The sequence below is a fragment of the Arachis ipaensis genome, chromosome B8 (genome assembly GCF_059453495.1).
Source record: "Arachis ipaensis isolate K30076 ecotype BB chromosome B8, ASM5945349v1, whole genome shotgun sequence".
NCBI lineage: Eukaryota > Viridiplantae > Streptophyta > Magnoliopsida > Fabales > Fabaceae > Arachis > Arachis ipaensis.
Window position 1 is genome coordinate 131,143,169 of NC_142443.1, and position 60,948 is coordinate 131,204,116.

General features: G+C 33.1%; 1 protein-coding gene and 1 pseudogene across 1 annotated transcript; both read left to right on the forward strand.

The window, feature by feature from the left end:
• Nucleotides 1-24,617: 24,617 nt before the first annotated feature.
• On the forward strand, nucleotides 24,618-40,517 carry LOC148549869 (uncharacterized; annotated as a pseudogene).
• Nucleotides 40,518-49,436: 8,919 nt separating this feature from the next.
• Nucleotides 49,437-54,876, forward strand: LOC107612155 (aspartate carbamoyltransferase). The gene is made up of 3 exons (XM_016313975.3): nucleotides 49,437-49,614; nucleotides 50,285-50,340; nucleotides 54,612-54,876. Exons 1-3 carry the CDS (start codon nucleotides 49,533-49,535, stop codon nucleotides 54,744-54,746), a joined length of 273 nt encoding a protein of 90 aa, XP_016169461.1. The 5' UTR covers nucleotides 49,437-49,532; the 3' UTR covers nucleotides 54,747-54,876.
• Nucleotides 54,877-60,948: the final 6,072 nt, after the last annotated feature.

The window sequence follows — 60,948 nt, forward strand, 5'->3', positions numbered from 1 at the left end:
TTATTGTCACAAAATTTCTATATTTATAGTCACAAATTTTTGTATTTAGCATAAAAATATTTGTTTTTTTTTCTGTGATTTTTTAAAAAAAATTATGTTTTTATCATCAAAAAATTTTTGTATTTATTGTTACAAAAATCTTGTGTTTTTTCTCATATTTTTTTCTCTTCTTTAAATTCTTTTTTTTTTAAAAAATTTTAAAACAAAACAAACGAACAAAGAAAATATGAAAGAAGGATAAGATTTATAAAAAGGAAGAGTAGTAGAAGATGGAAAAAAAATGAAAAAGCATAAGAAGTAGAAGGAGGAGAAAGAAGCCAAGGAAAAGATGTAGGAAAAAGAATGAGGAAAAAGAAGATAATGCAGGAGAAGAATGACTGCTTTTTAATTTGTATATTGGGACTGAAATAATGTTTTCTACCGTTATTGGTATTGTGTGTGTAATCTTCAGATGGGGACGACGGCAGAAGACAAATCTAAGAAGTCTTGCAAATTGGAGGGTCAGTATTCTTCAAATTGAACCCTCAGATTTGATTGTAACTAGGACACGCTTTTGTAGCAATCGGATGTCCAAAGATGAATGAGTGGAGATCGAACGGTGAATGCTTGATGCCCGAAATCTGAGTCTCAGATTTCATCGCTTATCAATCCAACGGACAGGGGTATATCAACGATGATCGACGGTGAGGGAGGGCCCACAATTCTGACCCTCAGTTTTGTGGTTAATAACCACGTGTACCACATGCACATGAGAAGGATGGGGTTGATATCTTCTTTCCTCGTTCATCCCTTTAACTCCATTTGGTTCAGTTTCAGCAACCATTCTTCATCCTTTATCTTTCATACCACCAAATACATACACTAACAATAAATAAAAACCACAATGCCTAAGAAAAAAAAAATTAAAGAAGTACCCGAACTTCATATTATTAACTATTTAGCCAACCTCATTATATAAGTATTTTTGTTAAATTTTTTTCAAGTGTGACTACCATTATATCTCCTTATTTTACAGCAATACTTTCTCTGGATCATGCTAACCCTATCAACCAACCACAAGTTGTACCGTACTGTGTACATTTGGCATAGAATGTTTAGGGTTTTGATTCATACACCCAGTAGTCTACGCCTCTTCGGATAGCATAATCTTTAACTACCGCAATCACAGCTTTTCGAGAACTAAATTTCATCCCCACGACGAATTCATCATCTACCATAACAGGAGGCTCTGTACAACAATATCATGACATAAGTTCACAAGAGCATATATACAAGTATACATAAATACATTGCATTATGAATATTCTTTGGTTTCATCGAAATAAGTATATCTTTGAAGAGGATCGAACTATGCCAAAGGGTGCTGTTCATTTGGATGCTCTTTGGTTAACTCGAGATTATTCTGCTGCCTAGTCTGAGTTTATTAGAATAAGGAGAAATGTTGGTTCTTTTATGGAAAAGTATATCTATTGGTCTCCCCCAACCCCCCTTCATTATTAAATACAGATGGTTCAGTGTCAAAGGAGGAAAAGGCTGCGTGTGGTGGCATTTTACGGGATCATGAAGGATAATTCTTGGCTTGTTTTAGCGCCAATTTAGGCGTTTGTACTGTTACTGTGGCTGAATTGTGGGACATACTTCTTGGTACGGAATTAGCTATTAATTTGGGTATTGCTAATCTCACTATTGAAGTTGATTCAAGAGATGCTATTTCGTTGTGTCTGAATGATATTATCGACCTCCATAGAGTTCGCACGCTCATCGTGGCTATTAAAGACAGGTTCAACAAGTTTTCGAGTTTAGAGCTTCACCATGAATTTCGAGAAGCAAATTAGTGTGCTGATCATTTAGCATTTAAAGGAAACTCTCTGAAATTTGGTTGTCATTTCTTTTATAATTTACCTTCCTGTATAATTTGCCTAATAATAATCATACTATTTTACGTCAAATTTAATTATTTATATCATAAAACTACTATATGATTATCTAAGCTACATACCTGCATTAAAGTATTTAGGGTACTGGTGCATGCATAGCCTCCAGATTCAACACGCGCATAAAAGATGGCTCTCGAACGGATGCTAGTTTGTTAGTGCATTTGTCACTTCCGTCATATCTGTTTCCATAGTGTCATCAGCTTCGTCATCGTCTTCATTTGGATCAACAACCTTATAGTTGCTTTTGAATTCATCCTTGCTGTCACTGTTGTAATATCTCCATTCGATATTTCGATCGGTTTCAAATTGCTGGAACTCAATGTACATTTCAATAAATGATACTCATGATCGACTTTCGTAATAGACTGAAAACATCTCTTGCATGCTCCCTTCATCCGTGACATACTTCATTTGAAAATGAATGAACCCACCAAACACTGATACATGATACCGGTACAAAATACTCGATACCATATTCGGTACATGCGGATCTATTATTTCACAAATAATACTTTTTAGTTCTTCAAATGGTATTGTAAAAGGAACAGTAACATCAAATAGATTCTTGCATACAAAACTTACTTCCTCAGTGTTTGTAATAATATCTGACCATGATAATATAATTTTAACATAACTCCATCTTCTATTTTTTTTAAAACAATGTCTCTCCCCTCAGCATTAGTTCAAAGTTGCAAAAGTGAAAAGGAAACAAAGTAAACAAAGTGAGAGTACAAAGAAAAAAGAAAAAGAAGATGAATTGAAGAAGATGAAGTTTGCGCAAACGGGACACGGAGTGTATATATATATTTGTATTTTTTGATTAAAAAAATCAAATCCATATTCTTCAAAAACACACCAGTTCTCCATATTTAAACATAACACGTCCTCCAAATTCATAACTAAAAAAATGAGCTGAAGAATGATGTAACACCCTACCACACAGAGCTTCACGCCTAAGACGTAAATCAGAGATGGCGAGGCGCTACGACCTGTAAAAGTAAAAATACGTACGTAATTGAAGGAAATTGTAACTAGGAGACTTGAAAGAGAAGTTTAAACAAGGTCGCAAAACGAAAAGCGCAACGCTCACGTAAACGGAAAAATTGGATAGGAAGAAAGGTAAAGACAAAAGTATATATATATATATATATATATATATATATATATATATATATATATATATATATATATATATATATATATATATATATATATGAGCAAAATATCAAAGGATACAAAATATCAAGCTCCGGGCTCGACCTACGAAGCCAAGGCCACCCGGAGAATATGTACATACATACACGTATATAAGTATATCTTATAAAGCCCTAAAATACATAAAGAAAGCACCTAGTTCTCCAAAGAGCCTCTAAGAGGATTAAACATAAGTTATTTATACATAGGAGAGTCTATAAATATAAATACGTAACCGACAGTCCCACATTATAACATCGCAACTCTGCTTGCCATAGGAATCTCCAGACGCTCACTGAGGTGCATCTCAACCTGCATCTGAAAACAACAACATTTGTATGGAATGAGAACCGGAGGTTCTCAGCATGGTAAGCATGCCCACATACATAATATATAAGGTCCCGAAAAAGCTAGAGACAATCCTAGAACTCCAACATTCAGATTAAAATCTTAAAGTTATACTTTAAACAAAAAACTAGGTGAACTATCTATGGTACTTAGGTTCTAGTCCAATTTTAACTTAATCCCCATAATCCTCACTCTCCTCTAACCCTCAAAAACTCCGGTGAAACTACCCTCGTCACTCCTCTGCCAAACGAGGGATCTCTCAGTTGCACAGACGTACAATACATACAAAGAAAATACAGATAGAAATACAGTTACAGCAAACAGAACATATAACAGTTAAGCATAGATTATCAAGTAGGCAAACCCAAGTAATGCACACTCAAACAAAACAAACAAATGCATATGATGTATACCTGTCCTATGGCTGATGATATCATCTGTCAGTTATATAGCTAAACCCGACATGTCCTGGTAGCTAACCTTGGACAGAAACACCCGTCGCGAAGCAAGTGGGTCTGAGCCACAACCCCCTTGCTACTACCCGCTTAACCTAAACAAGTAGAGTAACCACTATTGCTGCTACTACCCAAGCGGGTGCTTACAAGCTCAACCTGGAGCAAGTGGAATAATCCACTATTGCTGCTACTACCCAGGCATCAGAATCATTACCTTGGAGCAAGCAGGACGAACCACAATCCTTGCTACTGCTCAGGTATCTCAAACACTGACTTGGAGCTAGCCGGATGAATCACAATCCTTGCTACTGCCCAGGTATCTCAATAAAAAATTTATTTAATCTCAAGTCAATCATCAATCATAATTCACCACTTCACAAGCTTTCTTCACTTTCAAGTTAACACTCCCTCATGGTTCTCCCCTTTCACCAAGATTAAAACTAGTATTAGGACCTTAGAGAGTAAAAATAGAGGTTAGAAAATATGTTGAAATTCACAAAAGGCACTTTTCTCAAAACAAGGTGTCTCGTGTACGCGAGCTCTGTCCGCGTACGCGAGTACACTGGATAAAGGTGAATGGCCACGTACACATGCCTTGTCTCGCGTACGCGAGGGTGTTATTTCCCATCTCGTGTACGCGACCTTTGTCCGCATACGCGAGTCCCATGGACAGTAGCAAATTCTCACGTACGCAACCATATGTCCGCGTACGCGAGTCCTGCTTTTTCCCAAAAAAAGCTGTTATAAATCTGAAATACTTTTGCACACCAAACTTCCAACGCGCATAACTTTTTCGTTAAAAACCATTTTTAGTCTGTTCTTTGAACGGCGTAAACTTCATGGACTCAATTTTTATATGAAATAAGTTTGATAAAGTTTGATAGTCCGAAAGCCGAGTTATGGCCCGCTGAAGTTCGGTCAAAAATTAGGTTTTTCATCAAAATCACAAACATCAATTTTCACCAACTTTCATTTCAAAACTAATATACACTCTTCAACGCTGTGTATGAACCAAGAATACAACCATTCCATCTCCTCTCCTTCACATCATTTTCTCAATTATATTGAATTCCACTCCAAACACCCAAACTCATACAACATAACTCATCATAGTTCATTATCATCACCAAACATCAACAATATCATTATTCATTAACTCATTCTCAACATAATTCCACATTTCTATCAATGTTACTAAACATTAACTTACTTACACATTCCAACCTTTCCTATGGTCGTCTAGCCTACGTTTTCACGAAACATTATATATTATCTACGAGAAACCAAAACCATACCTTGGCCGATTTCTCCCTAATGCTGGAGCACCACAAATATCTCCATTCCTCAAGCGTCCAAAGCTCCAAATCCTCACCGAACAAAAATCCAACCTCTACGGTTTGCTTTCTAGTCACCAATGTCACCAAATTTGTCTCCAAAACATATATCTCACTCTAATTCCACATAAATACTACAAAATCAAACTAGGATTTATAATCATTAATGGTTCATAAGAGTTAGTGGTTCCTTACCTTACAGACAAAAATTTGGGACAAGACCTGTAACACCCTGCCACACTTAATCTTATGCTTAAGTCATAAAATTGAGATGGCAAAGTATTACGACATCTAAAAGTAAAATTATATATATAATATAATTGAAAGGAAATTTTATCGAGGAGCCATAAAAAAATAAAACAAAATATTAAACCGAAAAACACAAAACTCACGTGAATGTTAGCGTAAAACAGATAGGATAAGAGTAAAAATATATATACAAGAGGTGACTTCCAAGGATACAGATAACAAAGCTTCTGACTCGGTTAGTGAAGTTAAAACCGATCAGAGTATATATATACATACATATATACAAGGATAACCCAAAATACCCTAAATACTGTATACAAAACCTATTTCTCCAAGTCAACCTCTAGGAGGGACAAAATATAATATATACATAGTGGAGAGATAAATATATCCATATATATATACAACATAACCAAAACATAAACCCAAAACACAAGAATCCTTCGCTGATAGATGCTCCCATAATGCCTCAGCGAGGTGCCGCTTGACCTGCATCTGAAAACCACAAAATATGTATGGGGTGAGAACTAGAGATTCTCATCATGGTAACGATGCCCACATAACTAACAAATAATGTCTCGGAAAAGGCGAAGGCGATCCTAAAATTTTTGACAACAGATTCAAACTAAAAACTATTCTTTACAACCATAAATAAGCCATAAACAAGATGGGGTAGCAAAAGGCTCAAAATTCTAACCCAACCTAACTTGATCCTTTAGCCTCTCACCTTCCTCCGTTCTTCCAGAACTCCATAGCCCAGACAACCAAAATACAGACAAAGCAAACACAAGTAGAATTCAATTACAGCAGGTAGCAAATTTAGCAAGTAGGCATAATAATCACATAGGCAAACCCAGTTAATGCAAAATCAAGCAAGACATACAAATGCATATGATGCATGCCTACCCTATGGATGATGATATCATCTGTCGGTTATATAGCCAACCAGACACGTCCTGGTAGTTAACCATGGACAGAAACACCTATTGCAGAGCAAGTGAGTTTGAGCTACAACCCCCTTGCTACTACCCGCTTAATCCAGAGCGAGTGGAAGAACCACTACTACCGCTACTACGCAGGTGGGTGTTTAAAAGCTCAACCTGGAGTAAGTGGAATAATTCACTACTACTGCTACTATCCAGGCATCATAATCACTGACTTGGAGCAAGTAGGATGAACCACAATCCTTGCTACTGCCTAGGTATTTAAAACATACATTCATTCAGCCTAAAACAATCATCATTATTATCAAATTTCAAGCATTGATCTGGAACAAGTGGGACAAACCACAATCCTTGCTACTGCTCAGGTATCACAAACATACATTCATTCATTAATCATCGTATTATTATACATCATGAATTTAGCCACCGCTCACAGCATATATAACATTACAACACTTTCTTATTCAACATCATCTACTTTACCTCTTTCTTCATCAACAAGATACTTCTTTCCATAATCATATCCACACTCCACTACCCAATAACCACCTATCAGGTTTTAAACAGAGTTTTTTAGGAGTTTGGAAAAAACCAGGATAATGGTCAATAGTGTAGAAATAGTGAATTTTATTCAGAAGAGTAGTTTCGAAGGGTAATAGGCTTGCCGGGAATTCAAATAGTAAAAAACAGAATTTTTAAAAAAATAAGGTAGTGTGCGTGCGTACAAGGGTGTACGTGCGCATGCAATAGCAAGTCTCCCCATGCGTGTGCGTGTGCACCGTAGTTTGCGTGCGCACACTTGCCAAAATCCCACGCACACCCCTCGTACATTCGCATGAGCCAAAACTCCCAATCTGTCTGGTGCGTGCACATGCACGCACCAGCATTTTCAAAATTTTGCAACTTAACAAAAATCAGTTTTCTGCACCTATTTTTCGACGTCCATAACTTCCTCTACAAAATTCTATTTTCCTCAAATTTTATACCGTTTTAATGCTATTGAAAATATCTTTAATTTAAAACAGATTTCATTCAAATCCAAAATTTGAGACTCAAGTTATGGACTGCCAAAGTTTGTTAAAATTCTATTTTGACCAAAACTTAAAACTCAAGTTTTTCCCAACCTTTCCAATTTCAAAACCATTTCAAAACTTACCAAAACTATATTAAATCCACCCAATCATATCTCAACACTCCTAATTCATCCAATACTACTCCAACTCGTCATTTTATCCGTCTCAACACAATTCATATTCAAAACAACTATATACATAATTATCAACATGTATCATTAATCACTCAAACATCATTATTTCACAAACACCATCCTCATTCATATCACTAATCAACTATCAACATGCATCACCAATCACCCAAAATACAAACCATTATTTTACCAACAACATCCTCATAAATATCAACAAATATCAATCTCAACAACATCAACATTCCAATCCTATCTTACGGTTACCTAACCTAAGTATTCACGACACATTATATTTTAGTTACGAGAAACTAAAACCATACCTTGGCCAATTTCTCCCCAAGCTCAAACACCTCAATTTAAGCGTCCAAGATTCCAAATCAAGTGCTATAGGTTCCAGCCACCACAAGTTCCAATTCAAGTATAACACTTCGCCAATTTGACTTTAATTTCACATATATACAACCTAATGTCATATAATTCCATTTACATACAAATCTTCAATATCTTAATCTCATAAAATTAACAAATTTTAGAAATAAATAATGACTCCTTATCTTTACCCATGGACAAAATTGATGGAACCCACAATACTCGACGCTAATTCCACCCTAAACCATCAAAATCATCAAAATCCCTCAATACCCAAACCAAAAACGTGAAAAAAAGAAGAAAATAGAGAGCTAGGCACGAGATTTACAGTTTCTTACCACCATGTTTGATTAGAATCAAAGAAGACGCCGAGACAAAAACGTGACAATAAACGGCTCGTCAATCGGAGCTCTGGATTAAAAGTTACAAAAATTTAAAGGTTGAATTTGGAAATGAAATTAGGGTTCTTACCTCCCCCTTTCTTGGCAGCGTGAATTGCATTGTTGGAAGGGGAAGGAGGCTGATACCATCCTGATGGTTTCAGTGGCTAAGAGAAGGGGGGGTTGAATCTTAGCCCCCTTTTTACTTAATAACCCTTGCTGGACTTAGAGGAGACTTTTCTGTTTTTGCTCATCACTTTACACGAGACTTTTTCTTTTGTCTCGTCCCTAGCCACGAGACTTTTCTTTTTGTCTCGTCACTTGGCACGAGATAATTTTGGTTTTTGCTCCTGTGCAGTAGAAACAGAAATGTAGGAGAGAAGAGTAGAAGATTACACCCAGATATATCATGGTTCAGCTGCTAAGTGCAGTGCAGCCTACATCCAGTCTCCATCACAAACATGATGGAATTTCACTATAATCAATCCTGATTACAAGCTGTAAAGTGCTAACCCAACTTACAAGGGGATTCCCACAGAATCATGAAACACAACATAGATGAACAAAGGAACTCTAAGACATCTATGGCTTTTTCTTTTAATTTTGCACTCTCTACCTTTTTCCGCTCTATGGCTTTTTCATACAAACCTCACTGTTTGCCTTTTTTCATGAGACTCAAGACATGACAAAATTAAACAGAAAAATACTAAACAGAATACATTGAAGGAGAAGAAAATCTGTAAGCTTAGGTAGCTCTGAGAATCCTGTGCCTTGCACTCTCACTGCTTACTTATAACTCCTTATTTCAAACAGTGGTTGTTCACTCTTTTTATAGAAGAGAGAAGCCTCCACACTTGAAGCCAAAAACCCAAGCTTAACTTCTTCCTCCTTCAACAAACAGAACCGGTTCGGCCACATAGAGAGAGAAGAGATAACCATGCAAAACCCAACATGCAATTACCTCTAGTCCTTTCTTGATCATCACCCTTCATCAATCCGAGCTCTCCATCCTTGGCTTGCTCTCCAAGATGGATTTCTGGCCCTTGATGCTTCATGATGATGATGACTTCATTTGCTTCAATCTCTGCCTCAACCATCACTTCGCTACTCTAGCTACTTCCTGTGGTGGTTGAGCTGAATCAAAGACAAGCCATGCTTCAAGAATCTCCTTCTTGCTGGCCGAATCTTCATCCTCCATTTTTGGTATGGAGAGGCTAAGATATCATCACCATATCTTACCATATGTGATAAGAATCTCAGCCACTATATTTTTTGTGTTTTCTTGCCATCTTCATGATGGTCTTGAAGCATGCATCTTCTTCTTTCTTTTGGTTGCTGATCCTAGCTCCCATTGTTTCCTGGATAATGACCGAGAAGAAAGAAATAAAGAGATAAGAGAGAATGTAGGGTTAAAGTAAAAGCAACTAGTTGAAATGAAACAAATTAATGTGGTTTGCTTTTACTTCCCCTTGCTTGAGTGGCGTGTTGCATTGATCACATCAATCATGTCAATGTCAAATTCTCTCTCATATTTTCAATGCATGTAATAACTTCATTTTAACAAAATTTGAATTCCACTAGAAGTGGATTCCATTGGAAGCTAGAAGCCATATATTTGCTTTCTCTTCATCTTGATTTCGGACCAAGTTTGGAAGCATTCATTAACAATAATATTGGGCTTTGTAACATTGGGATTTAATCTGGCCCAATTAGTAACATTTGCTTTCCTGATGAAATTTGGATCAAGCAATGAGCAAATGGAAAAGCATTCTTTGGGCTTTGAAGTAATAAGATTTATTCCTGCCCAACATCTATTATAACCATTCAGCCAAAATGTAAGAAACAATAAACAAGGCTGATTGCAAGTTTTAATTTTGGGCTTGCTGTATTTTCATTAATTCTTGGCCCAATAAAAACCTGCACAGCAAAATTAATTTAATTAATATATCAATCAAAATTAGATTAATAATTTTGCTGTTAATAATGTTTGATCATCATCAATTTAGTTTAGAGTTTTCCAAACTCATCAATCTCCCCCTTGATGACAAACATTATTAAAATTGAAATGGAAAGAAATTTTAAAAAAAAATTGAGTAAGAAATACTCCCTTTGAATTTGAATTTCCCCCTTTTCTAAATGTCACATGGCTCCCCCTTGATATATGCTATTCTACCAAGGGAAGCATAAACCTGTAACATTTTAATCAAGCTTCAAGTAACAATGTTATTCTACATATTAATTTTGAAAATGTTGAATGCTTGATTTATGAGCAGAATTGGATGATAATCAAAACTCATTTGTTATCAATAATTTGATTTTCTGCTCAATCTTTTACACACACCAATCAACAGGAAAGTTTGTTCAAATATTTTTCTAAACAAGATATCAGAGCATTATTATGGTAAGAAAAATATTTGAAGCACATATGGTCAAAACATGGCATTTTTTATGCTTTCCATAGTTTAAAGGAACTGCCAAAAAAAATTAAGCATATTAACCAAGATGAAACAGAGTTTTAATCATGCATATACATTCATCACGGTTAATTATCAACCAGTCTTCATAAAACAAATGCATTGTCAAATCATTATTAAACATTATCAGCAAACACAATGCAGTTTCAATATTATCATCAAGCTATCATCAAGCACCAAATATAACAAGGGTGATCATGAATTTTCAACAGAAAATTTCATCCCCTGTTTTCTATTTTCTCCCCTGTTTTTCATATTTCAATTTTTAGCTTTTCTCCCCCTTTTGTCATCAAAGGGGCATTATGTACCTGCAGCAAGAAAGCATTGGCAATATAACAAAATACTCATAAGATGCCAAATAAGTCAAAGTGTTAAGAAGCAGTGAGTATCAAGTCATGCTACTACAAAAGAAAGATTGAGCCTAATGATGCCAATATCAAATAACATAAAACAACAGTCATCAATCATCTGATAGATGAAAAGCAGAGTCCTCAGCGCCTTCTTCACTATTATCGCCCAGATCCTCCTTAAGAGTTGCTAACATCAGGCCGACCCTTTCTTTGCAATTTTTCCAAGCTTTCTCGCTCTCAGAGGCTTGCTTGCGAGCCTCTTTGTGAGATTGAATCATCATGTCTGCCATGTTTGAGAATTCACCCAAAATTTCTTTGATAGATTTGACTGTTTTGGAAGACTCTGGCCGGGTCTCATTGTCACTATCTGATGCAACAGATTTGCCCCCTTTGGTTCCCTTAGTCGCTCCTCCTCCTCGGATTGAGGATACTTTGTTTTCTACTGCCTCATTCAACAGATCAACTTTAAAGTATTCAAAAATTCTAGTTAAAAACATTCCATAAGGCAGGTTAGCCTTTTTGGTGCTTCTAACAGAATCCCACATATGCCTAATCATAATATAGCCAAAGGATATCGGAGTAGAGGTAACCAAAGCAAATAATATGAGACAGTTAGAAAATGTTACTCGGTTGTGTGAGCCACTTTGAGGAGTCAAAATATGGGTGATGCTTCGGTGAAGTAGAGAGTTGACTGGTCCTAGAGCTTTGTGAGTTGGAATCGTTCCATGCAAGCCAGAAAGATTCTTGCAGATGTGCTGAAGAACTGCTTTGTATGAAATGCCGACTTGTGTATCCCATTTGTCTACCATATACGCTCGTGGTCCTTCATCCTTGAAGCCCAGGGCCGCTCCAATGGTCTCAGAATCAAGGGCAATTTGAACCCTTTTGACATAGGAATGAAGAGTGCCGTCAATGAGTCGCATATTGGCGTAGAACTCTCGGACTAGGCCACGATAGACTGGTTTCTGAATGAGAAGAAGGGGCTTCCAGTTGAGGAGTTCAAATAGAGAGGAGATGTTGATGCCTTTGTTAGTGAGAGTGTCGAGACTAACAAGGTAAGTTGCACACAAGTGACGTTTTTCCATAACCTCATTGTGAAACTCAAAAGAGGTACAAGAGTTGAATCTGCTCAGATCAAAGTGGGAGTGAGTCTTGCCATACTTGTTTCTGAATTCCAGGGATTCCAAATTTGGAGGTTCGGTGGTGTCGTGAAGAGCAAAACCCTTAGTCTTTTGAGCACTCTTACCGGATGCATGGGGAGATGATCTTTTTGGTGGTGATTGTGGAGGGGAAGGGATGGGAGAAGTATGAGACTCCTCTTCTTCTGTCACAGGAACACTTTTCTTCTTTCTTGAGGAAGTTTTTGTGGCAATGACTTTTCTTCTCATTGTGTCTGTGCGTTTTGAAGGGGGTGAGGGTGATGAAGATGATGTAGAATGGATGTGAATTTGTGTGTGAGATTGTGGAGTAGACTGTTTTTGAGAGAATAGAAGCCTTTCACTTTTACTTGGCGCGGTTTTCTTTTTCATGGTGATGGAAGAATGAAATATGAAAGGTTGGTGAGGTAACCGAATGAGTGGGAAGGAAGGAAGGTGAGAGACACATTAAATGAGGACTGGAAAGAGAATTTGTTGGAAGTAATGACCATTAGTGGGCGGTTAATGACCATTATGGAGAAGTTATTACCCAAGAATGATTTCCCTTTTAATTTTGAAATCTAAAACTGAAAAGTTGTTGCCTTAAATTAAGGGATTAGATAGAGAGAGGGATTTGATTTGACAATAACCACTTCCAATAAGATATGATGACACAAGGAAGAAGATTCCTTTTTTTTTTTGCATAGAAAGATAACTAACAAAACTGTTAAGGTGGGGTCAAGAAATTTTGGTGGGGCCCATAAAATTTTGAACTCTGAGTTGCCTCCCCCTTGACCACAGCTCCTTCATCATCCTTGTATTTATCTCGTCCAAACCTACGAGACAAAACTGAACATAATCAACTTTTCACAATTTATCAATGAAACTTAAATCAAACAAACCCAAACTTTTTCTCAAGGTACAGAATCTGTCTTCACAGAGGGGTTTTGTAAAAATATCAGCAATTTGGTCTTCAGATTTTACAAATTGAATATCAGTAGTTCCCTTTTGCATATGTTCTCTAATGAAATGATATTTTATCTCAATGTGCTTGGTTCTTGAGTGCAGAACAGGATTTTTTGAAATGTTTATAGCACTCATATTATCACAAAATAAGGGTATACTATTGATTTTTAATTTGTAATCTTCTAATTGTGTTTTTAACCAAATTAATTGAGAACAGCAAGCAGATGCGGAAATATATTCAGCTTCAGCTGTGGATAGAGCCACTGTGGCTTGCTTCTTGCTTGACCACATGTTGAGTGAGCTTCCAAGGAAGCAACACATGCCGGAGGTGCTCCTTCTATCCACTCTATCTCCCGCATAATCTGCGTCACAAAACCCTACTGCACAAAAGTCATCAGATTTAGGATACCATAATCCATAATCACAAGTTCCCTTAATGTATCTAATGATGCGCTTAACAGCCGTAAGATGGGATTCTTTTGGATGAGATTGAAACCTTGAACATACACCCACACTTTGGACTATATCCGGTCTAGAGGAAGTAAGGTACATAAGAGAACCTATCATTCCTCTATACCTTGTTTCATCCACATCTTGACCCTCATCATCCTTTTCAAGTTTTGTATTAGGATGCATTGGAGTTCCCATTGATTTGGAATTTTCTAGGCCAAACTTTTTGATAAGCTCTTTTACATACTTTCCTTGGTAAATAAAAGTACCACTAGGAGTTTGTTTAATTTGGAGGCCAAGAAAGAAGGTAAGCTCTCCCATTAAACTCATCTCAAACTCACTAGTCATGAGTTTTCCAAACTCTTCACACAAGGAAATGTTGGCCGATCCAAATACAATGTCATCAACATAAACTTGAACAAGGAGTATATCATCATTAGATGCTTTAATAAATAAAGTAGTGTCGGTGGTACCCCTTTGAAATTGATTTTCCAACAAGAATGCACTTAGCCTTTCATACCAAGCTCTTGGAGCTTGTCTAAGACCATAAAGGGCTTTAGTTAGTCTGAAAACATGATTTGGAAATTCTTCATGCTCAAAACCGGGGGGTTGTGCCACATACACTTCTCTATCAATAAAGCCATTAAGGAAAGCACATTTAACATCCATTTGAAACATTTTGAAACCTTTATGGGCGGCATAGGCAAGAAGCAATCTAATTGCTTCCATTCTAGCTACCGGAGCAAAAGATTCATCAAAATCTATACCCTCTTCTTGATCGTAACCTTGGGCCACTAATCTAGCCTTGTTACGAACAACTTGTCCATCCTCACCAAGCTTATTTTTAAATACCCACTTAGTACCCGTTACCTTCTTACCCTCCGGATGAGGTACTAATGTCCAAACCTCATTCTTGTCAAATTGAGCAAGCTCCTCTTGCATGGCCTTGACCCATGATGGATCTTCAAGAGCTTGTTTGACATTGTTGGGCTCCATTTGTGACAAGAGAGCGAAGTTGCTAGGTTCGGTTTACCTTTTGGTGGAGGATCTTGTTGTTACACCATGAGAGGGATCACCAATGATGAAGTCATGAGGATAACCCCTCATAGACTTCCATTCTCTATGCTTTCGGACAGGTGTAGAGCTTTGATGAACTTCTGGTGGTCTCTCTGTTTCAGTTGCTCGTGCCAGCTCAGGAGACAAAATGGAAGTGTCTCCCCCAATCTGACGAGACAAAACCGTGCTGACAGATTCTTCATTTTGCACAGATTTGGGATTTTCTTTATTTCTTCCAGCCTCTTCACAATCTGAATCAACATCCTTCACAATATTTCCCAACAGCCACAATTTTTCCTTTTGCATCATCACCGAATGTGACAAGTCCTCCATCATAGTCATCAAGCTTTATGAAGAAGGTTGTCTTTCCGGTTATATGCCTAGAGCATCCGCTATCCATATACCACATATTTTCCTTCCGTTTGGATGCTAGGCACACCTACAAAACAAGCTTAAGTAACCTTAGGTATCCAAATCTTTTTGGATCCTTTTACGTTAAACCATCTTCTATGACCTAAGCCATTGTAATCAAAAACAATTTTATAAACCTTATCACCAATCATTCTTTCACCAAAAAAACATTGAATGGGAAAGTGTCCATTTCGTTTGCATAGTCTACAAAATCTTGGAGTTGCTGTTTTGTTAAAGTAGGTTGGGTCTTGATACCTTGTATCATTTGAAGATGAAGCAATATTTTTAAAATGAGATTCTTCTGATTTATAAAACCCCAAACCAGCCTTATCATAAAGAGGTTTTTGACTAGCCAAGATTTGATTCAGATTTTCAGAACTTTGGGTGAACTTGGCTAAGTCTTCTTTAAGTCTTTTAACCTCTTTTAGCAACTCTTCATTTTGCTTAAAACAATCTACATATGCAAGAACAGAATGGTCACTTTTATAGCTTCTAACTTGGGCTCTTAACTGCTTATTATCTTCAACAAGATCACAAGCAGTTTCGGCCTCTCTCACTTTTTCTTTTAGAAAACTATTTTCAGCCTTAAGAATGGTGATTTATTGTTCAAGTTCTTGATTTTCCAAAAGAAAACATCTTATTTTTTCAGAAAGGTGGTCTATCATAAGATGGAGATCTTCAGTGTTAGGGTTATGAAAGACTACCTGATCTATGTGGTCAGCCATGAGACATGTTTGTGACTTGGTCTCGGTTTCTTCATTATCATCATCATCGGAGTCATTCTCCAAGTCTTCCCATGAGGCAATCAGTCCCTTCTTCTTTACTCTTTTTGGCTTTTTCTCCTTCTTTAACTTGGGACAATCAGATTTGAAATGCCCAATTTCCTTGCAGTTGTAACAAGTTACTTTGCTAAGGTCTTTCTTCACTCTCCTTGAGCTGCTGCCTTTGCCTTTAAGCTTCATCATTTTCCTGAATTTTTTTGCAAACAACACAAATTCATGTTCAGAGGAGTTATCACTGGATTCTTCATCCAGAGGGTTAGTCATAGAAGAAAAGGCAATTCCTTTCTTTTTTGAATCTTTTTTCAAATAGGTGTTTTCAAAAGCAAGAAGATTTCCTCTCAAATCATCAACTGTCATGGAATCTAAGCTACTGCTCTCAGAAATAATTAAAGCTTTTGTTTCCCACTCTTTTGTGAGACATCTCAACACTCTTCTCACTAGCACAGATTCAGAGTGTGTAATTCCCAAAGCATCTAAGCCAACAATGATGGCGTTGAACCGTTCGAACAGTTCATCAACGGACTCTCCTTCCTTCATTGCAAACATTTCATATTCTCTATTCAACATGTCTGTCCGAGTCTTCTTTACAATGGTGGTTCCTTCATGGGTGATTTGCAATTTGTCCCAGATTTCCTTTGCCGTTTTGCACCGTGATACTCGTCGGTACTCCTCAAAGCTGATAGCACAATTAAGCAGGTTTACTGCCTTGGCATTTAACTCTATTTTCTTCCTATCTTCTTCGGTACATCTTGCTTCTGGTTTGAGAGAGACTACTCCTTCTGCACTTGTGGTAGTTGGAAATTGAGGCCCTTCCAGGATAATCTTCCAAAGTCTGTAATCCACTGCTTGTACAAATATCTTCATCATTTCCTTCCAATAGGTATAATTTATCCCATTGAAAAGAGGAGGTCTGTTGCTTGATTGACCTTCAGTCAGATTATAAGACACCACATTTGCGCCACTGTTTTCTACCATGAGGATCTTTACTCCAAGCTGCAAAGCTTGATCTCTTTGAGACCAAGCTCTGATACCAATTGATGGTTTCAGTGGCTAAGAGAAGGGGGGTTGAATCTTAGCCCCCTTTTTACTTAATAACTCTTGCTGGACTTAGAGGAGACTTTTCTGTTTTTGCTCATCACTTTACACGAGACTTTTTCTTTTGTCTCGTCCCTAGCCACGAGACTTTTCTTTTTGTCTCGTCACTTGGCACGAGATAATTTTGGTTTTTGCTCCTGTGCAGTAGAAACAGAAATGTAGGAGAGAAGAGTAGAAGATTACACCCAGATATATCCTGGTTCAGCTGCTAAGTGCAGTGCAGCCTACATCCAGTCTCCATCACAAACATGATGGAATTTCACTATAATCAATCCTGATTACAAGCTGTAAAGTGCTAACCCAACTTACAAGGGGATTCCCACAGAATCATGAAACACAACATAGATGAACAAAGGAACTCTAAGACATCTATGTCTTTTTCTTTTAATTTTGCACTCTGCCTTTTTCCGCTCTATGGCTTTTTCATACAAACCTCACTGTTTGCCTTTTTCCATGAGACTCAAGACATGACAAAATTAAACAGAAAAATACTAAACAAAATACATTGAAGGAGAAGAAAATCTGTAAGCTTAGGTAGCTCTGAGAATCCTGTGCCTTGCACTCTCACTGCTTACTTCTAACTCCTTGCTTCAAACAGTGGTTGTTCACTCTTTTTATAGAAGAGAGAAGCCTCCACACTTGAAGCCAAAAATCCAAGCTTAACTTCTTCCTCTTTCAACAAACAGAACCGGTTCGGCCACATAGAGAGAGAAGAGATAACCATGCAAAACCCAACATGCAATTACCTCTAATCCTTTCTTGATCATCACCCTTCATCAATCCGAGCTCTCCATCCTTGGCTTGCTCTCCAAGATGGATTTCTGGCCCTTGATGCTTCATGATGATGATGACTTCATCTGCTTCAATCTCTGCCTCAACCATCACTTCGCTACTCTAGCTACTTCCTATGGTGGTTGAGCAGAATCAAAGACAAGCCATGCTTCAAGAATCTCCTTCTTGCTCGCCGAATCTTCATCCTCCATTTTTGGTATGGAGAGGCTAAGATATCATCACCATATCTTACCATATGTGATAAGAATCTCAGCCACTATATTTTTTGTGTTTTCTTGCCATCTTCATGATGGTCTTGAAGCATGCATCTTCTTCTTTCTTTTGGTTGCTGATCCTAGCTCCCATTGTTTCCTGGGTAATGACCGAGAAGAAAAAAAGAAAGAGATGAGAGAGAATGTAGGGTTAAAGTAAAAGCAACTAGTTGAAATGAAACAAATTAATGTGGTTTGCTTTTACTTCCTCTTGCTTGAGTGGCGTGTTGCATTGATCACATCAATCATGTCAATGTCAAATTCTCTCTCATATTTTCAATGCATGTAATAACTTCATTTTAACAAAATTTGAATTCCACTAGAAGTGGATTCCGTTGGAAGCTAGAAGCAATATATTTGCTTTCTCTTCATCTTGGTTTCGGACCAAGTTTGGAAGCATTCATTAACAATAATATTGGGTTTTGTAACATTGGGATTTAATCTGGCCCAATTAGTAACATTTGCCTTCCTGATGAAATTTGGATCAAGCAATGAGCAAATGGGAAAGCATTCTTTGGGCTTTGAAGTAATAAGATTTATTCCTGCCCAACATCTATTATAATCATTCAGCCAAAATGTAAGAAACATTAAACAAGGCTGATTGCAAGTTTTAATTTTGGGCTTGTTGTATTTTCATTAATTCTTGGCCCAATAAAAACCTGCACAGCAAAATTAATTTAATTAATATATCAATCAAAATTAGATTAATAATTTTGCTGTTAATAATGTTTGATCATCATCAATTTAGTTTAGAGTTTTCCAAACTCATCACATCCTTATATATGCTGGGCCATAGGCCCAATACGGGTCTGATTTGTCCGGTTCGATTCGTTCCGTCTAATCTTGGACCAAATTATTTAAAATTAATGTCAAACTTCATGTTTTAATTAATTATACCCATTAAACTATAAAATTTAATTTTTTAATTTTTTTAATCAATAATTAATTTATTAGCTAATTATTCATTAATTACTCGAGGTTTACAAGACCCGGCAAGTCTGCAAGACTAATTTGATCCTAAACACCAAAATCACACAATCTTTCAAAATCAAAACCTCAAATTTTCAAATTAGGGATAGAGTATATGAAAAAGAAATAGTGAAGTACTTACCAAATTGTTTAGCAAGTTTTGTAGAACTCGACGTGGTGGTCGCGTGGCCGCAAACGGTGCGACGATCAGAGCTCCAGATTGAAAGTTAAGTAGATTAGGATTTGGAACTAGGGTTTGAGGTTTCTCCTTCTCTCTTTCAGCATGCTTCAACGTGATTATGAGGAGGAAGATGCAGATTTTGAGTCTTATATAGTGGGTCATTGGATCCGGTTTGGATTCGGTCTGTTGGCTCAATTTTGAGTCAAAATCTTTAAAATTTGTGTTAAAATTTATATTTCAATTATTTCTACTTTATTAAATTATAAAATTTAATTTTCTAATATTTTTAAATAATAATTAATTTATTGACTAATTATTCATTAATTTTACGGATTTTACAAAAAACACATAAATTCTATTAAAAAGTATACGTATAACAAAATTTAGTTAAACTTAATTACTAAAAAGACTAATCGATCATACAATATTTCTGTATTTGTTTGGTATTAATATTTTTTTATTACATGTAATTTTATACAATAGTATAAAGTTAGATTTAGTTTATAAGTGTAATTAGAACTGTAACTTGTCATTTAGATATTATGTTATTTTAGAGAGTTGTAAACTTGTGACTTATATTCGCATTTATTTTCTGGGGCTGAACTTTAAATTTATGGTGATGAAATGACTTGTAAAATAATTTGAGTCAAATATTTATCATCCAAAAAAATAATGCAAAACTGGAGTTCTTATTTTAAAAAAATGCCTTGAGAAAGTGAAATCCATTCCAAACATATCTTCACGGTTCTTTACTTGGATGAGTATAAAATGTTAATATATATGGCACTAAGTGAATGAATCTATTGCTGCTAGGGGTGGTAAAATGGGTCGAGCCCGTCGAGTCAGTCTACTAAACTTGCTAAAAAAGGTGGGTTGGACTAGGATTTGGAGTCTGCCAAATTAAAAAAATTCGCCAAATTCGCACCGCCAAATTAGCGGGTTTTGGCGGGGCGGGGCAGGCCGGTCCGCCGGGCCGAAATTTTTTTTTTTTATTAAATAAAAGAGTGATTACTATTATAAAATTAATAATTATAGAATTTTTAAACACTTTTTTTTCATTTTTTGTTTTTATTCTTCTTTTAGTTATTAACTTTATTTATTTTATTTTACAATTTTGTATATATGCTCAAATTATGTGACTTATTTTTTAAAATAAAGATGATTCTATTGACAAATATTATTTTGAACAATTTTATTAAAGTTAAAAATTTAAAAAAAATAATAAAAAATTATATTATAATTTGACTATTTTTTATTTGTATTTGATTTTTTAATTATTATTTTTTGGTTAATTTTAATGAATTTTATTTTTCAAAACAAAAAAAAAGAGTCAAGCGGGCTAGCCCGCTAACCCACCAATCTGCCATAAAGCGGGGCGGGCTAGCATTTTGAACCCATTTTAGTTGGCGGGCCGGGATGGGCGGACCTAGGCAGGGCGGGGCGGGTTGGGGCGGGTCGGCCCGCTTTGCCACCCCTAATTGCTGCTGAACCTGAAACATAGTTGTCAAAATCGAACTGATAATCGAATCGACCAGGCTACTAATTTACTAGTTTATTAGTTTAACTGATGAGTTATTAGTTGAATTAACAAAACTAATCTCACGTAAATAAAAAATATAAAATAGTCCAAAACTTAAAATTAAAATTTAAAATATATATATTCACTAATCTAAGTTATAATCTGGTTATTATTAAAATAAGTATATAAAATTCTAGTATTTTTTCATAATAAAAATTTTTTTGAATTTTTTTATATTAAAATAAATATTTTTTATTTTAATAACTAACTAATTAGTTTATATTTATTATATTGTTATATACTATAGATATTTATTGAAAAATAATATTAATAAATATCATATAATCATAAAAAATAATTATATTATAATTAATAAAAACATTTGATATTTTTTATTTATACATATTTAATTATATTCATATTTAATAATTATGAATAATAAAAAATAATTAATTTAAATATAAGTGAGTATAAAATTAAATAATATCTAAAAAATTTATTGGACGTTTTTTTTATATAATTAATAATTAGCATTTAAAATAATAAGTGACAAGGAGAGAATGTAAGCACAAAGAAAGCCCAGATTCAAACAATATCTTCATCAATTTTAGAATTTTCTCTTGAACGGTTCTGTTGAACCGATTTTCACCGATTATGAGTTCATCAGCTTTGACTGGTTTTAATTAGCATTTAAAATAATAAAAAACAACACAACTTAGTGGAGAGCATGCAGGCTGTAAACCCCGGTTAAATTAGTAGATAATTAGTTAATAAATTAGTTAATAAATTAGTTTTTAATAAGGAAGATTAGAAATGTGAATATTATATTAAATTAGGATAGAGCTCATCGAAACGAGAATTTTGACACCAATTTCGAAGAAATCGGTCCAAGATTGGACCGAACGGACCGAACCGGTTGAACCGGGCCCATGGGCCCAACCGGACCAGAAATTAAAAAGAGAGCCACGGGCTCTTCCTTCTCCCCACTTTCATAACGACGCAGGAAGCTTTCCAGGGGAGGAAAGGAGAGAAACCATACGTTGACGGTAAAATCAATTTGCCGTAATTTCTCCGTCCGAGCTCCAATCGCCGCATCGTTTGCGGCCACGCGTTCACCGCGTTGAGCTCTACATTTCTACTGGAACAATTTCATAGGTAACTTGCTATTTCACTTCAGCCTTTCATTTTCCCCAATTTTCGAGTTTGTTGAATTTCTTTGATTTTTGATGTTTTAGGATCCAATTAGCTTGAGAGAAACGTTCACTCTTGCTTATGTGAAGCTTGGGTAAGGTGAGGATACGATAATTCTATTTTATTTTCATTGAATTTGAGCTTTGAGTATTAAATTGGATGTATATGTGTTATGAATGTGTATTAGGTTGTGAATAAATAATTGGAGCTTGAAATTGTGAATACTGAAACTTGGAGGAAGCGGATTAGTTGAGGTTTTGAGGGCTATGTTCTTTTAGGAAAATTGTCTTGGAATAATACTTGGGAATCGGCTAAGGTATGGTTTAGGTTTCTTGCATTTAATATATAATGTTCTGTGAAAATTTAGGCTAGATGACCATAGGATAAGTTGGAATGCAGGTGTATATTTAATATTTAGTAATTTGTCGATGAATATAATTGGTTGAAGTTTATTGGATAATTAGTTATTAATTTTGGATGTTGAATGTTATTGTTGATGAACATGGTTGGTCTAGTGCTTGTTGATTAATTAATGATTCGATGAATTATTGATTTGAGGTATTTTGTGTTAAAAGCCTAGGATTTGTGAACTATGACTCTTAGTTGAATTTTGGTTGTTGGATTTGAATATTGTATGAGTTTAATTGTTGATCTGAGGTAGATTTTTTGTGGAGATTGTTATGATAATGAGGAAGGAAATGTTGAACTGAAAAGAATGCAGGTTTGGACCCGAACAGGGTGGCAAAGTCCGAGTTTTAGAGGAGATGCTGCCGAAATTTTATAAAAATTAGAGATTAGAGATTTTGTTTATATGATTATTTAAAAAGATTTAGATTCAAAGGTTATATGGTTTGATTTAGAGTTATTAAGAAAATGAGCATGTTTTAAGTTTGATTCATTTAGAAAAGAATGAATTATGTTTTGAATTGGAACTATTGATGGACGGAATGGGAAGTGTGATAATGAAGGATAAGGATTGTATATGATTGATGTATGATGATGAATGATATGCGATTGAGAATGATGTTGATGTTGATGAATTATAATTGAATTATTTATATGGCTTATGAATTTGAATAATCTGAGATACGAGATTCCCTGGATTAAGTGCCGTGGCTTGCCACCACGTGTACCAGGTTGAAAACTCGATACTCTGTTGACCCTACGACGTAAGTGTGTGACCGGGCACTATATAAATTCCCGGGAATGTTACCCCCATTGAGTATTATTGATTATTTGAGAAAAAACTATGCATAGACTCTTGGGGATGCACGTCGGGGGACAGTCTAAGTACAATTCAGACTTGTCGGGTTGGCTGGATAACCGACAGATGAGCCTCATCAGCCATAGGACAGGCATTCATCATATGCATATTACTTGAATTACTTGCTTGTGCTCTAATTGGGTGTGCTTATCTGTATTTGCCATGCTAAATGTGTATTTGTTACCTGCAGTAGTTATAACCTTCTTGTGTTTGCCTTTATCTGTCTATCTGTCTGTGAAATGCATGATGGAGTTGGAGGTATGGAGGAATGGCAAAAATGGGATTTAGATTTAAGGTTAAGTTAAGTTAGGTCTAAATATCCTTAGTAAACCACCTTTTATGGCTTCTGTTTAATACTTTAAGCTCTATAATCTGAGTGTCGGCGTTCTAGGATTGCCTCTGGCATTCCCAGGACCTTATATATTATGTGTGTGGCACGTTTACCATACTGAGAACCTCCGGTTCTCATTCCATACTATGTTGTTATTTTTCAGATGCAGGTCGAGAGGTATCTCGTTAGGCGTCTGGACTCTTGAAGCGGAGTGGTTACTGGGATATTTTGTTATGCTATAATGTATATATATGTACTTAGCTTTCTCTCCGCATGACTTATTCTTTTTTATCCTCTTAGAGGTTTATGGAGAGGCAGGATTGTGTATATGTACTTTTGGGTTTTGGATATGTATGTATATATGTGTAAATATTCTCCGGCCAGTCTTGACTTCGCAGGCTGAGTCAGGAGCTTGTTATTTTGTATCTTTGGCACTCTATTCCTACTTCTGTTATCTTATGTTTGATAGTTATGGTTTTCTTAGCACGCAAGTTAACTCGTTCCTTGAGCGTTGCGCTTTTATTTCGCGATTTTTATTTCCCCTATTCTTCAAGGCACCTAGCATATTATAATTCTTCTGCTATTATATGTACTCATTCTATTTTAGAGGTCGTAATACCACACCACCTCTGTTTTACGGCTTAAGCGTAAAGCTTAGTGTGATAGGGTGTTACATTATGGTATCAGAGCAGTTCGTTCCTATAGAGCCTGAAAGACGGACTAATTGTACTTCTGTGCATTCTCTGTATATGTGTTTATGTGCTATTAGGATATCTGACTGATATATATGGCATAAACGTTTGTGAGCATGCATTTGGAACTTAAAGCATTAGACCTGCGATATTGAGACTGATCAACTTAATATCACTTGTTTGGTGTGTATAGGGACCAGATGTCAACTCGCGGACGCGGTCGCGGGCGAGGTAGAGGTAGGACAGGCACCGTTACTCCTGCACCCATAGGGACTGATCCAGTAGATTTTATGGCTGCCCTGGGAAATATGGCTGCAGCTATGCAGGCAACAGCCGAGGCACTGGGTAATCAGATAAATCAGGGTAATCATGGAAATAATAATGATGAGGATGGTCCTATGACACTTGCCACATTTCTGAAAGTTCGCCCTCCGACTTTTAGGGGAACCTCAAATCCCACTGATGCAGATAATTGGATTCAGGCTATGGAAAGGGCGTTACAGGCACAACAGGTTCCTGAAGAGCAATGGGTTGAATTTGGAACTTATCAGTTGCAAGGTGAAGCTTAGTATTGGTGGCAGGGAACACGACGTATCCTGCAGCCTGATGGTGCTGCGATTCCTTGGGAGGTTTTTCGGACAGAGTTCTATAAGAAATATTTTCCTAATTCAGCTAGAAATGCCAAGGAACTTGAATTAATGCAGTTAAAACAGGGACAGATGACTGTTGCTGAGTATACTAGTAAGTTTGAGGAGTTATGTTGCTTTTCTCGTATCTGTCAAGGTGCTCCTGAAGATTTTGCTGAATGGAAATGTATTAAGTATGAAGGAGGTCTTCGGAGTGATATTCTGAGCTTTGTTGCCCCGATGGAGATCAGGGTGTTTTTTGAATTGGTGAATAAGAGTAGGGTGGCTGAGGACTGTGTGAGGAAGGCGGCAGCAGAGAAAGGGAGTTTGAGGGTGCCTTTTCAGAGGCCTTCAGGGAGGAACTTTGCTCCGAGAGGTAGAAATTTCAAGCGTGGAGGCTTTGTTCCGCAGCAGACTCAGGGTCAAGGTAATTACAGAAGGCCGAATACCAATGCTAGTCAAGGAAAAAGGTTTGGGAAGCAGCCACAGCAAGATCTGAATTGTCAGAAGTGCGGAAGGTATCACCCTGGAGTTCCATGCAGATTCGGACTTGGAGTATGCTATTCTTGTGGACAGCCTGGGCATATGGCCACCAATTGTCCAGAGAAGAAAAAGTATGAGACTGGTAGAGTGCAACAGCCGGGGAGAGTATACACCACTTCTACCATTGGTGCTGAGGGATCTGAGACACTGATTAGAGGTAATTGTGAAATGGCTGGTAAAATCTTAAATGCTTTATTTGATTCAGGAGCGTCTCATTCATTTATTGCATTTGAAAAGGCCCATGAATTAGGATTGAGAATGGTGGTTTTAGGTTATGATTTGAAAGTATATAACGCTACTCATGAAGCTATGGTGACTAGGATAGGATGTCCACAAGTTCCCTTTCGAGTACAACAGCGTGAATTTGTGCATGATTTGATTTGTTTGCCTATGACTGGTCTTGATCTCATTTTGGGATTGGATTGGTTATCCAAGAATCATGTTTTGCTTGATTGTTCTGAGAAGTCAGTACAGTTTATGCCAGAAGGGTCAGAAGCACCGGTTGTGGTGAATAGTTACTATTTGAATTCTATGATAGTAAACTGTTCTGGAACCGAATGTCAGGGTATTATGTTATTAACTGCGGGAGTATCAGGTGATGATCAGAGTTTAGAGCAGATTCCCGTTGTATGTGAATTTTCAGATGTGTTTCCGGATGATATTAATGAATTTCCACCTAATCGGGAAGTTGAATTCGAAATTGAGTTGGTGCCTTGAGCCGGTCCGATTTCAATTACTCTTTATAGGATGTCACCTTTAGAAATGGCTGAACTGAAAGCTCAGCTGGAAGATCTGTTGGGTAAGCATTTTATCCGACCAAGTGTTTCTCCGTGGGGAGCGCCGGTGTTACTGGTAAAGAAGAAGGATGGGAGTATGCGGTTGTGTGTCGACTATCGGCAGTTGAATAAGATCACTGTGAAGAATAAATATCCGTTGCCTAGAATCGATGATCTAATGGATCAGTTACAGGGTGCCGGTGTGTTTTCTAAGATCGACCTGCGATCCGGGTATCATCAGATAAGGGTTAGAGACGAGGATATTCCGAAAACTACTTTCAGGACACGTTATGGTCATTATGAGTATACAGTGATGTCTTTTGGGTTAACTAATGCCCCGGCAGTATTTATGGATTATATGAACAGGATTTTCCGACCGTATCTGGACAAGTTTGTTATTGTCTTCATTGATGACATTCTTGTTTACTCTAAGTCTAAAGAGGAACATGCTGATCATTTGCGAACTGTGTTACAAATTCTGAGAGATAGGAAGTTATATGCTAAGCTATCTAAATGTGAGTTCTGGAAGAGTGAAGTGAAGTTTCTCGGCCACGTGGTGAGTAAGCAGGGGATAGCTGTGGATCCTGCTAAGGTGGAAGCAGTGATGAATTGGGAGCGACCAACTTCAGTGACAGAGATCAGGAGTTTCTTAGGTTTGGCGGGGTATTATCGCAGATTCATTAAAGGATTTTCACAGCTCGCCTTACCTTTAACTAAGTTGACTAAGAAGGACACGCCTTTTATCTGGACTCCGGAATGTGAAGAGAATTTCCAGGCATTGAAGCACAAGTTGACTACTGCACCTGTATTGGTATTACCTGAACCAAGTGAACCGTTTGAAGTGTATTGTGATGCATCTCTGAAAGGGTTAGGGTGTGTTCTGATGCAGCACCAGAATGTTGTAGCATACGCCTTACGGCAGTTAAGGCCGCATGAGATGAACTACCCGACACATGATTTAGAACTTGCTGCTGTTGTGTTTGCTTTAAAGATTTGAAGGCACTACCTCTATGGCGTTAAGTTTCATGTTTTCTCAGACCATAAGAGTTTGAAGTATCTTTTTGAGCAGAAAGAGTTGAATATGCGTCAGAGGAGATGGATGGAGCTTCTGAAAGATTATGATTTTGAATTGGATTATCATCCAGGAAAAGCGAACGTTGTGGCGGACGCTTTGAGTCGGAAGTCTTTATATGCAGCTTGGATGATGCTACGGGAGGAAGAGTTACTGAAGGCATTCCAAGGTTTGAATTTGGGAGTTAGAGAAGAATCTGGAATCCTGTGTTTGAGTCAGTTGCAAATTTCAAGTGATTTTAAATCAGAACTTCTGAGGGCTCATCGAGACAGTGAAGCGTTACGTAAGGTATTACCAGCAGTCGAACAGGGGAAACAGTGGAGAGTGTCAGAAGGTCAGGATGGTTTATGGAGGTTCAAGAACCGGATTATTGTGCCAGATATTGGAGACATGCGACAGAGAATCTTAAAGGAAGCTCATAAGAGCGGGTTTTCAATCCACCCAGGGAGCACTAAAATGTATCAGGATCTGAAAGCGATGTTCTGGTGGCCAGGCATGAAGAATGATGTGGCATTGTATGTATCTAAATGTTTAACGTGTCAGAAGGTTAAGATTGAGCATCAGAGACCATCAGGGACCCTTCAGCCTTTGGAGATTCCACAATGGAAATGGGAGAGTATCGCAATGGATTTTGTGATAGGTTTGCCTAGAACCCGATCTGGTTGTGACGCTATTTGGGTGGTTGTGGATCGACTGACAAAATCAGCTCACTTTCTTCCTATCCGAATAAGTTGTACAATGGAAGAATTAGCTCGAATGTATATTAAAGAGATTGTCAAGTTGCATGGCGTGCCTTCTACCATTATATCTGATAGGGATCCTCGTTTTACATCAAGATTCTGGGGAGCTTTTCAGCGTGCATTTGGGACTCAGTTAAGCTTGAGTACTGCGTATCACCCTCAGACAGATGGTCAGTCAGAGAGAACTATTCAGACCTTGGAGGATATGCTAAGGACTTGTGTTTTAGACCAGCCAGCGAGCTGGGATCGGTATATGCCATTAATAGAATTTGCTTATAATAATAGCTATCATGCGAGCATCGGAATGGCTCCATATGAGGCTCTGTATGGCAGGAAATGTCAGTCTCTGTTGTGTTGGTATGAAAATGGAGAAAGGAGTTTATTAGGGCCTGAAATGATAGCTGAAACGACTGAGCATATAAAGAAGATTCGTAGTCGAATGCTTATAGCCCAAAGCCGCCAGAAGAGCTATGCTGATCAGAGGTGAAAGCCTTTGGAATTCGAAGAAGGAGAACATGTCTTTCTGAAAGTAACACCAACCACTGGCGTGGGAAGAGCTATTAAGACCAAGAAACTGAATCCCCGTTATATTGGACCGTTTGAGATTCTGAAGAGAATTGGACCAGTGGCTTATAGAATTGCCTTACCGCCGTACCTTTCGAATTTGCACGATGTATTTCATGTATCACAGCTTCGAAAGTATACCCCTGATGCAAGTCATGTTCTAGAACCAGAACCAATTCAAGTAAGAGAAGATCTAACACTTCCAGTAATTCCAGTGAGAATTGATGATACTAATATTAAACGATTACGCGGAAAGGAAGTATCATTGGTAAAAGTAGCTTGGAGTCGAGCTGGTATCGAGGAACATACTTGGGAACTCGAATCAGATATGCGAAAGAACTACCCACATCTCTTTTCAGGTAACTAGATTTGAATTTTGAGGGCAAAATTCTTTATTAGGTGGGTAGGATGTAAACCCCAGTTAAATTAGTAGATAATTAGTTAATAAATTAGTTTTTAATAAGGAAGATTAGAAATGTGAATATTATATTAAATTAGGATAGAGCTCATCGAAACGAGAATTTTGACACCAATTTCGAAGAAATCGGTCCAAGATTGGACCGAACGGACCGAACCGGTTGAACCGAGCCCAAACCGGGCCCATGGGCCCAACCGGACCAGCAATTAAAAAGAGAGCCACGGGCTCTTCCTTCTCCCCACTTTCATAACGACGCAGGAAGCTTTCCAGGGGAGGAAAGGAGAGAAACCATACGTTGACGGTAAAATCAATTTGCCGTAATTTCTCCGTCCGAGCTCCAATCGCCGCACCGCTTGCGGCCACGGGTTCACCGTGTTGAGCTCTACATTTCTACCGGAATAATTTCATAGGTAACTTGCTATTTCACTTCAGCCTTTCATTTTCCCCAATTTTTGAGTTTGTTGAATTTCTTTGATTTTTGATGTTTTAGGATCCAATTAGCTTGAGAGAAACGTTCACTCTTGCTTATGTGAAGCTTGGGTAAGGTGAGGATACGATAATTCTATTTTATTTTCATTGAATTTGAGCTTTGAGTATTAAATTGGATGTATATGTGTTATGAATGTGTATTAGGTTGTGAATAAATAATTGGAGCTTGAAATTGTGAATACTGGAACTTGGAGGAAGCGGATTAGTTGAGGTTTTGAGGGCTATGTTCTTTTAGGAAAATTGTCTTGGAATAATACTTGGGAATCAGCTAAGGTATGGTTTAGGTTTCTTGCATTTAATATATAATGTTCTGTGAAAACTTAGGCTAGATGACCATAGGATAAGTTGGAATGCAGGTGTATATTTAATATTTAGTAATTTGTCGATGAATATAATTGGTTGAAGTTTATTGGATAATTAGTTATTAATTTTGGATGTTGAATGTTATTGTTGATGAACATGGGTGGTCTGGTGCTTGTTGATTAATTAATGATTCGATGAATTATTGATTTGAGGTATTTTGTGTTAAAAGCCTAGGATTTGTGAACTATGACTCTTAGTTGAATTTTGGTTGTTGGATTTGAATATTGTATGAGTTTAATTGTTGATCTGAGGTAGATTTTTTGTGGAGATTGTTATGATAATGAGGAAGGAAATGTTGAATTGAAAAGAATGCAGGTTTGGACCCGAACAAGGTGGCAAAGTCCGAGTTTTAGAGGAGATGCTGCCGAAATTTTATAAAAATTAGAGATTAGAGATTTTGTTTATATGATTATTTAAAAAGATTTAGATTCAAAGGTTATATGGTTTGATTTAGAGTTATTAAGAAAATGAGCATGTTTTAAGTTTGATTCATTTAGAAAAGAATGAATTATGTTTTGAATTGGAACTATTGATGGACGGAATGGGAAGTGTGATAATGAAGGATAAGGATTGTATATGATTGATGTATGATGATGAATGATATGCGATTGAGAATGATGTTGATGTTGATGAATTATAATTGAATTATTTATATGGCTTATGAATTTGAATAATCCGAGATACGAGATTCCCTGGATTAAGTGCTGTGGCTTGCCACCACGTGTACCAGGTTGAAAACTCGATACTCTGTTGACCCTACGACGTAAGTGTGTGACCGGGCACTATATAAATTCCCGGGAATGTTACCCCCATTGAGTATTATTGATTATTTGAGAAAAAACTATGCATAGACTCTTGGGGATGCACGTCGGGGGACAGTCTAAGTACAATTCAGACTTGTCGGGTTGGCTGGATAACCGACAGATGAGCCTCATCAGCCATAGGACAGGCATGCATCATATGCATATTACTTGAATTACTTGCTTGTGCTCTAATTGGGTGTGCCTATCTGTATTTGCCATGCTAAATGTGTATTTGTTACCTGCAGTAGTTGTAACCTTCTTGTGTTTGCCTTTATCTGTCTATCTGTCTGTGAAATGCATGATGGAGTTGGAGGTATGGAGGAATGGCAAAAATGGGATTTAGATTTAAGGTTAAGTTAAGTTAGGTCTAAATATCCTTAGTAAACCACCTTTTATGGCTTCTGTTTAATACTTTAAGCTCTATAATCTGAGTGTCAGCGTTCTAGGATTGCCTCTGGCATTCCCAAGACCTTATATATTATGTGTGTGGCACCTTTACCATACTGAGAACCTCCGGTTCTCATTCCATACTATGTTGTTGTTTTTCAGATGCAGGTCGAGAGGCATCTCGTTAGGCGTCTGGACTCTTGAAGCGGAGTGGTTACTGGGATATTTTGTTATGCTATGATGTATATATATGTACTTAGCTTTCTCTCCGCATGACTTATTCTTTTTGATCCTCTTAGAGGTTTATGGAGAGGCAGGATTGTGTATATGTACTTTTGGGTTTTGGATATGTATGTATATATGTGTAAATATTCTCCGGCCAGTCTTGACTTCGCAGGCTGAGTCAGGAGCTTGTTATTTTGTATCTTTGGCACTCTATTCCTACTTCTGTTATCTTATGTTTGATAGTTATGGTTTTCTTAGCACGCAAGTTAACTCGTTCCTTGAGCGTTGCGCTTTTATTTCGCGATTTTTATTTCCCCTATTCTTCAAGGCTCCTAGCATATTATAATTCTTCTGCTATTATATGTACTCATTCTATTTTAGAGGTCGTAATACCACACCACCTCTGTTTTACGGCTTAAGCGTAAAGCTTAGTGTGATAGGGTGTTACACAGGCAGGTTCGAACTATATCTTCATCAATTTTAGAATTTTCTCTTGAACGGTTCTAATTCTTAAGCAGTTTAGAGATTGGACCGAGGCAGTTGAGAGTCCGATTTACCGGTTTTTATTCAAATCGGATGATCCGGTCTGGTTCTTACAACTATGACCTGAAACCTTTCTTTTTTTTTTCTATTGTATTTTCTAGTCTGACAAGTCAATAACTAATCTATCATAGATCGAAACTCCATTTAACAGTTTGTTGTTGGCCAATAGGATGTTACATATACAAGTTAGGCGGGATTCGAATTTCTAACACTTATTTAAACGAACTAATGAGCTAACCACTAGACCAACCCAACTTGATCACTTGAAACTTTTCTTGCAAAGTAGCTTCATGAGTTTTTAAACACGCTAGGTTAGCCCTATAAAACAAAAAATATAAATAAAAGTAGATAGAAAGGAAGTCTAAGTTTGGACCACTAATTTCCAATGTAGATTAAATTGTTTAACTCAAAATTAAGCTTGCCTCGTCATGCTTTTTACCCCCTGCTAACACCCGATTAATATTTCACATAGAATTTTCTTATCAAAATTTGTTGTGTAATATATAAATATCAAATCAAAATTTGTTCTAAAGCAGATGGCGTGGTTGAAGCACTTAAAGAAGATGTTTTTATAAATCATGCTTTTGGTATTCAAAATGGGTGCTTTATAATGCTTTCACAGTTTCACTACGTATCTACGTGATACAAATAAATAAATAATGTTGCCACTTGCCACTCTTGTGTTGACAAAGCATCCCATATTAGTTAATTTATAGATCTCTATTATTAAATAATAAATAAAAAATGATATATATTATGTGAGTGTGGCGTGTGCATCAGTGCATGCGACTAAGGTCTACATAGACAAGCATAAATATTAGAGGAATACAGAAAGGAGAAAGGGAACTTGAACGGAATCATCCCTAATACCAAACAAAAAACTCTTGGAAAATTATATGGTACAGATCTAAATCTGTACAGATTTAAAGATTTGTCTACGTGGCAAAATCTAAACCACACATTCTAAAGCCACATTTTTCATTTAAAACTGTAACTCTTCACAAAGAAAAGCGTCACTTAATGGAAAAAAGTAAATTAGAAGATTTAAGAGAAGAAATAATTAAGTTATCAAAATTAATAGATCAAAAATTAATGATTTTAACTAATGTTAACTGTAATGACACCGAATTCTTAAAATCAATACAAAATGATTTCTCTCAAAATCTTTATTTTACTATAAGTTTTATTGAAGGACTTCAAAAACCTGAAAAAACTTATTTTTCACACGGAATTTCTAAAAAATGTTACCATGGAAATGATTCACCACATCTTTATCATACCTTTAACCCACAATTAAATTCTATAGTAGACATGCTTGAAGAAATTTTAGTATCCATAAAATTTCAGAGAAATAAGGAAAAAGAGAATCCCAAAGAAGAAAAATTTCAAAATATAATCAACATAACATATTTAAAAGTAAAACCACCACTAAAATTATGAATATTGAAGAAAAATTAGAAGAAGTTACAATGCTTTTTAAACAATTAAAAATGGCTCAAGAAAATAATATTATGGAACAGGGATTCCAAATAGAAGAAGAATTAAATCCTGAAAATATAGAAAATGAAGAACATATCCTAGATTATTCAAGTGACGAAGAACCAGCAATTCCAATACAAGTAAAAAATGAAGCTGGAACATCTAAGGACAATCAATCTCAATTTAAATGGGAAACAGGTTTTGATAATTATGCTTTTAAAAAAGGATTTATAAACAAAGATTCAAAATATACAAAAATACCATCAAAATATGTTCCTAAAATCCAGGAAATGGAAGGAGATAGAATGCTCGATTTAGACTGTAAAAAGAATGAAAAAGAAATTTTCGAAAACTGGTTAAATTCCTTTTTATTAGAAGCCTTTACCAACCCAAAACTTAGTGAATTGTCTGGAAGAGACATTTGGAATTACATAGGGTTTCATACTAAAGGAACTATAAGAGATTATATGACATCAATAGAAAACCAAATAATAGAAGAATTAGCAACAAAAACAACAGCTTATGATAAGATATTATATATAATGATGATTCTATATAAAGAATTTTTTGGAAAAAATATTATAGATCATAAACAAGAAGTCTATAATAAAGAATATCAAGAAGCAAAAAACCATTTAGCTAATATTCAGATATATGATTTATGTAATGTGGAGTCTTACATATGTGAATATAGAATACATTATTACAAATTAAAAGAAGAAGATAAAAATCATTATCTTAGTATGTATATAACAAAACTTCCATATCCTGCTAATGAGTTTATAATGGGAAGATTTATAAGAGAAATAAATAGAGGAACAATTGAAAATAATTTTGGTGGGGCAACCTCTGCAATAAGAGAGGAAATAAAAGAACGGTGTATGCAAGAAGCAACTCAAAAAAGATTTGCAAATATAATTAGAATTTGCTGTCAGGATAATGAAGAGATACCTCAAAAATATGGTCTTAATAAAAATTTTCAAAGAAAAAGAAAATATCAATTTAGAAAAAGAAAATACTATCCAAACTGGAGAAAAAAGAGGTATTTTAGAAGGAGAGATAACAATAAAAACAAAAGACAAAAAAGTAACTATTGCCCAAATAAAAAAGAAAATTGCAAGTGTTGGTATTGCCAAGAAGAAGGACACTATGCAAATGAGTGCCCGAAAAAGAAGGATAAAAAGGATCTTACTAAACAAATAGAAATTGCTAAGTCTTGTTTCATGGAACCCTTAGAGGAGTCTGATGATAACTTAGACTATATTTTTGAATATGTCTCGGAAACAGACTCAGAGACTGAGTAATAATGCCACATTTATTACTATAAAAATAACAGAAAAGTTTATAAATGCTTTCATAGATTCTGGAGCAACACAATGCTTTGCTAGTTCAAATATAAAACTTGATTGGAAAAAATTAAAGAAACCATTAAGAGTTAGAATAGCTGACAAATCAATACATAAAATTGACCAAAAAGCAGAGATGGTTGAAATTTTTATTCAAAATTATAGGTTCATTGTTCCATCTATATATATGTTAAATTCTGGAATGGATTTTATCATAGGAAATAACTTTTTAAAGTTATATCATCCATTCATTCAAGAATTAACATATATAGTTCTAAAAGCTCCACACGATTCTTCAATAAATCAAAAATCAAAACGTATAAAAATACCAACTACTACTATAGATAAGATCTTAAAATTTAAAATATTTTCTATATTAGAGACATGTTATTTAAATTTATACTTTCAGATAAATATCCCAAAAAATAATCTTGAAATAAAGATAGAAGAATTTTTGGATGAAATCTGTGCTGAAAATCCTTTAGATATTAAAAATACAAATAACGAATTAGTAAGTATTAAATTAAAAGATCCTACAAAAGAGATAAATGTTCCAAATAAAATTCCTTATTCCGCAAGAGATAGAGAAGAGTTTTCGTTAGAATGTAAAGATCTTTTGGAAAAAGGAATTATAAGAATAAGTAAAAGTCCTCATGCGGCTCCAGCTTTTTATGTCGAAAACAATAATGAAATTAAAAGGGGAAAACGAAGAATGGTTATTAACTATAAGAAGATGAATGAAGCAACTATTGGTGATGCTCATAAACTTCCAAGAAAAGATTCTATTTTAGAAAAAATCAAAGGAGCAACTTGGTTTTCATCTCTTGATGCAAAATCAGGATATTGGCAACTTCGTTTAGACGAAGAAACAAAGAAATTAACTGCTTTTACTTGCCCAACAAAAGAATCAACAAGTGTATTGCTCTATGAATGGAATGTATTACCATTCGGATTAAAACAAGCCCCAGGTATTTATCAAAGATTTATGGAAGAAAATCTAAAAGAGTTAAATGAATTTGTTTTAGTATACATTGATGATATACTAATTTTTACAAAACAGGATAAAGAAGATCATCTTCAAAAATTATTAATAGTGTTAGAAAGATGTAAAAATAAAGGATTAGTTCTTAGCAGAAAGAAAGCAAGAATAGCAAAACAAGAAATAGAGTTTCTTGGATTAATTCTATCCACTCAAGGAAAGCTAAAACTACAGCCAAATGTCCTAGAAAAGGTAAATTTATTTCCTAATAAAATAGAAGATAGAAAACAATTACAGAGATTTTTAGGGTGTATAAATTATATTTCTGATCAAGGATTTTTAAAGAATATAACAGAATACACTAAAAGCTTATTTCCAAAAATAAATACTAAAAAAGAATGGAAATGGGAGGAAAAAGATAGTATGCAAATTCAAAGGATTAAAGAACTATGTGAAAAACTTCCAGAACTTTATATTCCAGAAGAAAATGACTACTTAATAGTAGAAACAGATGCTTCAGACATAACCTGGTCAGGATGTCTAAAAGCTAAGAAGGCTATAAAAAGTTTGGAACAAGAAAAAGAATCACTAGATTCTAAATATTCCCCAAAGGAATTACTTTGCAGGTATATTTCAGGGACTTTTACTCCAACAGAACAGAGATATACTACTCATGAAAAGGAAACTATAGCAGCAATTAAATCTCTTAAGAAATGGAAAATTGATTTACTACCCAGAGAATTTACATTAAGGACAGATTCAAGTTACCTAACAGGTTTCATACGATATAATTTAAAAGTTGATTATAATCATGGACGATTGGTAAGATGGCAATTATTTTTGTTACAATATCCAATAAAAATTGAATATATTAAAGGTGACAAAAATGTTATTGCAGATACATTAACAAGAGAATGGAGTTCGTCTACAACGCATTAGATCAAGAAATTCAAAAATACGAACAAGAACTCGAAAAATGCAAGCATTGTCAGCAAATAAGGACACAGATCCAATCCCTCAAGAAGGCCATCGAAGCAATGAAATCAACACAACAACCAAAACCATCAGAGCTCAGCCAGCTAAGCGTGGTGGACAAATCAGGTGAAAAAATTCCAGAAAATAAAACAATTGCTGAAATTATAAAAAAATCCACCCAAGATAAAAAATATTATGTAATTTATAATGGCCCCATGAAAGGAGTATATGATGCCTGGGAAAAAGCAGCACCATTTACACATCAATCAAGGATAATTCATAAAGGAGGGTTTTTAACACTGGAAGAAGCAAAGGAATCTTTCAGAGAATATGAAGCTCTTCATCCAGAGCAAACCCTAAAAAGAGCAGATAAAGCTCCAATTCAAACCCAGAGAACAGGGATAATAAGAAACATTCCTACAAGGACTGAAATCAAAGAAAAGAAAAGGGTCTGTAGATCAAATCTCAGAGAAACCCTTAATATAGTCCTGAACTGGACTGAAGAAAAAAGAGCAATTTTGGGATATTATCCTATTGCCAAAGAATAGCTAACAAAGCTGGTTATATTTCCAGATGCATCCCCATCGGACACCTATCAGTTTTTCCAGTATGGATTAATTGATACAATTTTAATTTTTAATGATCTAAAAATTATTAGTGAGTTTCCTGCAGGATTCGTTGATGCAGTGAAGAGATTTAAAAATATGATTGACAACGTAAATCCAAGGGATATATCCCTAAAATTTACGAACAGTCAGCCTATTTTTAATGAAGAAGAAGAATGCTTGGTTCCAGCACACCAAGTAATATTCATGTCCGTCTTCCCAGGAAATTTTCAACCAATTGATCAAGTTCAAGATTTAACAATCTACAGTCATGAAGGAAGGCTAGCCAGCACACTAGCAAGGGTCTTCGAAAGAACTCAAAAGATAACAAGGGAATCTCGCACAAGAATTAATTATAAAAGCAGAAATACTTTGCTTGTGTCTAGTAAAAGGAATGAAATTGAAGAAAGAGAGATGAGACTCTTAGTGGAATTTGAATCAGCATTCTACAACTTATCTGGACTCTTAGAAAAGCTCCCTGAAGGGATAAAGAGGAATCTCTGCTATTTGATAAAAGACAGAGAAGACCACAAGTGCCAGCTATGCGTCTCAGAGTTATCTGAAGAAAGCAATAATAAAACGGAATCAACCCACATGATAAAGGAAGAAGACAACGCATCTGAAGGCCACATAATGAAAGAGGAAGACAGCACATCTGAAGCATCTCTCAACATTATTGCATAGTGACGTAAGCGCTTAGGTCATAGAGCACCAACAATGTAGCTGGTGCAAGATAATAAACAATGACGTAAGCAATGACGTCATAAGAAGGGTAAGGATGGGAATTGTCCATCAGACCCAACCATTATAAATAGGTTGCTTAGGCAATTGTAGAGGAATCAGAAAATAGAAAGCAGGAGGCAAAGAGTACTCAAATGCTAGGAGAGCAAGGAGGAAGCTGCCGAGGCGATTCTATGATCTGAAGAAGAATTCCCATTAGGGAAAAATAGTTCTAAACTCCCCTCTGGAGTTAGTATCTATAATCTCCCCTCTGGAGATAAAATCATCTTATGTAAAATATTCTAAATAAAAGAAGTTTTTCTCCAGAGAGGTACGCCTTTATCCTAATCTCTTAGTTATGAATTATTTAGAAAGTTTAGAACTAACGGAGGAATCTGACTATTATAAATTATCTGCTTTATTAGATAATGAAAAACAGGCTGTTCTAAAAACAGAATTAAATCTCAAATCAAATGAAAATTTTAATAAACAAAATCCTTTAAAAGAAATTTTTAATAGAAAAAATATAATATACTACGGAAAAATTCAACTTGAAGCCCCTATAAAGATAAAATCCGCCAATGGAGAACTCGAAATAGCTTTGATAAATGATGAAGAATTGAGTAAACAGATTGAGAAAATTAAGGATCAACAAAAAAGATCTAAAATTGGATGGATTCATATTAGCACTATACAAGTCTTAATCAAATCTACATATATGAAAGGAATTAATTCACCAATAAGCTTAGCAATCTGTGATAAAAGAATTACTGATGATCCAATAGATCAAATAATTGGAATTGTTCATGGAAATTTGGCAAATGTAAATGTTAAATTCAATGCCCATCTTGGATACGCTATACCTTTATCAACTGAAAATCTTGGAAGATCTATAAGTTTGGCTTATAAATTTCACAGAAAGAATCTAATGGAACAAGATGATGAACCATTTTCAATTACATATGCAATAAATTATGCTTTAACAAATAGCCATCATAGTATAATATTTAAAAACAGAGAAAGAATTTATGTCGATGAATTATTTCAGAAAATTATAAAAACAGAAATACCAAAATATAAAGCTATTGAAAACCCAGTTCTATTACTAAAAGAACTATCAGGAAAATTAGTTTCATCAAATTTTCAAATAAGAGAATCTAAAATTAATAGCCCTTTAAGTTTATCTAAGTTAAAGATTAAAGAAGAAAATTCTGAAATAAAAGAATTAACAAAAAAGGTCGAAAAATTAAATGAAACCCTAAACACTAAATTATGACAATAAATAAAGAAGAAATATACGTAACTTATCAAGACAAGAAACAAGAGCTCTTTGAAAGAGAAAATCGTTTGAATTATTTACAGTTTTCTGAAATACTGAAATAAATCAAAGAGCATTTAAAACTCTAAAAATAATATATGACACGTTAAAAAGAGAAGTTGAAGAGCTAGAAAAATTAATAGAATCTCTAGAAAATAGTGACGAATCGATGATAGAGTTTGCAGAAATTCTAAAATAAATAATGAAGCATAAAAAGATTGAAAAACCAGAAAATAAAATAAAAAGAAAAAGGGCGGAAAAAATAAAAAGTAAAATAAAAGAGTATAAAAGGGAATTAAATAATCTTCAGATCGAAATTGATGACCTTATAATAAAAAGGATAGAAATAAGAATAAATATAAACAAGTTGGAATTAAATTTAAAAAATTTATAAATGCCTGGAAAACCATATTATGACTTAAAAGAATTAAAGCTATTGAAAGAAAAAATGGAGAATGAAGTTGAAAAATTAAGAAGGTATTTAGAAACAACAGAAAGTGTAGAAATAAAAGAAGTTTTTGAGGATTTGAGAGACTATATTAAAGAAAAAGACAAACAGATAAAAGATTTTATATACAATAATCCATGCAAAAAAGAATATTATAAACTAAAACAAGATTGAAAATGAAATCACAATATACATCAAGGACTAGTATAAAATTGGTATCAGAGCCAAGTTAACGATTAAGGGTAACACTTTCTCTTTAAGCAACACTTTTAGTGATACGCTTTTAAATCAAAATCTGTAAATCTGTACAAGAAGGCATCTTTACAGTAGATGGACCCAAAACTCTTATGGAAACTACTTCGTCCGTCAAATACTCAAATCAATAATTAACTATTAAAATAATAAATTCTTATATCAATAAATTTTATATCATAAATTATTTTAGTGTAACCATATTATATGTTATAATCAAACTTATTCATATACAATAATCAAATTCTTTTCACGTATTGAAACTATTTTCAGTGGCACATACAGTTAAATAATCAAATTAAACTTGATAAATTTTGTTGGTCATCTAATATTGATGGATCGAATATCCCCAGTGGCGCAGCAGTGGTAAAGAAAATCCACACTAGGAGATGTATAGGCGGCCGCGATGACCGCGACGACAAACAACAATAACAAAAACAATCTTATCCCTCTGACTGTTTGCTAAGCAATAATGTTTCATGGACTTGTCTTGTAGAATATTTCTTGAAGCAGCATTGAATGGATTCATCAAACAATATTTAATTTCCTTTTGTTACTTTGGAAGGCATTATATAGTCAAAGAGCTGTTGAGTTTTTTTCTCTTCTTTATGAAGTCTAAACCCATTATACACCCATTATGCCACAACTCTAATTAGATTTTGGGGTCAATTTGAGAGAAAGAGAGTAGCCACCAAAGAGAGAAAGAAGAGGGAAAACAGAATTTCTGTTTTTATGCAAAGTAGTAAATTTCAAATGACAATATCTATAATCTTGTTTTTCGTTCTGGTTGGTGGAGATGTTGATTGGAGATTTGCAGTGAGAGAAATTGGTTTTACAAGAGAGAAATTAGGTTTTCCGTTTTTACACAGAGCAGCAATTTTTTAACGACAATTTCTCATTGTTTCACCGTTGGATCGACGTGAAATTTGGATTGCAGATTTTTTTTTATCTTATTCTTCATTGTGAACGGTGAAGATTTTAATTGGAGGTCTGTAGTGCGAGAAATTGCCTTCAAAAGCAACTATGTTTTTTTGGGTATATTTCATCTTCTTGCTTCTCATTTGTAAGCTTTAGTGATTTGATGTTTTGGCTGGTTATATGCACGTTTTTGTGCTTTGTTTGAGACTCTCTTGTACCTCATTTGATTATAGTGAAACTATTTCATTGGTCTGAATGACCAGTAGGTTTTACCTCTCACATTGAGAGGATTTTTCACGTTAAAATTTCAGTGTGTTCTTGTTAGTACTTTATTTGCTATATTTACTTGTTATAGTTACTCCCATATTGTGTTGTAAATACTTTCATATTATTCTTATGTTAGACATTTGTATTGTTTTCGCTATTAGACTCTTTCAAAAACCTTGTCTTCATATACATGATTTATGAATAACAGTGAAGGTCTATGGACAAATTCGATAGCCATGCAGTAGTAACTAGTAATGCTAGCTTCAGTAATTATATTTAAAAATAGACATTATTATTAATCTCACTACTTTATTTCGTATATTATGTGAGTTTGAGTGTTTCTTAAAATTTATCATAAGCTCATTTTATTATTTTACACATTTAAGGGTGTGAGAATTTTCAATTTTCTTTCAACTATAAACAAACTAAGCGTCAATTTATTGTAATTTTTTTATTATAATTATATATTGACTACTAAAAATAAAAAAATATTATTTATATACCAAACACTCTCGGCACTAGTACAAAAAATACAAAAGTACAGTTTTTACTCATTAATTATGTATTTATATTATTTTTTTTATTAAAAACTAAAAAACGTGTGATTAGTTGTTAAGATAATACTAATATTAAAATATTATTATTATAAAAAATGTAAACATAGCTAAATTGTTAAAAATATATATTTTTAAACACGATTTTTAACAATTATTGACCTAACTATTATTAACCGTTGTCAAGACAAGAATACCATTAACACTTTCTTTTTCTTTTCATAATTACTAACGCAATTTTTAAACGTTAAAAATATTAAACATACTTTTTAACATACAATTAATAATCATAAAAAATACTAATAAAATAATAATTTTAAATGATCGTCAAAATCTTCATTTTTTTTTTCTCAGTGCTTTACACTGTACATTAATCTTAGAGGTGGTTAAACAGAGTCACCGAACCTTGATATTGTAATAATTGTGTATATGATCGTAGTGATTACAAACACTTTTTAATTTTGATATTGGGATAAGATTTGTGTATAGTGTGTTTATTGGAGTGGAGGATGAATGATTGGGGTATGACAGTTGCATAGAACAAATTAAGATCGATTACATACACAAATCGGAGGTACACAAATTAAACCGTTTAATTTGTGTAGTATTACAGGTCACACATCATTCATGCATTCCTTTCACTCTCATTCTCACTCTGCGTCACTCAACATTCCACCCCCAACTTCACCTTCTTTTCTCTTCTCCCATTGTTGCTACAGAAATCCAGCATAGGAGGGAAAAATTGTCACCATAAAAAATCGTCCTTCAACAATGCTAATGAGACAAAAAATAAAAGTTGTTATTCTTCAAAGTTTTACATTGTTAATTATCTTGATAATCCTAATTATGTAAATTTTTATTATCAAATATTTTGATTTAATAAAAATAATAATGATAATGTTAGAGATTAGTAAAAATATTATAATAATAATAATTATATATTAAGATTATAAGTATAATAAAATAATTATTATTAATTGTTAGAAATAATAAGTAAAATAAAATAAATTTAAAAGATATTTAAAAAATTACTGAATTAATTATTATTATTATGAGTATATTATTTAGATATTTAATTAAGGATTAATAACTTGTTGTTATGTGTTGTTATTAGTTAAATAGTTACTTGATATGTTTGTTTATTATGTTGTACTGGAATTAAAAATTTTAAAATTGTTTAAATATAATAATTAATCATTCTTGATTCTTAGTTAGTGAATTAGTTAAGGTATATTATTATTATTGTTATAGTACTATAAAAAATGGAAATCAAATAAATTTAGTGTAGTTTAGGCAATGAATTATATTAGTAATACTAAATTCTAAATATGAATTTAATAAATTATTTATATTATTGATGAATTTGGTAATATAAAATATATATATGTATAATAATAATTTAGTCGAGGTGTTTAATACTTTTTAAAATTATTCTGGTTATATAATTAAATAGAAAATAAGGAATAGGAATTATTATTATAAAATAAATAGGTTTTAGACATTAGAAAATATAGTTTTAATATATCTAATAATAATTAGATTTATATTTTAGATTCATTTAAGGTTTATTGATTATTATTAGAAGAAGCTAATAAATATAAATGTTAATTTTTAGACTTGTTACATATATAAGTCTTTTTGGCATACAAGTTTATACAAGTTAATCCTAATTCAACAAAATCCACTTTCATAACGCGCGCGTGAAATCACGACGTTCCTCCTCCAACGTTTGTATTCCACGTTCCTCCTCCTCCTCCTCCTTCTTTGCGTTCTTCCTCCTTTTTCTTCGTGTTCAATTCCTTCTTCTTCTTCTTCGCGTGTTTCATCCCCTTCGTCGTTTTTTTTATTGTTGTTGTTCTTGATGTACTTTTTTTCTCTTCTTTCTATTGATTTTGCAATACTATGTATTTTTTTAGAAGGTAAACCAAGAAAGAAAAGTTGAATAAGAAGCAGTAGAAGATGAAGAGGAAAAAGAAGAAGAGTTTTGAATTATACAGAATTTATCAGTATAAATCCACCAAAAATTCTTAAACAATACACCTAAATGTCTTAGTTTTACCCCGAAATTTGTTATAATGACACAAAAATATTTTCTCTAATACTGCATTTTTTTCTTCTTCTTTTTTTTTTATTTCTTTCTTTCTTTTAGTTGAATGAATATAAGTTCATCCTCTTCTAAGTAATGTTGCAACATTATGTGTTTCTTCCTCTTCTTTATTTGATATTTTTGTTTTTATTCTCGTTGAGAAAGAGTAAAACAAGAAGAAACTTGAGAAGGTAAAACAAGAAAAGAAAGATGAATAAGAAAAAAAAAGAAGATGATGATGATGACAAAAAAAAGAAGAAGAAGCAGTAGTAGAAGATGAGGAGGAGGAAGAGGAATAATTTTGAATTATGCAGAATTTATCAGTACAAATTCACCAAAAATTCTTAAACAATACACCTAAATGTCTTAGTTTTACCCCGAAATTTGCTGCAACTACACAAACTGAGAAAATTCTATGGCAAAAATTTTGGATCAGGCAACGTCATAAATATGGAAAAATTTCTACAATTACGATAACAATAACGACAATAACGATAACGACGATACATATAAGAAGAAGACGACGATGTTATAACGATGATGATCATGATGATGAAGATAATGGAGGAGAATGAGGTAAAGGAAGAAGGAGAAAAAGGTCCAACGAGAAAAGGAGGAGGAGGAGGAGGAGGAGGTGGTGGTGGTGTTGGTGATGATAACGAAAGAGAAAATAACGAAAAAGAAGGACGTGCAGGGCGCATGAATATAAATGACTTATATGGACTTGTATGTGTAAATGACTTGTATGTAGAGAATAATTATTTTTTGTAAAATATATTATATTTCAAGTAGTTAATAATATAATTGTTAATATGATTATGTTTTATTGCTTATGTGATAATGAAAATTTGATTTTGTTAAATTTAATTTGTTAATTAAATATGGTTATCTTTTTTTAATGTGATATATGGCTACGTTTCATAGGGTTCACGGATGTTACAATATAACCACTTAATGTCGTTGGATCCGTACAATCAAATTGTGGAGGGGAATTTAGAGAGACTGGTTTTTATCACGTTTCCCAAATTGGAGTAATCCAATGTCAGTTGGCATTGGTTAATGCTCTAATTGAGAGATGGTGCCCTGAGACTCACACATTTCATTTTTTGGTTGGTGAGTATGCTGTGATGTTAGAGGATGTGGCAATAATTCTTGGTCTTCTGATGAATGGTCTGCTAGTTACAGGACCGACCCTTAGTAGTTATGAGGCCTTAGAGGTCGAATGCTTGCAACAGTTTGGTGTTGCACCTAGGAAGACAGACTATAAAGGAAGCTTTATAAAGTTGACATGGTTTCGAGGACTGAAAGATCATTTAGTGTTGGCGGATGACATTTACATTCAGAGGTACGTCAAAGTACCACATAATGTTATTATTTGGGACCATAATGTTTGGAGACAAGTCTGGGACAACGGTGTACTAGAAGTTTTTGTCGTTGCTCCGTAACTTCGCTAGGATCATACAATTTAGTTGGGAATCGACATGCCTGTCACACCTGTATAGAGCATTGTGTAGGACATCTTATGTCGACTGCAAGGAGATTAATGGTCCACTGACACTTTTGCTTACTTGGGCTTGGATCCGTCTACTATTTCTTGCGCTGATTCCTGGCAATCCTCGACTCTTTCCTATTGCAAACAGGTAAAATTAATTACTATCTGCTTTGAAAAAGTGTAGCACATTGTATTTTAAATTTGATCGATAAAGTTAATTAACGGATTGTTTGATGTTAGGTGGCGTAACTGGGAGCGTGCTGATCGGCCTTATAAATTTCATTTCGTTGAATGATCTGCAAGAAGGGCATGTATGTTGAAATAAATAAGTATATGTTTTTGTTTAGCCGTATTATTATTTGATGTGTAATCCTCTTTTACTTTCAATGTGTACAATTTGTTTGGGAGGCTTATGCAATTAGTCGTATTGAGCCAGACGTGATTCCTGTTGACATCTGTCAGCATTCAGTTATATGGAGTGCCACGGTGCCGTTGATATCTTTCGAATGCGTTGAGTGGCATGCATCTGATAAATTGAGGAGACAATTTGGTTTGACTCAGGGCATTTCTCATCAAGAGTGGGAGCTAGGTGAAGCACACAGCGAAGTACTGACAGGACCCAAGAATCAGTCTGGAACCCACTACTCTTTTTGGGTGATGCATTGGACGAATCGGTATAGTCATGTTCTTGCTGAGCTCCTGATGCCTTTACAGCATCCTTTAAAAATTTACATGCATTGGTATCGAGGTACATATGGTCCCCACTTGCATTTGTCAGACCTCGTATTTCAAGAGAATCAGAAGGACAATCCTGTGCATAATCAAGAGAATCAGCATACATAAATACTTAAAAAATAAACATTAAACAAGTAATTATATGTTATATTTTACCTATTTACATAACTATTAAATGTTTGTCTCAAACGTCAAAATCTATGTATAAATCATAAATTATAATTATTACATACCTGCATTTATATATTGAGGAAATTCCGGTGTATGCATGGCCTCCAAATCCAACGACCGCATGAAAGTCGGCTCCTCAAACGGATGTTGGTTTGCTAGTGTATTTGCCACATCCACCACATCTACCTTCATAGTGTCGTCAGCTTGATCTTCATCTACACCCAGATCATCGACCTTATAGTTACTTTCAAACTCTACATCGCTATCACTGTTATAATCTTCCAATTCAATATCTCGATCCGCTGCAGATTGTTCGAACTCAATATACAGCTCAATGAACGATATTCGGGACCGACTTTCAATATATATTGAAAATATTTCTTGCATGCTTGCTTCATCGGTCACATATTTTGTTTAAAATTGAAAGGACCTACGAAACACAGATATAAAATATCTGTACAAAATACACAACAATCTCTAGATATTTGAGATTCCATCTTCTCACAAATCACACATTTTAGTTCTTTGAATAACAGTGTGAATGGAATAATAATATCTAATGGAATTTCACATACAAATTTCACTACTTCAGATGTTTGTAATAAAATCTGTCCATGATAATATACTTTTAACATAACTCTATCATCTATACTCACATTGAACACTTTCAACTTTGGCATTAATTTTTTTTGAAACACCGGAGAGGAAGAAGAAGAGGAAGAGAGGAGAGGAGTTTCAGAAGATCTGAAGATTGTGAGAAGAAGATGAAGTGGAGAGCTCGGTTAGCGGGTCGGGTATATATAAACATTGAAATCGGACCGTCCGACCGCCTTGTTTACCATTTCAAATTTTTAGAGAACGTAAATCTGACAGTCCAATTAGAGTTACGTCGAAGTAAAAAAATTTACATGGATGAAATCGATGGGTCTAATTTCCTTAGCCAAAATATTTTTTGTTTTACATGTATGAAATCGGTGGGTCCGATTTCTTTAGCCAAAATATTTTTATTCAACACAAATCGGACAATTCGATTTATCTTCCTCTCTCTCCACAAAGAAATTGGACTGTCTGATTTTTTTTTCCGTCAGTTCACCGCCGTCACAATAGTGCATAATTCCTCTAATGTCCATAACGCAGCGTTACACGCACCTAAGTTTCATATAAAAAAAAAATTAGCCCAATATTTTATATTCATTTAATAGACAATTTTACAGTCGTTTAAAACCGTCACAAAAGATACATTTTTTTCAAAATTGTCTTCGGTGGTGGTTTAAAACCAATGCTGCTACTTACCATGTGCATTTTGCAATGGTTATTATTCCAGCGATTGCTCAAAATCGCAACTGGCGGTTGAACTGGCCAAGCTTCGTGAACCGTTGCGACCCGACCGGAGAACACTATCTGCATTTGTTGTGGTGGCCTATATATTCCAAACACAATTTATTCTTAAATTTTCTTTTTTCTTTTTTCTTTTTTTTTAACCAAGCAGTCCTAGCGAGTTGACCAATGATAATCCTACTATAAGAAAGGAGAAGAAGATAATGCTTGACTTAAGTGAGCTAATAATGAGATAAACCCGCTTTAATTTAATTAAAATTAAATATGAGAGTGCTTAATGACCTTTATTCTCCACCGATGTCCTTTCATTGTTAAATGGTGCGTTTATCCTTGTCGTTATGGATAATTGGAAGCACTTGCAATTAACAAATACTATTTTTATGCCAACCTAATGTCACTTTGTATGCACAACCTTTTAATTTAATTTACTCCCTAGCTAGCTAGCCATGCTTTCTAACTTTCCATTCAAGCGTCTATTGATTTGATCTTATAAAGCTTAACCTACTTGGAGTCATGGAGATGAGATCAAATTTCATCATCATAATGCCATAAAACATTATGATAAAGATTATATGATCAATGTCGTCTCCATCATAAGCCAATTGGGTAACAATAATTATTCTTGTTGATTCATACTAAGAAAGTTGGATTTCAAGTAGCCTTTTTGCTCCTCAATAATAGTACCCAAAAGTATATTGTCACATACAATTAAAGGTTTCATAAGCTTGAAATATTGATTTGTTGTAAAGATTAGGGGCATCCTAATAATTTCCCACTATGGTCAGATTTCAACTATTATCCTAATTAATTATTATTTATATCATTCCACTAACATCTTAGACTTAGTGCTCCAACAAAAGCTTTAAAGAAAATAAAATTCAATATTTTAAGATAAGGGTTTGTTTGTTTTTTTTTTTTTTTAGACTTTGCTAGGGAGATAATGACTTTTGTGAACAATGTAAATAATTAGCTCTAAAATTGACCTAATAAAGTAAAAATACACTACACCCTCAAATTACCCACCTAAATCTTAATATTAGGATAACCATCCGCACACCTAGTGAATTAAACATCTGATATATCCATTATTCACATTGTTTAGTATTTTCATTATCTACCTATATTTTTTCGTTTTTTAATACCAGGATAACATTAAGTAACTTTTCCAAATAACACCTTAATTTAATTGTAATAACCGAATAAAATTTATTCACGAGAATTTTTTCTAATCAATAAATTTTAAGCTTTATTAAAATTTATTTATTATTTTTCTTATATAATTTTTTGTTGTAATCAATTATTTTGAAATAAATGAAGTATTATTTATTATTATTAGTCACTTTATTAATTTTCACACTAGTTAAATTAAGAAACCCAAAATCAAGATTGATTATAGAGTTATTTCTCAAAATAATACCATTTAATAACTAAATTATAATAGAAATATTATTCTATTAAACAATAAAGTTATCTACACATTAAAAGATTCAATATAGATTTAGAAATAAACTATTATCAAATTAAATTACAAACTCTATCAAGTTAATTTTCATGTACACGCTTTTTCTACCTTTAAAACCTATTTAAGTAAAATTCCAAAGCTATTATTAGAGTATATAATAATAGTAAAATAAAAAAAATACTAGAGAATTAGTAAAATTTATTATCTTTTAACTAGTAATTAGTCAATAATATTTAAAAATATGAGTTAAAAATATGTTGTTGAATTATTAGACTAATAATTAAAAGTGATGAACAAAAACAATGCTGGCTTTTGAATTTTTCTAATAAAAAAATAAAACATTTTTATAACCTAACTCAAAAACATTTATGGTTAAATATCACAAAACATGTTTTGTTTAGAAAAAAAAAACGGTCAACTTCAGTTTATTATTGTTCCCTCTAATATATTGATATATAGGAATTAAGAAACATGAGTTTTTCTCTCAACTCTCTCACAACTCATCATTATCATGGGTCTCATGAAGAAGTTCAGCATCCTCTTCTGCCTCTTCCTTCTCATTTCTGTATCACTTTTTTCAACTTCTTTTGCAGGTTAGTTTCTCTTTTTAATTTTATGTATGTATCTTCTCTCTTCTATCACAACTCATTGTCATATAATTGCTGTTTCAAAAAATTTAAGTTGATAAAAAAATTATATAAATAATTATATCTCTTACTCTCGTAATCGTACTTTGTCATAGAGAAGCTACCTAGCGTGGCTAAATAATCTAAAGGAACGAACCTAAGTGCAAATTAATGCAGATTTATGTGTTTAATTAAAATTTAAGATTAAATAAATATTTCTTATTACTGTACTTCATATTATATTACATTTTTAAGTTTCACAATATCGATAACAAACTACTACCTAGTGGCCAAGTGGCCAATGAGTAATAGCTCAAATAGCATAGTCTTTCCATTTTCAATTAAGAGATTGCGAATTCGAATTTCCTATCTTTAATTAAAAAAAAATGAGTGGAAAGCATGTGATAACTAGCACGAAAGGTTGTACTTACCTTTGTTTTATATATGGTGAAAATTCAGGTGCAGTGGACTTTACGTGAAGTTGATAGTTGAGAGTCGTTAGATGAAAATTTAGTCAAATTAAATCATCTAACAGCTCTCCGTTATTAATTTCACGTGAAGTTGACTGCATATGAGTTTCACTTTTATATATATAACCAAGTAATTTACCTTGTCTTTTTGCTTAACGCATTTACAGGAAGAAGATCAGAGTTCATGAATAAAGTGGCTGCAGATGTTAGTGCAATTCAAGAGGTACACATACATACATGCATGATATTAATTAGTTAAGATCAACAAGGTATTAATATTTTAGTATTTCATTATGAAAAAAATGCTAAGGTTACATGTTACAACTTCTTTCTTATTAGTTACCTGCTTTGAAAAGCATATATATTTACAAAAATGTTAGGCGCGCGTATTATATACAAAAAATTAGTTATAATATTAGTTACTATATATATTTGTGTATAACTACATATATTATTTAGTTTATTTTTAATATATATTTTATATTTTAACATATATTTTATATAAATAGATAATTTAATAACTGATATTTTGTATATATATATAACATAGTTGATTTATTTATAATGATACATATGCATGCACTAGAGTACTCATCAGAAACGTTTCTTGTGTTACTAATTATTATGCAATAGAGTAATGTTAGGTAGCTAAAATATTATAGACAATATATAAAAATACATTATTATTAATATTTACATTAATAAGAGAGTGTAAATTATTTTCTTAATTTAATTGACATAATTAATTTCTTTCTATAATTATCTTCTCTTATTTAATTACACCAAAAATCAATTTCGAATTTAATGTAAATCAAATCTCAAAAAAATTTCTTTCTTTATTAGATTCATAATTCTATAATTTTTTCTTAAATAAAAATTTTAAATTCTGATATTTTTAATCCAAAAAAAAAATTCAAATCACCTCAATACATTTTATAAAAAATAAAAATATCTTAAATTTAATTAGTCTCTATTTATTGAACATAAATTTTTTTTAAATTTATTAGTTTTTGACCTACAAAATAAAATAATAAATAATAAATTAATACTAATTCATTGATTATAGATATTATCTGTTTAAAATTATAAACGTTATACATATAAAATTATGGATGTTAAATTAAAAAATTTTAACAATTTCTACTATACAACTCATATTTTATATATGGACTATTAGAAAATAAAAATAAAAATTAAAAATTAAAAATTAAAAATTAAAAAAATTAAAAAATAAATTTTTAAAAATAATTATTAACTCATCATATTAAAATTAATAAATAAGTATACATATAATATTAAATAAAAAATATTAAAATAATTAAAATATGATCTATTATTAGTACACATATGAGATAATTTGAAGAATACAATAAGATATATAGTTTAAAATTTGGTAATATTAATTATAAAAATTTATTAATTATTGACATCACATGTATGAAATTATGAATGTTATGAATACAAAATTATAGATGTTATTAATATGAAATTATAGATGTTATGTGTATGAACTTATGGATGTTATGAGTAAATTTATCAATTGAATAAATTAATTTAAGTATTTAGCATTTTTTAAATCCAATTATGATAAAATTTAAAAACATCTGTGTTAATTTGGTAGTTACTTATATAATAACTAAAAAATGATATATGTATGGATATCATAACTAATAAACATTAATTTAATTGTTGGATGTTATTTACATGTAATTATAGATGTTATATGTATGAATTTATAGATGACATAATCACGAACCTACAAATGATATCTTATACCTCATCGGAATTAGTATAATTTGTTATACTATAAAAAATTACTTGACTATGAACAATCTCATCAAATGAGTATATTTGTTATTTCATTTTTTCAACTTCTTTTAATATAGACACTGTATTAAGATCGAATTCAAATGTTATACTACTGAAAAAAAATTACAATTATTTGTGAATTATTTGGCCTAATTCACCCGAAATAAGACTCAAAAAGTTTCAAGAGTATAGTATGCACATATTGATTCAATTTATAAAATACCTTCAATTACAAATTCTATTTCCCTGCCTCTCCAGCTAATTGATGCATCAAGCTTCTATTTACTTCATTTGTGTCTTGTTATGTCAGTAATAAAAATTTAAAGTTAAATTTTTTTTCTTTTGAACAAGGCGGAATAAGCTGAATCAATGAAAGGGTGAGTGGTTACAAAATAAAATAAATTAAAATTAATGCCAATCAAAGAGAATTATTATGATTAGTCTCTATTGTAATAATATATACAAAAATTAAATTATATTAGATATTATTAATACATGATACGTTATATCCTAATAATTAAAGATATACTATGATTAAGATGTGGAAAGAATAAAATCTGTGATAAGTTATGTGATAATTTATGTAATAAGAGAGTATGATAAAAATTCAATATGTATAATGATAATATAAATAAATTCAATTTTAAAAAATTATGACTGATTATAACTGAAAAATTTTAATTCTCAAATATTTTTTATATTTCAAATATTTTAGTATTTCATTATGAAAAAGCTAAGGTTACATGTTACAACTTATTATTAGTTACCTGCTTTGAAAAGCATATATATTTACAAAAATATTAGGCAGATGTCCATTAAAAAATTAATTATTAAATTAGTCATTATATATTTGTGTATAAATAATAAGTATATTATTTAATTTATTTTTAATATATATTTTATATTTTAACATATATTCTATATAAATAATTAATTTTATAACTAATTTTTTTATATACATGCACTAGAGTACTCATCATCAGGAATATTTCTTGTGTTACTAATTATTATGCAGTAAGCTCTCGTCGATTTTGATTAATCTCTCTCTCTCTCTCTCTCTCTCTCTCTCTCTCTCTCTCTCTTGCTTCTGAAGCTTTGTACCTAACAATAATGGTGCAGAAATCATGAACTACCTCAACATCTCTTCTGTTTTGTACTGTCCAGTTTAAAATACAAAGTCCTTTCCCTTGATTTATATATTTTCCTTTTTTTTTTCTATCTTCTTGTTTAGGATCCTTCACTTTCTGCTTTGGATAGAAAACCCAATTTTCTATTTCTTTTGTTGTAAAACACTTGAATAATAATGGATTTAAGGGCGCCATTAAGTTTACTAATACTAAAAGAATAAAAAGCCTTGTTAAATAATTAAAATTTTGAGTTAATTTAAATTTTCAATGGACTTATTACCTTAAAAGCTTTAAATATTTTTTATCCTTAACAAATTTGTAGAGTTTGATCATTTTATTTTTTTGTGCTAAATATAGTATATAGTATTAACTACTATATCAATGTAACATTATTTTTTATGTTTATGATGTTTGTTTTGTATTTCTTTATGCTTTTAGTTTTGATAGGGTCGTGTTGTATTTTCTGTGACTTTTGTGGTTTTGTATTTGAGCCTTCATTCTAATTTAATTTTTTTTTTCTTTTTTTTTTTTTTTTTTTTTGAATCTTAGCTTTATGAAGATTTGAACTGTCGATTTTTTTTTTTTTAGATTACATCCCTTAGTAAATAAATGAGAGAGATAAATGGATCAAGTAGTTAAAAGGGAGTAATAATCGATAAAAAAAAAATGAAATTTGTAAATCACATAATTCCAATACATTTCGCTAATTATTTTTTTAATCCAAGTAAACATTTTCTTAAATTATTCTATTCCCTCATCATTAGAGAACTCATTATTAAGAATAGGGAAAATATTTATTGAAAAATAAAAACTAATGGGCAATTATTGCTTTGGTAGCATTTTGAAATTAGAGAATAAATTATCCGATCCTCTCTTGTACGTTATTTGCTTATAGGTATGGTTTGTATACTTTTAACATATAAAATAATCATATATTTAATCAGTTCAACACATAGTTAAAATTTGAATAAAACAAATTTTAAATAATGCATTAAATATAATATAAGATTATGAAAGTAAATAAAAATAATACAATAATTTAATTAATAATCTAAAATTTAATAATTTAAATATATATTATATTCTATATTCAAATAAAATATATAAAGCTATTTATTTCATGTATTAAATATGTATACAATTAAGATTATTATGCGACAATATATAAGAAGTGATAATTTACAATCAAATTTGCCAAATTAATGCGTACGTACACTTATTGTCATTAAAAACTTAAAATATATTTTTTTCATAAAAAGTTTCCCTATTTGTATCCTAAAGAGGTTATTCGGACTAACTTTATATCTTAGTCTTACATTAATTTTCAGGACTAAATTAATGTAAACTTCAAATAAGTTTTAAGGAGTTTGATACTAATCAATTAATTAATAATTATAAAAGAAAAGGGAAGAAGAAAAGTTCAAGACTAAACTTATTATGGCAACTTTCAAAAGTAATTTAATTTTCTCAATTTTTGAAGCATCTCATTATTATTATTATTTATAGTTTTGGAGTAGTTTATTTTCACTGAGTTGCAAATGTTTACTTAAATTGGCAGGGAACATCCGTGAATGAAGAAGAAGAAGTAAGCATCATCCACGAGAGGCTTCTTAGGGCTAACACAAGAGATTATGGAAGATATGATCCCTCACCAACATTTTCTAAGCCCCCTTTTAAGCTCATACCCAATTAATTAATTAAGTTAAATTAATATTTGAAGCCATATCATATATAGTGAGTTGTGTATCATAAAATAAGCCACCACTGTTTGTCTTCTTGTAATATATATATTACATGATATATATTGTATAATATTAATATAATATAGATACACAGTTAATATATAACTATATCAAAGACTTAGCTTGATGAAACATAATAATTTTGTAACATATAAGAGATATATATAGACATTACTACATGATGATGAAGATTGCTGTAAGAATATCACTAATTCTAGATCTAGTGACTGTTGTATGTGAGCTTAATTTTAAAAATCGTTATGACATTGTTGGTTATTTAAAATTTGATGTTAGGGATTTGTTATGTATATAATTTTTTTTAATTTATAAAATTATAAATTCAATCTAATCCAAATCACACTGTAACAGTATAATTAGTATTCGTATTGAATGAAATTTTGACTTAAAATTTCTCCAAACTACACTGCAAATAACGCTAACTGTATGTTTTTTTTTTTTTTTTTGGTTTTAGGGTTTGAATTAAATACTTAGTATATACTACCTAAATCTCATTTTTTACTCCCCTAGTAAAAGTTATTCATCATTCTCTCTATGATTGCATAAGCTCATTCTAAAGCAGCCCATTATGTAAGTTAGTATGGATTGAGCAACAAATTTGATTAGTACTTCATTTCTTGCTTTGGATAAAGAATTAGGATCCCCAAGCTTTTTGAATGATTTTTCAGTGCCTTTATTTAACTAATTTTTTTAGTAATTTTCAGTTATTATGAACGATTTATGGCGTCAGCTGGCGTGGAGTCCTCAAGATTTTTCTGTAATTGTTAATATAAATAACAAAATGGAAAATTATCATCATATGATGGTGATAGAATGTAATATACTATTTTGACAACACACAAAACATTAACGTTATACGTTGAATTGTGTCATTTGTTTGTTAGAGGACAAATAGGCAAAGAGAAACAATTCCGTAATGTCACCAACCAACAGTATGTCTGTCAATTTCTATCAACTCTTATTTATGATTGTATTTAATAGAAGTGTTTTTGTGAATGTGTCTAATAAAAATGTCTTTTTTATAGCTGTGTCTAGGGGTAGAAACAGGCCAGGCTTTGCTCTTAACAAGCCTGATCTATCATGTAGTTGATTGGCATGAGCCTGGCCTGCAGCCTGTTATAAGCTTTTTTCAAAGTACTAAGCCTGACCTGTTATTCAGCCTGGCCTGGCCTGAAACCTGTTAAAAAGTCTGCTAATTTTTTTTTTACAAAAATAAAAATATTATTTAAAAAAATATTTTTTAATAAACATATTTATATATAAAATGTCATATTTAATATTTATAAGAATTTTTAAATTTTAAAGTATTTAAAATATACAAAATTATTTATAATTAAATATAGTAAATTTAAAATATCTCATTATTTTGTTAATAATAAAAAAATTATTTATATATATAATTATGTATTAAAAGGTCCAGACAGGCCAGGCCAGGCTAATTAATGAGCCTGGGCCTGGCCTATTAACATAATAAGGCCTTTATAACAGCCTGAGCCTGTGCCTATTTTATAACAGGTCAGGCCAGGCCAGGCCAAATACAGGCCAGACTGCAGGTCCCTGGCAGGCCGCTTGACCTTTTTCCATCCCTAGCTGTGTTTAACAGAAGTGTCTTTATAAATGTGTATTTTTTAGATGTGTCTCTTTATACATATATTTAAAATATGATAATTACTTATTATTGACAATAAATTGGCAGATAATATATTGGTACCCTATACTTTTCCAAAGAGAAATAGTTAGAAACCCAAGTATAATTCTACTCAAAAGTAAATGTATACGAGCACCATAAATATATACAAGTAAATGTTTTGAAGAGAGAATAAAAAATCAGTTTAAAATTGATGTATTTAGTCTTTATTATTAACTATTGTAGAATGATAATTATGCTATATATACAAATTTTTTTGGTATTTAAGTTCAACTAAATTGGCTTAAATTCAATAAAAACCAACTTCATAATACAGAGTGTGTAAAACACACACTTGTGCAACTGTTCACTATCGTGAACATTAATATAAAAAACGCTTCGTCTTTCTTGATCAAAACTAAAATGAACGAATTTCAAATAATGCTAAAAATCTCTCAAAATCTTTTCAAAATCTTTGTGAAATCTCAAGAAAATCTCGAAACTATGTTCGAAATCTTCACCAAGAAATCCAAAAAGAGAAGACGAAACATTATTCAAGGTACTTAGATTAAACCAAATTATCTTTCTAAATGCACCAAAACTAGAAATAAAATAGATTCATCGAAATAATAATCTAGAGCTCCTACATTACATTTAAATTCAAACCTTCAACCATGAACAGCAATTTTTACAAACAAAAATAAAATTATTCAACTACAAAAATATCAACTACTAACGAACTACATTAACTAGGTTCGAACCGAACCTCATCCTCTTGATTCGATTTAAAATAATAATTCAATTTGCCTGGCTTAACTAGCAGCCTGAACTTGCATCATTCGTTGTCTTGAAAAAGGAAATACCTGTTAAAATTTGATTTCACTACTTGATTTCAACAAAATTTAATCCAAATCTTCAAATCAGATCAAAGAGTATTGATTGTGATTGAACAGTATGTAGAGAACGAACATAATGCAAAGAACGAAGATAACGAATAGAGCGTAGAGAACAAAGTGAACATATAGAACGAAGTGAACAAAATCCACAGAGAAAATTTGAAAAAAAAAAGAAGAAATCCGCAGAGAAAAGACAGTTATATATAATCGCGAGTTTAGTCAAAAGTTAGTTAGAGAAAGTAGCACGTAGAGGTGAATTAGGTTATACCAACTTGATTGGACTTGATTGGATAATCAACTTGGTTGTAAGTGAAGGTTTTTGATGGCCTAGAGAAGGGGGGTTGAATCTATGACCTTCTTTAAAAAATTAATTAATAAAGCCTCAAACCAAAACTTTTAACTTAGCTTCTATTTGGTCTGCGTATTTGGTTATGCAAGAGACAATTTTATTTTGTTTCATAAATCGTGGAAAACTGAATCAAAGCAGAGAAGAAGAAGATGACACAGTCATGTATCTTGGTTCAGTTGCCTAGTGCAATGCAACCTACATCCACTCTCCACCACAATGTTGGTAGAATTTTCATTATCTTTCCAAGTATTACATACAGGACTCAATATAATCCTATCTAGGACACACAAGTTTCAACATAAACTTGACTTGGCTATGTAACTACCTAGACTCAACACACTAAGTGCTTACCCAACTTAGCAAGGGATACCTCTCAGGTACATGACACAAAATAGAAATACAATTAAAAAAAATCTGAAATTACTCTTGACTTTTCTCTCTAAGTATTCTCCTCAGTCTTTTCTCTCAATGGCTTTCTCTCAATGCCTATCTTTCTTACTTTTACCTCTGAATGAATACAAAGAAAGATATAACATTAAAATAGAAATACAAACAGTAAACCATGAAGGAGATGATGATTCATAGCCTTGACTCTATGTGCTGAACCCAACTTCTGAACTCAAAATATTGTCCTTCATCTTGGTAGAGTGCTCCCTTTAGTGTAGATGCAATAATTCTAAGACTTCAAACTCTGTTTGTGAGGTTTCTCTCTTCTCTCATTCGGGTTCTCTCTCCTTAGTTCAAAATGAAAACCAATTTCCTTTTTATACCTTGCTTGAGCCATGGCTAGGGTATCCTTCAGAAAGTCAACTTTTTGATTCTTAGGCTAGCTGAAATCTTTCCTTCTCTTTTTTCAATCAACTCCAAAAATTAGGGATTTGTAATTAGGGCAAAGTCCCAAAGCAGACACAGCAGCAACATGATTTATCTTTTTCAAAGATCTAAGCAAAATTTAAATCCTTAGATTTGTGCTTTGCCTCCAAGAAACACTTTTAACCATTGATTCACAGTAGAGAAACTTTGCCACCACTTTTTTCATTTTTCCCGAAATGGTGGTGCAGAGAGTAGGGTAAAATGTGAAGCAATTGACTTGCATGGTAAAGGAAATAAATTACCTTTAACTTCTCTAAACCCTGCTTAGCTTGCTTTTGCTTAGCTTGATTTGACATTAGCTGCCTTAATTACATTTCTCTTTCTTCTACTTTAGTGTTTGAACAGAAAAGTGAAGCTCTCTTTCTCTTCTGATCTTTACTCGAAGTGAACTTGATGAAGCTTAGGGTTGTTTTCCTTTTGCTTGAAAGATAATGGACTGGCTTAGTGATTCAATTTCCATTCAACTGCTTCGGATAATTGGGTTTCATAGGTTTGGGCTACAACAAAAACAATTTTGGGCCTGCACACTTAAACAACATCATCAAACCCACTTAGGTTATCAACCCAAATTTAATATTTTTGTCATCATCAATTTGTTATATATTTTCTGAATTCAACAATCTTCCCCCTTGATGACAAACATAATATTTGAGATGATCAAAGAAATTAACATAGACAAGTTTCAGAAACTTTCCTTTGATGATACCATGTAGTTTTGATGTGTTCCCCCTTTTTTTCATAAGGGTTGCTCCCCTTTAATGTGTACTCATATACCATTTTCTGTTTATATACACACAGAGAACACAACTATATATGACAAGCAAATGTTGAATAGAATTATCGTGTATGGCAACATTGTCAACATCTCAAGTAATAAATCAGCAGCACAACCAAAATGATTCATCATATCATGCATTTTCTTATCACAAACTCAATTAGACAACACATAAAATGTTAAAATCAACCACCAAATCATTAACACCAACTAAAATAACACAAGTGTATAACAAGCATAAGTTCAGAATTAAAGTAACACAAATTCAGACCACACATCATCTATCCTATGTCATGTACTACTCCCCTTTTGTTATCAAGGGAGGAAACAGTTTCAAGTTTAGGCCTACATAAAAGGTGTTAGTCCTTAAAATCTACTTAAACTGAACTAAAATAAGTGCACATAAAACAGTCTTTAAGTTATATAGTCATAAAAAAAACAGTGTCTGAACCTAAATAGTTTCATGAAACAAAGAGCAATAAAACAGAAATCTTCATCAAGAGACTTTCCTAGGCATCTGAGCCATCCTCTTCAAAGTCTAGTGATTCTTCTTGATCCATGGCCATGGTGTCATTATCATATATATTGTCCATATATTTTAGGAGAACAGCCACTCTATCTCTTGATTTTCTCAAGGCATTTTCATTCCTGACTGCAAGCTTCATTTCTTGTTGACTTGTGGAAATAAAATGATTGGACAAATTTACAAACTCTTTCAAGACATCTTTAACAACTCCATAAAGGAATGATTTGTGACCAGTGGAGTTAGAAGTTCCAGAAGTTGAATGAGAAGGAATGTCATCAAGTTCATTTTCATCATCATCAATGACAACTTTTTCAGTTTTTGTAGGTCCTTTCTTTTGCTGTTTCATAGCACCACCCCCCTTTCAGGTAAGAGTTTCTATTTTTCATAAATCTCATTGGTTAGATCAACACCAAATGATTCAAAAATACAAGTTAAAAATATGCCATAAGAAAGAGACACATTTTTGTCACTCCTTATGTAATCATGCATATGTCTCATCAATAAATAAGCAAATGAAATATCAGTTTTTGTAATGATATCATACAGGACCAATGTGTCATAAAATAAAACTTTTTTATAAGAACCGCTTTGGGATAAGATGATATGATTCACAATGCGGTGAAGTTGAGCACGAAGAGGACCTAGAGCCTTATGATTTGGAGTGAGACCATCAATTAGAGAAATATTTTCACAAACATAAGTCAAAACATCTTGATATGAGATACCCAAACCTTTATCCCATTTACCGGAGGTATAAGCACATACACGCACATCTGTATAACCTAGGACATCACTTATGGTTTCACTGTTCAGGTTCAACTCACGCCCTTTTACATAAGAATGAATGTTTTCCTCATGATATGTCATATTTGCATAAAACTCACGAACAAGATCAGGATACACAGGATTTTTAATTTTGAAAAGATGCTTCCAATAAAAAAACTCAGATTTTCCATAAAAATAAAGCCATTCTTTTTCAAAGTAGGTAAATTAGCCAAAAAGGTAGGGTACAAAGGACGATGAGCAACAACTCCTCTGAAAAACTTATAGTTCATAGCCAAAAAAAATGAAGAGGGTTGTAATGAGAGT

Bases quoted from the DNA above. Each gene is read 5' to 3' on its own strand.
- LOC107612155 (XM_016313975.3), top strand. From the start codon at position 49,533: ATGGGTCTCATGAAGAAGTTCAGCATCCTCTTCTGCCTCTTCCTTCTC. The intron at 49,615-50,284 runs GTTAGTTTCTCT...ACGCATTTACAG, and splicing joins TTTTTCAACTTCTTTTGCAG to GAAGAAGATCAGAGTTCATG. The intron at 50,341-54,611 runs GTACACATACAT...TTAAATTGGCAG, and splicing joins ATGTTAGTGCAATTCAAGAG to GGAACATCCGTGAATGAAGA.